The 71,743-nt window shown below is 50.4% G+C and overlaps 1 protein-coding gene across 1 annotated transcript; it reads left to right on the top strand.

Annotated features, from left to right (window-relative positions):
* Positions 1-18,817: 18,817 nt before the first annotated feature.
* Positions 18,818-55,954, top strand: LOC122536070 (homeobox protein homothorax-like). Its single transcript, XM_043668119.1, has 4 exons — positions 18,818-18,890; positions 22,576-22,683; positions 55,126-55,274; positions 55,934-55,954. The coding sequence occupies exons 1-4, from the start codon at positions 18,833-18,835 to the stop codon at positions 55,952-55,954; spliced, it is 336 nt and encodes a 111-aa protein (XP_043524054.1). The 5' UTR covers positions 18,818-18,832.
* Positions 55,955-71,743: the final 15,789 nt, after the last annotated feature.

The raw sequence follows: 71,743 nt of genomic DNA, 5'->3' as shown, positions 1-71,743 counted from the left end.
AGACACGTAACGCTCTATTAAATACGCATAAGTTGAAAACCTTGCGAGTTACCTCGCCAGTGTAGATGGAGTGACACAGTTTTGCGAGAGAAGTATCGCTAATGAAGATTCTCGAAAAAAAAAAAAAACGAAAAAAGAAAGAAGAAAGTGTGCAAGCTCTCGTAATCCCCCTTGTGGACACCCCCTTCGCGGAAAGGCAATTTTTCGCAGAGGATACACGACTATCGCGTTAACGTTGCTCCCGCGGGATGCGCTTGTCGAAGGGGCGCGCCACTATCCGCGCTTTTCACCCCTCCTGGCCGCCGTTGTACAACCGCGCGCGGGGGTTGAAAGCATCGCGCTCCACTATCTCGCGGACAAACAGATTTTAATGAGTAAAACGGTGCGGCCGAATTGCATCATGGCGTTCCCGCGAATTTTACGGGCGTCAAACCTTTCGGTTCCACCCCCGGCCACCACCGTCCTCCCCACCCTCTGCCGGCTGGACGTTACACCCCGCCATAGTCATCCATAGTTTATATCGCACGAACACGCGGCCCCCGCGTAATGGCCGTCCGTAAAATATTTATCGCGGAAATTAGTCGCACGATGATGTATGTCGCCGACTGTACGCACACACTGTTGAACGTGATCGCGCACGCTCGCGACCGACCGTCGACACGCGTGCAAGTTAGCGCAGGTAGATGGAAGCGTGTTTGCGCGAAATCGCCGCGACCGCACGCGCTGCGGGCCAGACTGGCTGCAACCACCCCGTTTCATCCCTCTGTGTTTCGCCTAGCGCACAGGCCACCGGCGAACGATCTCCGCGCCGTATCGGCGAAATATCGATTCTCCGTTTCGACGATCGATCTTTTCGTCCCCGGGCGACCGTCATTAACTTCGGCCCAACGAATTGCCGAAGTCGAAACGATGCGATTAATTATCGGACTTTTCGTTCGTTCCAACGTTATTAATCTGTGCTTTCTCTGTTTGTTTCAGGTAAGTGTCGGAGGCTCGATTCTTGGGGATCATCGTAAGTTCTCCTTATAAGATTAAGCGCGGAACGATCGTTTCACGAAAGAGTTTTCTTTGACCGATTATACGTGTTTTTCTCTATAATCGGTAGAATCGCTGCAAAGTGTAACGTGCGCGGGAAGGCGCACGCGAGACTCGCGGAATATCACCGACAAGATCGTAAAGGAGCTTCCAAGTGGCTGCGTAAATGAAATCGCGGATCACGCGACCAGAACGTTAGATCTAATCCCGTGGTTATTTCCCTAGGAACGGCAAGACACGTCGACGAGAAGTAATCGAAAGACAAGTACTCGTTGATCGTTCGATCAATTCGAGCGCGGATTCGTCGATGAACGACACGATAGCCGAGCAGAAATGACTTGGCACCCGGGGGTGGTATCGATCGACGAGTTTGGTTTTACCACGGAAGCGTGAAGCGGAATCCGGTCCCTGAAGTTTCCACGACGGTCGTGCTCCTTCGTAACAGGCAGTTAAACGTAATGACGTGTGTTTACGCTTCTGAAAAGTTTCCTTCGATCCGAGTTGTTCCACCGGGGAACGGAGCTTGTTATTAGGAGGCTCAGCGAGGATGGAGTCGTGATGCGACCGCGGTAATGTCAGGTTGGTTCGAACGTCGCAAATTACGACGGAAAACACGGTATTAATTAGCGATTGTATGTTGTTTACCAGTCACGACCACGGGGAACGGTATTGCGGGGTGCGCGCTTCTTGCGCCGGTTGACTTTTGCTGTTACATGCCATTTAGCTAACGGTTCGGACGTGCACCATTATTTTTACAACACTCGGTTAAACCGCGTGGAGAGAGACTGTAGCTCTCGTGGAGAAACTATTCTTTTCGTTCCCCACGTCGCCGAGGCGAGTACCACCTTCGTTCGTCTTCATCTTACCGATCGTATCGATCGTTGGTGTCTCGAGTCGACGATCGTCGTTAGCCTCCATTTCCACGCCACGAACTTTCGTCTTTGCAACGCGACGCTAACGAGACGATGGAAACGATCGAATTTGCCAGTCCGCCGTTTCAGGGAATACAGTCAGTCACTGACCAGTCCGCGAGTCGAATTCGAACGGAATTTGGGTTTTTTACGCGAGTCAACGCGTCGACACGGAAGGGGGGGGGGGGTCCGTTCATAACGTGGTGTTGGACCGGAATGAAATTCGCGTCGTCGAATTTCCGCTAATCCCGTGTGCTCGGCTCGTTCGGCGGGTTCGCGAAACGAAATTAAATCGTGCGTCGGCCGCGTTAATTAATACGTATTGCCGGCGTGTCGATTCGCGCGCGCGATAGGTAATACGCGCAGCTCGATTTCACAATATGTAGTAGTTTCTAATTAACGGGAGACATTGCGATCGATCCAATAAAAGTAGGCAAATAAATCGCTGATACCCTGTCAGTACGGTCGACACGATAAATCAGTACTTTCGGGCAATTATACGAGCTCGTTGCGCCGCGCCGCGCCTCCGTTCGCGCAACGCAACGAAAAACAAAATTTGAGCAACAAGCATCGATTTTGATCTCGAATTTATTTAACGCCGATTAAGCTGTATCGGGATATATTCGCCATTTATAATGCCCGACTATCGCGTTATAAATAACTGGTCTGTTTATGTGTTTGCGCGGCGTTAAACATTAATCTTCGCGTCATTAATGTCCGATTAAAAGAACGAACGAGCGACCAGAAAAGTATAAATAAAACTCGGAGAGGGGTAGAAGCGAAAAAAAAAAAAAGAAAACGAGATACATGACAAACGTTTGAGCGCGTACTTTCGCACGAGCATCGCGAAACCAGACGAAGCGGAGGGACAGGCGCGATTTGAATAAGCGGCAAAGGCGCGGTCGCGGAATCCGCTGGGGACATCAACTTTTCCCAACCTTCTGACGTTCAGCGTGCTTATGGATGCAGCATTAGCATCGAGAAGTGACAGAAGTTAAGCTCGCCGTGTCATTTCGATGTCTCTTTAGCCGGTCCCTCTCCACTTTCGCTTCCACTCCACTTTCTTCAGGGCGGATAGTTATCCGGCGAGCCTCCGGCATCGGGGACGGGGATCTTCTCTCCCGTCGAGCTCGATGCATTTTAAAATTGCATGCGAATACGTTGCGCGCGACCTACCGTCATCGCCAATAATGCATAAAGCCGGATGAATTAATCAGGACTCCGCGCCGAGAACGAGGATAGATCCTTTTGAAAGAGGCATGATCTGAATATCGAGACCTTGCGCGTACCAGAATTTCCACGACTCGCGTTCGTACGTGGATCGAACAAAATAGAACCGCCGCGACACCGATGGAATTTCTAAAAGCCCGTGTTCCTCGTCTTTCGCTTCGAATCCGTCCAACTACCTAGATCCTTTGTTCTATCGATCGTTCGTAATGCACCGTCTGCTTTAAACCACCACCGACCTAGCTGTAATTCGCATCCCTGGTGCTTCTCACCGCGTTACCCGAGCTGTTCGACGAACATCCGCACGCCGCAATTTTCCCCAACAACTCACGACCGACTCCGTTTATCTAAACAGACAACGGGACAAACGTTCGTTTGACAAAACTCCGCGGAGCGAAATCTGCAGGATGTTGGTACGCAGTAGTCGACGAAAGTGTTAGGCGAAAGCCAAGGTGGAAAAGTTTTCGCTCGCGAAGAAGGAAGAAGGGTTTCAGTCGTCTAGGTGCAATGACGTAGGGCGTCGGAGGCGTTGGTGGCGCTGAGCTCCCACCAGCGTATCGATTCCTCGATGCCAGGCAAGGAAACCAACCCCCACATTCCCTCCCTTCGGCTTCCTCTGCCTTCAACCACCCCCAGGCGGCCGTGTCGGCTAACTCAGCCTTCTCTTTCCCTCTTTCCGCCCACCCAGTCGGCCCAACCACTCACCCATCTGCCTCGCTCCTCCGCCACTCGCACCCCCTCACCCTCTGCCGCTCTACCCGCGTCTTCCGCCCACCGACAACCCCGTCGAACCAGCCCTTCCTTCCTCCGTCGTTTCTCTTCCGAGCGACGGCCAACTTTCTAGATATGAATTAACAGAGTTACGGAGCTTCTGCGGCGGCCGAGCTTCGAGTTATGCGGTTTACCAACTTGAGAACGTCTCCGCGGTGCTCGGTTTCTCCGTCGTCGTCGTCGTCGTCGTCGTCATTGTCGTCGTCGTTGTAATAGTTTGTGCGTTCACCGTTCGCATCATCCCCTTTATTTCCGAATCGATGTATCGATACGATCCGTTGATCTTCGCGTAGCACACCGTTTGATTTACGACCGTTCATCAACAACGGGCGTTCATCGTCAGACCGATGTCGGTTGTTGTTTGTTTTTTTCTTTTTTTCCTTTTTTCTTTCTCTTTCCCTCTCTCTCCTTTTTTTTGTACGCCTGACACGCGTAGGACTAATAGGGTAATTAAGTCGGACAGCGTGGGAGTGGGTTACTCGTCACGAACGCTGATTATCGCCGATGCGTAATCTGTCACGAGATCTCTGTTCGATGGAATCCCCAGTTGTCGGCCTGTACCGTTTCCCTTCGCTCCTATCTGTTTCGCTCCATTGTTTTATCGCGAAACAATCGCGTTTAAATCGCGCTTACAACGCGCGCGCGAATTCCATCGTTGCTCCTTGGTTCAACCACGCGACTGCGTCATCGACGCCGGTCGTGCCTCTTCCGCGCTGTCTCGCTGCCGATCGTTAAATTCTCTCCCCCGGCGATCGTGAATCGGGGCGCGCACCCGTGATTTCGCCGACACGGTCGTGTCGGCCACGAAATTAATGCGTCCTTCAAAAACCCTTTCTCCCCGGACCTCGTTTGACCCTTGCACGGTCATAGAAGCATCCGGCTGATAATGCCATTCCACGGCACTGGGTTAGTGCAGGCACGCGGGTGCAACGCCGGTGAAGGGGGGCGATTTGTCGAGAGAGAGAGAGAGAGAGAAAGCAGAGAGAAACGTGAGGAGACGACGCGCGGGGGATAGAGGCGGCCGGTAGTCAACGGAGGAGGGGGCGGTCGTAAGGGATGCGCGGGTAGCTGCGGAGTGAGAAGGGTTTGGGGTATTAAATCATAGAGCCGGAGCGCCTGCCGCCGGTTTACTGCCGGATAAAACGCAGTGACTGTTATGTTATGGACCACCTGTATGCCTCGACCCTGAACTCTCTATTTCTCTCTCTCTCTCTCTCTCTCTCTCTTTCCTTCTCTCTCTCCTTCCGTCGCTTTGCCGGCTGCTGCCGAGCCGACTGAAATCTATGTACGTCCGAAAACAACCCTCTCGCGACATGTTGCTCTATATTTGGCAATTCCGCGAACTTCCTACGTGTTGGTCTTGCTCTTGGCCTCGGCTGTGAACCCGAAAACGATGAAATCTTGAAATCGTTATCTGGAGTTTTTAAACTTTCTCGACTTCGATGTACATGCTCCAAGACAGATGGGAATCGCAGATCGGGGAGGAAAATCACACACGTTAACACCGAGCTTGAACCTAAAAGCTTGTCCGCTCCGGGGAAGCAGACTCCGTCGGATGGCCGACCGATAAAAATTTGTCCGAGCGCGACGCGCGAGTGAAAAATAGCGCAGAATCACGCGAGCCGCAACGCTAACAGGCGTTCGGCCGGCGGAGGCTCGCCTCGGGAGTAATTAACGCGTCGCCCTCGACAGGTCTGACGTGCGAGCCGCTTTGGAAAGGAATTCGCAACGGGAAGCAGCCGCTTCGCACCTAGCCCGGACACCGGCTGGCAAAAACGAGCCCCGAGCAACTTGAGGAAAAGAGCAGAAGAAGCCTGTTCCTTTCTCGTGGAGAAGAAAAGCCGTGACCACGGCTTCCACTGCGTTTCTTCGCTCCTATTCCGGAGTTTCCCTCTCTCTCTTTCTTACATTCTCATACTCACTCTGTTCGTTCTACCCCTCGCGCGTCCTTGGGGCCGAGTTTTTCGTTTCTCCGCGGAGATCGGTATCCGCGATTATATTATAAATATACATGTAACTGCAGCGAGGGAGCCCGTCCCCTCTTGTCAGAGGAGACCAACGCAGCACACGAGCACCGTGCTCACGTGCGCGAGATGCCTGCCGACGACGCAACCGTACACCGCGCGCATTCGGTGCACAGTCACGTGTATTGTATATGGCCGGTACCATATCTGCCTTCGTACGGACCCAGTGCGCCGCAACCTTCGTCTTATCTTTCCTTCTTCTTCGTCCTTCCCTGGCTCATTCTCTCTCTCTCTCTCTCTCTGTCTCTCTCTCTCTCTATCTCCGCACTGCGTCGTCTCTATCTCGTTTGCTCCTACCCGATGCGAGTTCCTCGGCCCACAACTCGCGGTATTAAATACAATAAAGACATTCAATGGGAATTAATCGGATATCTACGTATCTGCCGTCCACTCATGGGCCGCATTGTTGCTTCGGTCCCATGACGGCGCGCGCTCCTTCCTTTCTCTCCTCTCTTCTCTTCCGCTCGTTTTTCTCTCGTCTACCGGGTGCGGCTCCTCCCACTCTCTCTCTCTCTCTCTTTCTTTCTCTCCACGTACCCGTTCTTCGTATTTCACCTTTTTTGCCGACCGAGTCGCCGGGTCGAATGGAGATATTCCGCGGCGGAATAATATCGAGGCACGTTTTTAGAGAGCGCGCCCAACGCTCCGATGCACCCGCTCTCGTCGGCCCTTTGCACCGCCGCGCTACCGTTTCGCCCAGGTTGGCTCTGTGTGTAAACCACAGTCAGGTACGATCGACGAGCACGAGCACGGGGGCCGAACACGAGCGCACGAACCGAGCCACCCTCGTTCGCATTCTCGCGTGAGCGACGTACTCGTACTTACGTACATACGTGCGCGAGGCGGATACTTAACGAACCCGTCCCGTATGCCGCGAGCATGTTTCTCGGCTTTTCGAGCCGAGCCGCGACCGCTTCGTTTTTCTGACCGGCGGGAAGGAAAGAAGAGAAGCGACGCGTATACAGGCCCGCGTACCGGCTCGATACGCAACGTCGACAGGGAGATTTTAATCTCGATCGGAGAATTAATTTGCTGCCTTGTAGGGAATTGCGCTCGAGGAATCGTAACTGTCTTTAATTCGATTATCGGCTGCCCCCTATCTTTCCACGGTCGCATTGGGATTCCTTAATGTTTTAATTATCCCGGTAACGAAGCCGCTGCGCGCTTTTCATTCCCCGGGTTGGCTTAGGTCACAGGAAACCCTCGTTAATTCCTAAGAGACGGACTGCAACCGTGCGATTTATTACCCGCTGGCGACACTCGCTAATCGAATACCGGAGTTGCTCTGTCCACACGCGATCGATAATAATCCCTCCTCGGTTAACGTATTTTGGCGTACGCTGGTCTTGCAAATCTGTTTGGTCAGTACTCGTAGATTCTGCGGGAAGCAGCACTCCGTAAGACTCGCGCGTGATTATTATTTATTCTTTAGTGTTTAGTTCTCAAGCAGTTTGTTCCGCGAATGACGTCATAGAGCGTCTTTCTTAGAAACGTCAGGTCGTGTATCACGAGATTATCGATCTCGCAAGTTTCGCGATCGCTCGCGGAAATCTTAGTTTCGGATAACCCCGATAAACACGCGTGCAGTTGCCGCGAAAGTTTTACATGCTGCGAGGTTCTTCCACGTTGGAACTTTTCCTCCGATGGCGGCGTATCAGGACACATCGTCCGCCTGCAACTCTCCGAGAACATAGTCGCCCAAGTTCGTCAAAACTGTCAGAGTGCTCGCGCTCGCTCGGGGAGTTACACTGCGCATTAAACTTTGAGCCCTGTTCCAATTCTTGCCACCTGTTTATAGTTGGCTTTCCGCTTCCGCGCACCCTCGCCGCCCCACAATCGAGCGTATCGATTGTTCATTACTGTCGCAACTTCGCGGAGAAACTTTGCACCGGAGCAAATCGACGTTACATTACACCGGGGACGTTACGGTGTGCGTTACTGCGAAGAAAGCCAACTGCGTCTAATGACGGCTATACAGGGAAGCTTCGTAGAAAACACGATGAATGATAGATGCGGAGTCGAGTCGATCAATGAGCACCGGGTAGAACGCGGTAACCGAGAAAGATCCGCGACGTGAAGTCCACGTGAGGGGGAAAGGGAAAGAAAGAGAGAGGGAATCACGACGCGACAGACATCGTGCAAAGTCACACGAGTGTGAATCGACTCGACTCGAGCCACCGGCTATCTCGACGAAATGAACATTCATTCGCGTGTCGATACCGATACCGAAATAGTCTGGTATGTATTTTAGAAGGCGAGATCGTCTCGGACGACGACGACGCGTACGTTGTCTTATCGAGGATGAACCTCCTTTCGTCGTCTCCCGGTCGCCCCTCCCCTGCTGTTACAATTATTATTCATCTTATCTCGGTCGATTTGCATTATATTTAAATTTAAATACACAAGCCAGGCGGTTGCTGCCGCCTTCTCCGCTCCACCTGTCGCCTCGTGGTCCCTCCTCCTCGCGTTCTTGTCTCGCTCGAAGCCGACGGGGGCCAGTTTGCCACCCGCTGCCTCGTAACTCCCGTGCCGTAATTGCAGGCCACGCGAAAACAATGCCGAAGTCGATACGATCACGTGACCAACTCGAAATAATTCCCGCTTGTTTTCGACCAGTCGAATCGCGTGGAACCCCGTGAGAGTTCCGCTGGCTCGGCCTCCAGATTCGACGTTCCTCTTTGTGTTGCGAAGGGTGGAGCGAGACCGCTGGTTAATTAAACGAGGGTCTCGGGCAATCAACTCGTGTCTGCATATAATTTCAACTTCGTGATTCTTCTTTCCCTTTTTTTCTTTCCCCCCTTTCTCGTTCGTGTCGTGCGAGGGAAACTGCTCCGTAATTTCGTCAGGCCGTAAATAGAAACGGAAACACGGCTTCTCTGTACATTCTTCTCCTCTTTTTTTTTCCATCACTCGAGGAATAGTTATACTCTTTCAATTACCTCTGGATAGCACTCGGCGAAGAATTTTCTGTCGTTTCTCTTTCTCGATTCCCTAACTTTTTCCCGTCGACTCTCATCGTCGTAAACGTATCGAGCCGCGACTGTCTCAGTTCCCGACCTGGCTCAACTGAAACGTTAGCGACGAAATGCCCTCGTAAATAACGTCTTAACCGTGGCGACCCTCTGCGAGGAGCATGACCCATCTACAATAAGTTCTTGCGTCTGAAATGACAAGCGGTGAAAGAATTCGTACGTAGTTCTTGACGTGTCGCGATTGCACGCTTCGAGATTCTTCCAGTTCCTCTCTCTCTCTCTCTCTGTATATCGTTCTTTTCGTTGCTATACTCGGGCTGAATCGTAGAGAACGTTCAAGGGAGGGAAGAATCGAAGCTTTACTCCAATCTAGAGGACACAAAAAGCACGGTATCGCTTCTTTCAGCCATTTAGGAGCTACGGGAAGAAATAAGAAGGTGACGGGGAAGGGCGTCGGCGATAAAGGTGACGTAGGGCGTCGCGACGTCCGTCAAGCTGCGCCGGTTGGTCCTCCAACAGCAGCATCCTGGCTCCTTTTCTGTCTGTTTCCCTTTCTCGCCCTTGTTCTCGCGTTTGGTTTTTCTATCTTTCTCTCCAGCTCTCTGTGGCTCCACGGGTTTCGTCGGAGGAATCTTCCACTTCCTCGGTGTCCCCCTCCCACCCCCCTCCCCCTCCCGCCCCACTTCGTCCACTTTCCTTTCGTGTCTCTCGGCAGAAACGAGCGAAATGCTTCTCTCAGGATCAAGGAAGAGCGCAGACTCCAAACGGCACCGGCGACCCTCGTGAATGGCGACCCTCACAAACCAATCGTATTCCCGTTTCCATCCCTCTTCGCTGCCGGAGGAGACTCTAACGGGAGTTTCCCTCCGCGCAACCCTGTCGACGTCGTTACTGTTACCCGGCCTGCCCCTCTTCGTCTTCCCCTCGATACGTCTCCACCCTTCGGCGAACGCTAGCTAGCATCGTTCGACGATGATCCAACATTTTCCAGCTTAAGGCTTCGTGTTTTCGTGTTTTGAAGGCGGTCCGGGCGCCTTTGAGCGAAGATCCGAAGGAAACTCCGTCTTTAACTTGGATGGGAAACTCGATTCGAAGGGAACGTCGATTCGTGCATTCGTAAATTCACGTCTGTTGTTCCGATTCATGGATCGTCTACGTGAGTAGGGATCGTCGCGCTTAACGTGACCGTTTATCGTCCGTTACGTAATGGAAACGTTGCCGCGTTGGTCGGGCGTATTATTCGGATCTTGATCGACACGACGGGCCACGGTGGTCGGCTACGATTTGCAATTATTGTCGGCATTGTTATCGACGCGCACCTGTCGTGTCGCCTCGCTGATAGCCAACGCGAAACTTAACGCGCTGTGTCAGCCACGTGACGAACGCGTTCAAAGAGACACGCGGTCATTACCGTGTAATCTCCGAGAAATAATCCTTTTTCGTTTCAATCCACGCGGGACGTTCCAAATGTGGCAACGCCACTGTTAGACTGGCTCGTCTGGTCAGTAATTTCCGTCAATATCGTTCGAAATTTATTAATCCAGAAATGACCGATCACGGGAAACGGTCAGAATCGACGCGCCTCTGGTATATTTTTAACGGCATTCCTCCGTGGAAAAATCGGTCCGCGCGATTTTCCACTCCGAGAGGGAAGGAACACGCGTTTCTCCGTGTTCGAACGTAGAACGTAGACCGTGTGCGCGCGTGTATGGGTATCCGTGCCCGGAGAACGGGCGCAAGCGGTGTATCGGGGGCGATATCGGAACGGGGCTTCCGGGCAAAGAAACATAAAGAAAGCGCCGGAGTAGGGTGGTGGGCAGGGGGCGCGCCTCCGGGACAAAACAGCTGACGCCATGGCTGCCGCCAACTTCGTTCCTCCACCTCCTCCTCAACCTCTTTCCTCCCTTTTCCTCCTCCGCTTCCTTCTCCGGCTTTTCCTTCTTCTCTCTGCTCTTGTTTCTTTTTTCTCGGCCGCGCTTTCCTCCTTTTCCGCCGTCGTGCCGCCCGAGGGATTTAAAAACAATTCGGTAAATTGCATCCCGGTCCGGGAGAGAAACGGAGAAATCGGGCTGAAAGAAAACTGGTCGGATGGTGGTAGGAGGTGGTAGAACGTGGAAACGGAGCGGGCGGGAGGGTGAGCGGGAGCGAGTTGCAGTCAGTATCGTCGTTGCGCCGGTGTGATATCGCCCCGGATCCTTTCTGCCACGAAAGTAATTAATGCCGGCAAAGATACGCGGGGGTTTGAGCTGAATTCTTTTCCATTCCCCTCCGCCCCGGCGAAGCGTTTGCGAAAGAACGGCCATCGTTAAAAATCCCGCGGCGCTTTTTAGATCGGGGGGAAAACGGACGTGGAGGGATCCTCGTGAGTTCCGGCGCGCCACGATCAGGACCGAAGATACCGGCGCGGAACATTGATAAAGTGTCCATACTATTTGTACCGGCGGCCTGTCGGAAATAAATAGCCTTCGAGGTTTTCTTCCTCCGCGCTTCGTCCGACGAAAAACCAGCTTCTGCGTGCCGGTAGTTAAAAATCGTCGAATTCCAACTGGCCAAAATAATCCGGCAACCATTACGGAGCACGATTTATTTTTCCGTGTCGCTGACAACCCGAGATGCAATATGGCTGCGCATAGGAGAGCTTTGGTTTTAAATTTTTGGAAAATCGTTCGTACAGTAATTTATTTCTGAAGTTTCATTGTTGCAAAATGAACTCCTGAAAAATGTCACGCGCGAGTCGTATCGTACTGCCACGATCTATTAATATTAACATCTATTTTCGCTGTGACACGACAAAGAAGTAGCTCGAGCTGACGTAATTTTATTTCGTGGAGGCTTAAGCGTTATTACGCGCGAATAAATGCACGAAAGCAAGAGGCGAGGCGAATTGATTGGCGGGTGGGCCTAAGCCGACCCGTAAGAATGCAGCGTCGGCGAGGCCTTTGTGTCTCGCGTTTTAACAAGCCACGGTGCATAAATTAATCCAGAAGCCCGATATCGTTTGATTCGCCGCTGTGCCGCCATGTTCGTCCAAGTGCACCCACTTCTGCCTCTGTTTCTCTCTCTCTCTCTCTCTCTCTCTCTCTCTTTCCATCTGCATGACACCGTATTTACCCTCCCCACTGATTATACTGCTTACCTGCCAATACACGGCGCACTTTATGTATATCTCGCGTACAGTGCATGCACCTTATGCAGCCGCCTCGATATGCACTCTTTATGGCCGACGTCCAATGTTTCGCTCCAAAAAAAATGATCCACTTTTTTCTTATAATATCTCGTCTATAATTTCAAGCTCGTTTTTGGTGTTTTGTAAATTGCGTGTTATGAAATTGAAGCGATGGTGGAAGAAATTGCTATATGGAATTCGAACTCAGAAATGAAAATTGTGTAAAATCCTTTGGACAACGCAAGATTAACTTAATAAGATCAAAATTCTCGTTCAATATTTATCAGTACGCTTATTTCCATTGAAAGATCGTCCAACATTTTAAGAAAACTTGTCCAACGGCTTTTCTATTTTTTTCTGTTTCGTTCACAGTCAATTTTTATATTTTTTCCTTGCGTACCATAAAGCAAACTGTTTTATTATCAACATCGAATCAATATAGAAATAATAAAAGATATGCGTAATATGTTACTCGATATTTTAAGGCTTGCCATCTCATAGCATAGTTCAAGTAATTCGAAAAGAAAGAGCCAATCTGCTCCCGGTTATTCAGTTCGAGAAATTCGTTATTCGTTTTCGGCACTCGTTTTCAAATTTAAATGAACTTGGCGGGTTGAATGCGTATGCCTGGTACGCGTGAACGCAATGAACGAATAAGGTGAGCGAGGAGTAGCGAAGCGCGTTAGTTCAGCCACTGACCGACGCGCGGCGCTCCGACTGGATCAGTGGATAGTTGTCCCGCGCTTCGTTAGTTGGCAGCACAGGCAAGGCGAGTTTGAGTCGCGTTACGTACTGAAACGAGAAAAATTTCTTAATTATTTGAACGATCAAGCGCGCGGTATCCTTGATCGTGGTACGTTAATTAACTGGCAATCACATTGTGTTCGCGGACAGTTACAACGACAATCCGTGTGACTACTTACAAGTCTCTCGTTGGTAGCTGTTATCGTTCGTGTATCTCGATGTAAGTATTCAAATGCATCACTCTTGGAACTTGGCGGTTAGAACTTGTCGATAGAGCATTCACTTGTCGATCTGGGTAAACATCGGAATACTCGTAAAAATAGCGACTAATGCGGCATAATCGGTTTTATTTATTTTTATGGGCAATTCGTAATCGAATCCCTTGGGCGGTCTCGCCCCTACTATTCCTGCATCCATAACCTCTCCCCCCACCCTCCGCACCGTCCCGCTTCCTCGCGGCTCTTCGTCATCGTTGCGCCACCGCGCGGACGATCGTTCGTCCCTTTGAAATATAAACACACAGTGCATTTGCATGTTTTCCGGATTTAATTAGCTCCGATGCGATTATTAATTGCCCGCGGCCGCGGGAATGGTCGCGCGTCGATACGCCTCACCCCATACCCCCTCCCACTTCTCCCCCCCCTTCTCGCTTTGTATTTACAATTTTCGTTCGTAAATAACATACCGTGGCGACGCCGCGGGTCGGATTTTAACGAGGGAATTAATAATCTGGCAGAAAGAGGGCGACGGCCTGAGGGTGGGAAGCGAACCGCACTCGTTGGGCGGGAGAGGGAGGGCAGGGAGGGACAGAGGGTGGCCCAGCCCGGGCGAATTCAAGCGAGCATACACACATAGAGAGAAAAGTAACGACCGTAATCGCGTGGACGGGAGAGGGGTTTACGGCGACGGATTGACCGCTTGACCAAGGCGGCCGGTGATAAGTCGAGCCAGTTGCAAATGGAGCTTTTCTGTGCGTTGCTCCGGACGATCGTTAGCGGCGATCGAAGATACCGCCGGCTCGCATAAGGAACGTAATGCCTCCTCGACAAAGGAAATTCGTTTAACGTGTAATGCACTCGATACGTAGGTGTACGTGCGTGGTTTATTTGCAATTTAACTTTGCCCTACTGCCGTCCTCCCTCATGTATAAATGTCGATCTATTTTTATTAGACGAGGTATTCTTGATTCCTTTTTTTTTTTTTTTTTTTTTTTTTTGTAGTTTTATGGGTAGGAACTTTTATTTTTTTGTCTGAATATACAGTAGCTCCAAAAAGTATCTGTACCATGTTGCGCCTAGTATAGCGTATATGCACCTAGTACAGTGTTTATGCACTAATTAATTTCGTATGAGAATAAAATGTCGAATTTGATGTAAAAAAAAACGTGTTACTAGAAATTTTGGATTTTCAAAGAGAGATCGTATTTGCGATCATCTGTATATGAAGATTTTCTCATTGTTCGCTCGGTATCGTGTTAATTTGCGATAGGTAAGCGACTGGAAAATCCAGCGATCCAGGGTTTTGCATCTTGGTGAGAATGGAGCTGATGTGTTTTACTTGTCCGCCGCGTACGTCGGGCGACGACTGGTTTTGTTTTTTGGCCGTAATTCAAGCCGGCGTGCAGGGTCAGTCTACCGGGACCAGCGTGATAGTTTATCATCATTTAGTCCTCCGACCTGCCGCAACATTTTAAATCTCTCCTATCTCGACCGTGTGTCGCACTGGCCGAGGACATATGCTTCGCTACACGCGCGAATACGTCAGCTTTCTAGCCTCTTCGCGCGCTCAAGGAAAGAGCTCCTTTCTATCTCTCGCTTATCGCGAATTAGTTTTTGCACTCGAAACCTCTTCTTCTCGTTGTTCGAACGTGCAATTACGTGACGATAAGGAATTTTCAACGTCGGTCTAAAAGAGATTCAGAAAGAAAAGAAACGAATAAAATATTCGATTTCTCAACTCTCTAAAAACTTCTCACTCCTCTCTTATTTTTTTTTTTTTTTCACAAAAACATCGCAGATCGAACGGTCGAACAATCGATCAATCGTAAGCTTCGGAGAACGAGGATCATTCCTAGAAACAAGCAGCGTTCGTTCCATTCTAAAAGTATCGAGGCTAACTCTCGCGTCCGTCGCAAATTCTCCGGCTCCGTTTCCACGTAACATTAATTCCGGAGCAAGAGCAAGAGGAAAGCGTCTCGACGATCGGTATATAAACGCGAGATATAGACGCGATCCGGCGCACCGAGAATGGAAGGAGCGCGGTCCGTAGGGGGAGGAAATTGAGGGGTCTGGAAAAGGGGACGTCAAGCGCCGTCGATTCGCCCTGAATTTACGCTAAGTGCACCGCTGTTGCAGCGACGGGACCGGTAATTCGGAGAACGTGGTCCCGGGGTCCCGGGGGCGGGTCGTAGGTCGGCAGGCAGAGTGCCAGAAAGAGAAGAGAGAATCGTGGTCGGGAACAGGGCACACGGGTGGTGCGGTTTGCTCGGGCTTTGCGTCCTCCACCGTCCGATTCCCGACCTCCTCCTCCTCCTCCTCTATCACCTCTCTCTCTCTCTCTCTCTCTTCCCTCTCGGCTTGCTCTTTCTCTCGCTACGTTTCCACCTTCTGGTTGCACATGCACATGCACACGGATTCGGCATTGTAGCGCTAATTAAACCAGCGCGTGTCACGAGTCACGGGCTGACATCACTCCGTGATTCCTGACCACCTCCGACCGCCCAACCACCTACTGCTACCTCGCCTCTACCTTCCACGTTCTACCTTCGGCCTCGCGTTCTCCATTTCCCTCTCGTCCTTTCGGATTTCTCTTCCTATCTCATTCTCCATCTCTCTCATGCTCTCTCTCTCTCTCTCTCTCTCTCGCTACTCCGTATTCATCCCTCTCTTCCTCCGCTTCTCCGCCGCGCCGCGCCACGCCGCGACTGGCTTTTGGCTGCCATCGATCAAACGGCCTCCGCTGCGGGCTGCGTTTATAACTCGCCGAACAATCGGACGTGAATACGGATAGGGAAGGCCGACGGGAATCCGTCGAGAATTTCCCTCGGCCTGTTTTCTTCCGTCGACGCGACGATAATTCACCCTTTCGTTTGTTGTTTCAATGGAGGCCAGGCCTAGCGATTTCCACCGATCTTCTCCTCGTCTCAGCGAAATCCGGAATAGACACGGTCGAGATAGGTCCTCTCCAACCTACCGGGGTGAATCGGTAAAAATAATCGCCGGAATCTCGAGGTCCGAAGGACTGGCAGTTTTAGATACATATATTTCGAAACGCAAGGGACACCTTCGCCAAGCGTGACGAAGCATCCACGGTGGAAACCTTTCCAACAGATTCCAGGCTTCTTCTATTCGCGTATTCTCAGCAGCGAATCCTAAAAATGGATCTACGCTTTCGTCAGGGATAGCCTATTATTACTCTCCTTATTACGTTTCCTATTTTAAGACACGGCGTTTCTTCTTCAAATTCCATCGGGTTTCGGTTTATTATGTTTGCCGACGTATTTCTCTCAACGGAGCGTTTTGCCCGTCTTCGTTTCCATACACCCGATTTGCAAACTTTTCCTCGTGCGACATAATATGTAACACCATTTCAACGATTCCGAATTTGGCGAGCCGATCGAACCGCTGTCCAAACGAAAACCATTCGTCTTTCGCATCTGTGCTTTTGTTTCCGCTCGAGATCGTTGCCGCGATCTGTTTGAGAATTGTCCGCGACGGCTGTTCGAATTGGAAAGGTGACGGGAAACGCGACATAGGCCGTGCTAAGTGGCAACGTAAATTCGAGCGTCGTATAAGGAAAGAGTGTTAATTGTAGATTTGCGTTTTATGGAGGAAGTCGCGCGGAAGCGAAGTGTTCGCTAGTGGCTGCGCTCAACACCGGAGCCCCGGTGCTCTCACCTGTCCCTGTTGAATTACGTTAACACCTTTGTCCGATGTTATCGCCGGTGACCAGGTTCCTTCGGACCCGTTTCCATTACGCGTTTAATGGTAATCGCGCGTCCGCGCGATACAACCGTGGCCCGTAGCCGCGTTTGTCAGCCGCGCCTACGTGCGAGGCTCTGATCTTCACGCGCCTACGTGTTCCCCCAACGTGCTGTGAAACGCGCGTTTCGTATATCCCCTTTCCTCCTCATGCCGGTCTTATCTTTATTTCTCTTAATAACGTCCGTTCGATTCGACGCGCGTGTCACGTTATCGAGCTCGTATCGAACTCGCTGCGACTACGTCTCATTGGCACCACCCCTTTACGACGACTGCTCTCTCGATGTTCCTCGAGGAATGTCCAAATGTCTCCGATCATTTCGAAGAAGTTTATGAGTATGTTTCGAAGAAACGAGGAAATTGAAAGTCTCAATAGCTAATTAGCGAAATGGTGCGAACTCGAACTCGAAGAAAGAGCAAACTTGCCCTATAGAATTTTCTCGAGATATCGAACGTCCGCGTTATCTAACACGCTGGTGGAACGTTGAAATCGCGGGTAATTGAATTATCAGGTGGCTGGGAATCGCCGGCGATGGAAAGAAGGAAGCGCGAAGGGTAATCGCTCGTCCGGTGGCGAGGGCGAGGGTGTGTTTGTCACGGTCAGGTGGAGCACGCCGGAGACGAAGAGCGGTAGCGGTCGAGATAGCGAAAATCGCGCAGCGTGCTGCTTAAAATTAATTACTATGCCGGTCGGTCAGTGAAGTCGTCCGGCTCATCCGACAGCCGGCCGGTCCCGTAGCAGCGCAACCCACCGGCCATTACAAACTGCGTCCTGTTTATCAATTTGAATTCGAAAGACGAGCCGGGAGACGACGAGTCCGCGGCCCCGCAACAAATTACGTTTATCGGGCGTCATTAATCACCCGGCGTCTCGAACATCTGCGAACGTCCCTCTCGTCCCTCTCTGTCTGTCTCTCTTTCACTCTCTGTTCCTCCACCTCCTCCGCCTCCAGCTTTGCCACCTCTTCTCCTCTCCTTCTGCCACCTCCTCCCCTCCCAGCCGAGAAAGAAAGACACCGACGACTGCGCGAAACGGAAAATACAACGCCGTGGTTCGCGTCAGACGTGGAAAATTCTGATCGCTTTATCGCGGTGATCTCCTATTCTGTTTCGAACAACGATTCGATAACGATGGAAGTTTGTTGGATTAGGAGTTACCGTGTATGTTCTTTACCGCCTTCTTCTCCCTCGTCGACTCTGATTTATTCGAAGATGCTTAATGGTTAGAGAAGAGATATATACTGAGTGAGTCTACTCGGCGTGAGTAGGTAACACTGTTGCGTACGTGACAACTAAGAAAAATCCATTGGCTACGAAGAAAAGATATTCTTTACAGTCGAGAAGCTTTCTGAAAGAGGATCTGTAGAATATTGCAATGAATATATGGTCAAACAAACAGTTGGATTACAAGGACATTTTTAATTACTTAAAAACGAAGCAATCGGCAATTCAGACTGATGACTGATGTTGAACATCGACAGATACACGGTGAACTATCAGAAAATAATTTTCATCTCGGTGTATTAACCGATCTATTCTGCGGTTTATCTTCGAACGACGAAATACGGGACGAAAAAGACGGAGGATATCTATCTGGAATAAATTTCGTGTTGGTAACACGTCGCGCTGGTAGGTGGTGCGGGTTGACATTAAGGTTAGACCGAAGTTACTGGGAGAAGGAGAAAAATATAGAGGAGCACGGCACGGGAGGAGAAAGGCCGAAGCGAAAGAGAAGAATAGAGAGAAACGGGCGAGGAGAGATACAGGCGATGGCAAGAGGAGAGCAGGTGCAAACTCGGCCTGTCAGGAAGTCGCTTACAGCTCGAGGACAAAAGCTTCCCGAGGGACTCGTGTACGCCTGGAAGCAAGACTAGGGACGAAGCTCGGTCTCGGGATAGAGAAGACGCCAGCGTGGAAGAAGGTTGAAGGTGGCGCGAGCAAGGGTAGGGCCAGCCTAACTGTGAAATAACAGGGTGGGCTCCTCAACCCTCGTTTCGAGAGGATGCGAGTCTCATACGTCACTTCCTTACGGCGAAAGAGGGCGGCGTCTCGGGGTGGAAGTAGGTTATATTGATTTATTTATATCGAGAACGCAACCCCAATCCGATAGGGTTATTGGCAATGTATCTATATCCGGCTCCGTAACCTGTCCCGCGTTTTCCGTGGCTGATGAATCTTGTCGTCAAATCTGAACCGATTCCTAGGACGCTCGAGCCACCGATTTAATTCGTACACGCGAGCCACAGTGTATTGCTTTATTTTCGGCGGCGAAGCTGGCCGAAGATTAACGAACGTGTCAAGTAACCCTCAGCCAAGCGAGATTCCAAACGAATTACAAAACCGATGACAGACTGGAGTAACACGATCGCATCACGGGCGATCATGACTCATAAAAAGAGTGCAGAATTGTAATTGAGAATATCCGTGCGATTGGCCAGCGAAAAAGTTCAACGAACCGTCCGCTGAAACTGGAAGCACGACACTCGTTAACACAGATGAATCAGTGGCGGACAGTGGTGGACCCGATACCGATGAGAGATCCACGGACGCGCTGCTCGAATTACATTCCAATTTACAATCGTCGAGCGTGTGATAGTCTGTAAAAATAAACCGAGACAGGGGCGACGAGGGACGCGTTCGCGCGGAACGTATCGAGGCTCCGGGTTCTGACTTTTCATCTCCGGTTGGAAGACGACGACGACGACGACGACGACGACGACGAAGATGAACGAAACGGTCGTCGAATCGTCCACCCCTCTCCCCAATTGGGTCCTCCTCGATTCTTCTCTCTCTCTCTCTCTCTCTCTCTCTCTTTCTTTCTCTCCCTCTCCCCTCTGCCCCCTGGATCTTTCTGTCTCATTCGCTCTGGGTTTCATCTGCTACACACGATTCGACCGCGTGGCATGACTGTCGCTAACACGCGAACCCCGAAGTTAACCCGCAATTTAGCCGCAGAGCGATCATTCAAAAGAGACGTCTCACTTGACGCCACTTAACGAATCCCCCGTTTCGGCCCCGACTCGTGCTCCGTTTCCAGATGCGACGATTGCTCTCCTCAGAACACGGAATCGGCCGTGATTAAAGTTTCAGGGGCGGAATAATTCATGATACGATTCGAGCGCTTCAATGAATTCGAATCGTCGCTTTCGTGTGTCTGCCGTGGACTTTCTTCCCTCCCCGCGCCTTCCTATCTTTCCCCTCCCCTCCTACCGGGATTCAATTACCAGCTCGCAACTATCACGTCCGGAAACGTTCGATTAATAGAAGCGGATTACAACCGTGCCGATAAAGTGTCAAAAAAAATGGGTCGCGATTAATGGCGATAAATAGAAAGAGAGAGAGAGAGAAACGAACGTACAGAATGAAATTCGAATGGTATAACGTTCGTGGAACGTGACGTACATTCCTGGACGTCTTTCGAAATTCCCACGATAAATCACGGTTACAGAGTTGACGGGGTGACGCGTATGATTACACCCTGTCTGTTAGTAGCTATAAATTTCTTCCACGGCCGCTCCACCTCCGCTCCTAGGATCCTACAGGTATTCTCCGAGTCCCCGAGTTTCATCGACGACTTCGGGGATAACTGTGACGCACGGTCTGCCAGTGTTTAATGGGTCGGCAACGCTGGGCGACCGACTCCGAATAATCCTGATGTATCGTTTATTCTCTCGTTCCACCATCGAGCGCAGAAAGACGGGATTCCATCGGCGTGAAGTCGGATCCTCGCTTTCTCCGAAGGATCTCCAGTTCGTCTCCACTTTGTTCCGCCTCCACCCTGCTACTTTTACCTGCCAGCAGGATCTTTTCCTCGCACAATGCGTCGTCCTCGTCGTCTCTGTTGCTCCAAACCTTCCCCTACTCTTGCGCGTCGCGTTCGAATCTCGTCTCGAATCCATCCGATGCACCAAACGGATCAACCCGAGTGAGTCAGGCGACGTCGAATCTCTAATCTCCTCGTCATTAACGCGAATCCAACTCCACAGTCCCTCGAGCCAGGGATAATCGTTACCTTCGAATCACTGGTTCGGCCCTCTGTCATTTGGCTAGGCCACAAATTAACACGACTAACCATAACCGTAACGTCGGGTTAAACGCCGCATCTCCTCGGGCCCTGGAATTAAAAGTCCCAGTCCATTTTTTTAATCCGCCGAGAAGAGAGGAAGAAAGGCTTTCTCGTCGTCTCGTCTTGAATCGCGACTCGAGCTCGATCGTGTAATACTGTGGCGTGTCGATTCAATTGATTAAAAAGTCCACGAGACGAAACTCCATTCGTCGACACTGGGCAAAGGAGGACGACCTAATATCGGCGCGCAGCCTGGCCCGCAGCTTTCGAAGCAATTTTCTGCTTTTCAAGAATATAATTTTCGCCGGAGGATGGTCGCTATATTTCCGTAGATAAGACTGTAGCTCCGGTGGATCCGGCGGCCGCCCGGGCGAGACCCTACTCTCTCGTGTGAAATTACTTCGCTCCGCGGCTTACTCTTATCCCCCGGTGCCACCCTTTCTTACCGTGTATCCTCATTCAGCCGGGATCTCCCTGGAAATAAAGTAGATACCTTTCCTATTTTCGCATCCGGAAAATTGCAATACCTTGGCTACGAGACTCGTTTCTTGTCCGCCTTATAAATCAGTCTCGCGGCACACCCGTTTGCCACGTTAATCGCCTCGTGGCTCCATCATTTCTCCTTTCGCAGTTCCTAATTATTTTCGGCGTGTTTACGTCGTTGCTGGCTCCCCTGATTTATCACTGGTACTCTCGGTGTCACGAGATGCGGGGAATGAAAAAANAAAAAAAAAAAAAAAAAGAAAGAAAAGAAAGAAAGCCAAAAAAAGAAAAAGAAATGAAAAAACAAAAAAAGGAGAATTTTTTTCCAACACGCGAACGCGTCAACGCCCGGTATTAATCGACGACAATTTAATTGTGAAATACGGGTTATGTGGCGTTTCGGTATCGCGGCCGAATCTGTCGTATCCGGCGCGACGTTCGGTGGACTTGCTCGATACATTCCGGTAGGCGGTGAACCCGTTTGAGCGAGTACCGGCTCTTAACGCAACAAGCTCTCCTCGCGCGTTTATCTAATTATTATAATTGCGCGATTATTCTTGGCCGAACGAGCCGCGGCAGGGGTGAGATCGCATGCCGGCCGGCCGAGGCCGGGAAAAAGAAAGGAAAGAAGTAACGGGATATATATGGAGCAGCACGCGATAGAATCTCCCTGGTCGAAGTCGTGATGCGAACGATCACGAATTCTTCGCCCCCTTTGTGCATCGGAGCTTCGATGCATTCTTTCGGAGCGCGCGTACATACGCTCTTGCTACGTGTCTTTTTACGTCCCCGTGTGTGTCGGATCTTTACCACCGCAATTATTTTTGCACCAGCGAGGAGAACTGTTCCCCTCATTGTCAGTCTGGTCGATGCAACGGAGTTTCCATTTATGTTCCTATGTAATCTACGTTGCACTGGGATTTACGTGTCTCAGAGTAAAACTCTCGAGCGGCGACTCACTCGGTGATTCGACTCGTTTCTGATATCGTTCACACACGATGCAAATTCGACTCGTACTCCGATCTGTGTTCACTCACGGTCACCGGATCACGCGGCGACCGTGCGGTTCTGATCCCCACAGTTTTCGGAAAAGAACCGGTCGAGGTTATTTTTTTTTTTTTTTTTCTTTGACAGCAGGCGACAATATGAGAAGTCAATGATTAACGGTGTAATGAATGTTTTTTTCTTTGCTTCAGGTAAATGGTGTCCGCGTAGGGAATGGAGTTCGCCGCCGGACGCGCAGAGAGCGGCGAGCGACGCGCGTCGAGGCGTCCTTTACTCTTCCGTCTTCCTCGGTAGCCCCGGTAAGTCTTACGAACTTTCTGTCTCTTTCTCTCTCTCTCTTCTCACTTCTCTTCTAAAAACTTTTCACCCTTCTCTAAATTGAATATCTCGGGCGAAATATGGGCCGTCCGATTCTCTCTCTCTCTCTCTCTCTCTCTCTCTCTCTCTCTCTCTCTCTCTCTCTCTCTCTCTGGTTGACGTTCGAGCCGAATTCCCGTGAAATTTCCAGCTGCTCGTACGTTATCCTTAATTAAACGGTGCTCTGCTTGTTTAACGCTCGCGTCTGCTCGCTCTAGCGTTAATCGCCACGATTAGGCTCGTGATCTCGCGCGTGCTACATTTATCAGGTACTCGTCGCGTGTTTCCACCCTCTCGTACGAATCTACCCTCCTCTGAACGATGCGCACGAAGAGACCCGAAGAATCCTCGTCTTCGATCCTCGGGATGAATTTTCCGCGGACGGATTGAAAGAAACAAAACGGGAGCGAGAGCACTGTCTCTGAAATACGCGTGCGATCGTGCAAAGAGAGAGAGAGAAAGAGAAAGAGAGAGAGAACGCGCGCGATATATATATATAGGCTGCATATACATATATATATACAGCGGCCTCCTCGTGGGAGGAGCGCAATCGTTCGCGGCATAAACAAGTTTTAATCGTGCCTCGGGCATTCGCCGCGTTGAATAAATATTGATACCGGGTGACGCGACGGCCAATCAGAATCGGGGCTTATAAAGCAAGCCGCTTACACCTCCGCCTGTCTATCGCGTCGCGGCGCGTATGTACACGCGCGCACCGCCAGTTCTCATCTCGGCGTGCGTTACAACGTCGCTGTCTATCGGCGATATTCTCAGGCACGAGAAAATACGTAGTAAATATTCGGTTAAGCTGAAAATGAAAAGAAAACGCACGTGTATGTACTTCGTGGGAGAAAATATTCCTCGGCGTGTGTCTCGTTAGTTTCATTTTGCCACCGGTTGGGCCGCGATCGCCGCGGCGCCGATGATGTCGAGCATCGATATCTATCGATGCCCGTCCAATTCTCGCGGAAACGATCGCCGAGCTGTCCATCTTCGATTTCTCCTTTAATTAAATTACGCGGCCGCCAAGGAGGGCCGCCGATAAGGGGACGTAAATCACTTTCAGTCGATAACTAATCGAACGATTCGAAACGAGAGACGTCCAGGCTCGTCGTGGAAGACAGCGGTATCGCGCATGCGCGAACACCGCCAACACCGTCGCTTCCCTCGTTTCTCTCTCCCGTATCGTACGTTCGTTCCTCTTTATCTCTCGGGCCCTCTCGTCCTCTTCGTTCTCTTCGAAGGTACGGAGGGAATATGAGCGAATGCCAGAGGTAGAGAGAAGCTTGGCGAGTTGGCGCGACGGGGAGAACACCCGGAGAGAGGGAACGACTGTGAGAGGGTATAGGAGACGTTCGCCGGGTGTGCGAGAACGAGAAGGTATCCCGGCACCGGGTTCGAGGGAAAAGGGACGGTGGACTCTGGGTAGGGCGAAGGAGACAGGCAGAGGGCAGCCGAAGGTGAAAGAGAGAGGTTCACGCGGCGTCTCCATGGCAACGAGGCGAGGCGGGAATGCGACGGTAACCATGGCAGCCGCGGGTTCCTCTCTCGGACCGACCTGTCTGTCCCTCTTTCTGGTCCCTCGTCCTCTTCGTTCGCCTCTCTCGTATGGACCTCTCTTCCTTCCGCCCACGGACCGAGCCACGAGCGACCGAGCGACGGATCCGCAAAGAGAGAGAAGGTGGAGCAGTGGCCGCGGGATCTGCGCTCTCGAGAAAGCTTCTGGCTTCTTCCTTTTGCTCTTTTTCGCGATCTTTTCTTTCCCACCGAACGACAATCGCGGCGGCAATAGCGCGCCGTTTTATAGCGCGCTGGATAAACCGTCGTGATATCGACGCGACGATGGATAAATACGCGATGCAAGCGAACCTCGATCGAGGGTTTGATTGTAATTACCGTGCGAAGCGCGCGACTTTGAACGCAGACGGGCGACTTTGACGGACGGCTGGCAGGGAACGTCGAGCAAAAGGAGGGATAAATAATAGTACGGCTCATCGGTGATTGAGACAAAATAGCAAAAAAGGGGAACGATACACGCATCTAGATTTAATTTAGCTCAATTGCATTCTGCTTCACCTTCTTTCTCCATCGATCAAAGTATATTATATACAAAGAGTCGGAATCGTCATTACGCGTTTCCTCTTTGTCCATCTCTCGGGTCTCGTACGGTGTCCATTCGTTTAAAATGTCAGCCTGTTCCAGCGGTGGAGCGTTAATATTGTCGTTTAAAAAGCGCTACCGGGAGCTGCATTAATTAATCGAAATACGGAAACGGGGGATAAATTTTATCTCGGCCGCGCAGCTCGACTGTTAATAATGAATCGTTAATGCTAATTTTTGATTTATGCGTACATAATCTTTCCCCAACCAACCCCCCCCCCCCCCCCCCCGTTTTCATCCCCGCCGGACGTGTCTCTCTGCGGCTAGATCGCGCTGGCCCGCGCACGTTTTTGAATGCAACCGATATCGGTGACTGAATTAAACGGCTGGCCGGAAGCGCGGGATAAATTTTGTTGCAGGATGCGCCGGTTATTAATAATGACTATTTCCTAGCAGCTCGTTAATAGAACCGCAGCAACGATTGCAATTTACGCGTCCTGCCCCTCCGACCGCGTTGCGCGAAATTTTCGGATCGCCGTTTCCACCCCTCGTAATTTCCAAACGCGTTTCTCAGGATCACGAGTAGAAAACACGGTTGAAAGCCGATAGTTTCTCGGCACGAAATGGAACAGTTCTCGGTAAATTTTCTCGACGAACGCTTTGAATATCCGCTGTTGAGAGAGCTTGGAAAAGCGCGATGGCGGCGCGTACGCGCGTTGTTTAAAAGGTATCGACGGTTCTTCAACGCGGAAACGTGGCTAGCCGCTCGTTCAATCAGCCGCGAGAGAGATCCCAGACGTAGCGAGCGCAACTTGAACAGCGGCTGATTACGCACGACTGTCAAGAAGTCCCGGGATTCCCAGGCGTCGCGTCGCTAAACTTTCGATACGTCGACCGTTCCGCGGACGAGAACCGAGTTTCTACGTCGACGACAGCATTAGCCCGCGTCTACGTTATATCCCCCGACTATATATTTTCGTCGGCTCATCCATTACGAGCCGCTACTCCGTTCGTTCTGCTCGGTTCTCTTGCCTAATGCGTCCGATGGTCGCTGTTATTTTCAGTTTCGTAAAATTACACACACACGCCGTCGAAACGTTGCCACTGGTTCGATCCAGCCGACGAAGACGTTCGCGACGACGTTGTTAATTTTCATTGATGCCGTCAACGTTGGCGTTGTTTTGCAACCTCGTTCTAATTTATTCTCTCCTTCGTCGCCGCCTCACTCTCGTGAATTTTTCGTTCGGGTCTCTGACGTCAATGTTTATTCTGACGAGCGTAGAGACTGTTTGACGGATTGAACGGCGATCTCGAATCGTCGAATCGGAGAAAATAGATCGGTCTACGTCTTGAACGAAGAACGCGAGATTTTCGCTGAATTCTCCCCCATCGTCCGCTATCGTCTCATCGTTTATTTTTTTGTTTTTTTTTTTTTTGTTTCTTCACTCGTTCGTCCGTCAAACGGGAATAGTTTATCGCGCCGCGCGTTGGTTATTCGAAGTGGGTCGCGCCACGCTTAAATTTCCCTTCGTTCCGAAATAAATACGACCGAGAGAAAGAAACGGCCCACAAGTTCCGCCCCGCGCTCGTGGCGGAATTTCAACGTCGACGAGCAAACCGGAGCACGAGGCGGATAAATTACGACGCGGTCGCGTCCGACAAATTCGTCGAGATTCCGTCGAAAAGCTACTTGACCGCTCACTCGCGGGAGATCTCGTTACTGTTCTAGCCGGCACGTGTGGAAGGGGGAGGATCAGGGTAGGAGAGGCGGTTGGTCGAGTGGTATAAGAGACTCGAGGGAGGGACGTCCAGGAAAGAAGGGTGAGCCGGGACGGAATTCTCTCTGTTTGGTTTTTCGTGGATCGCATATCAACCCCCCCTCGACACCCCGTTCTCCCTGTTCAACCGGACCGGTGCTCTAGGCTCTAACCCTCTCTCTCCTCCTTCGCCACCCTCGGCCCACGCTGCAGCAATGGCACACGGCATGGCTCCCTTTTCCCGGCGAGTGTAACGTAATGTAAGGGTTGCGCCCGCGTCGACGATGTTTTGGGGTGAGAGAGTTTAAAACCCCTCGGGGCTTGAGGTCCAGGGCCGGTTAGATTTATCGGATGTTTTGGTTGGCGGCCATTGTTAGCCGCCCTCTCTCCACTCTCTTTTCCTCTTTCAATGTTCTCTACCAGGCCAGTGGCGTACTCGATCCCGATATCAAGGCGTCTTTTTCTTTCCATTCTTTTCCCAAGGCATTCTTTTCGAAAGGCGCCCGTCGAAAGCGGTCGTACATCGAAGTTCCTCGAGCTAATAACGTGCCAAGAACGTGCCTCTGTTTCGCGTTTTCCCCGCGGACGTGATACACTCTCTCCTTCTTCTTTCTTTTTCACGCCGTTCGACGTACATTTCGCAACATCTGGAATTTATCTTAAAATGTAAATTCTTTTTGGTCCGAGTATCAATTGTGAAATTGTGCTCGTCGATGGATATCGAAGCTACGCTACTGCACCGTGTTTCACGCGCAAAACACTCGTTCCACTTTCCAGCAGGATCTCTCTCGGTAACGCGGATCTCTCCGGCAACCCCTATTCCGCAGTCTGGTGGTTTGAACGATGTTCGAGCTCACGGTCCGCGACCCTTCGGTCCAACCCCTCGTAACCGCACTCCTCTTTACCCATTCTAACCGGTACATCGCGATTCGCCCCGAGAAAATCGTGGAACGCTGTCTCGCTCGGTGATCGATGCGGTCTTATAATTAGCTCGCCTTAAAAGCCGAGCTCCCACCGTTCTAATTGCAGACACTGGCTGCCTTTGTATCACCGTTGCCGCACTTGAAAACTGTTTGCCAGTTGAAAGCCTCTCTCTCGAATTTCTCCGATTCTCCGTGTTGCATCAATACTCCATCGAAACATCGTTTCGTCGTCGCGAATTCATCATCCTGACAAAAGTTCTCGCGGAAGGAGAGTTAGCGAGCAGTGAATTCTTACAACAGCCAGGCTCAGTTCGTGGAAAGAGTGGATAGAGGACAGAGGAGGGTGAGAGAAGGCAGGGTTTCTCCGGTGCGGCCGCACAGGGCCACCTCGTGTTCTTCGATTAGCAGGAGACCGACCCGACCATGACCTCTCTCCTCTCCTCTCCTCTCCTCTCCTCTCATCTCCTCTCCGCGACCGCTGCGTACCATGCCATAGGTGGAGAAGATTCTCCGGCTCTTTCATTCTCTCTCTGTTCCCTTTCCGTTTCTCTCGTGCTCCATCTCGCCGCACTGATTGGACGATCCATCACCGGTTCTCCTCTCTCTCGCGCCTTCGTCCTCGCGTCCCTCCTCTTCTCGTTTTCCCCCTTGTCTCTCTCTTTCTCTCTCTCTCGTCCTGCTGCTCTCCAGTTTCCTCTGGAACCATTCTTACGGAGGAACCGGACACACGTTCACGTGCGTATGTACGCTCGTACATATGTTCCTACATAGGTGAATACATAAGTTCGCGAGAGGTATTCACGGAGCACGGTGCCTCGGTAGGTATATGGGAATCGCTCGGTCCAACTCGGTGTTTCAGTTGTATTTCAGTTGTATTTTTTTCGCATTTTCTTTTTTTCGTTTTCTTTTTTTTTCTTTTTTTTTTTGGTTGTTACGAAACTTCTCATAAAAAATTGGATTTTTTTCCCCACGAATCTTCGAGGGTTTCTGGTTTCCCATAATTTATTCGCCGTTGTTTCGCGCGAAAGTTAAACTACCGGCTGTTGTCCAGTCATTTCGAAAAGCGGTGCGTCGCTAAGCGTGCACTCACGCGCGCACATAACCGCGCGTACAACGCAGTCACTCGGCAACAGTGAAGCGCAGGCGACTCGCATACCGTCGACCATCGCCTAGAGGGGCGGCCATTCTTGCGAGAGAGGGTGGGAGGGTAATTGGTTCCCATGGAGGCAGCAAAACACCTCGCTCGAAAACGTCCCGAGTCGAAACTGCACGGCGAAACACGGGCGGCCGTGACACGGACCTCGAGGAAGGTGAAACGCACACGAAGCGGGAATGGGGGCTTATCACACGAACGGATGAAAATTTACGTATACCGCGCCGGTATGGAATCATTCCGTGTTACGAATTGTATTCCAACGAAACGAGCGGAGTCGTTTCTATCTTCCCGATTGAAATATCGTCGTTCCGTTGCGATACACCCTGGCGTATATACGCCGGAGGAGTTACGGTGGCCGAGGAGTATCAGAAAGAAAAGGCGAAACGGTAGAAGGATTAAAGACACGAGGTGAACGGAGATAGACGATAGACGGTGGTGTGTAGCCGGTGGAAATAGCGGATCGGTGGACGTTGGAACAATCGAGGCGTCACGTGACGATACGGCGAGTTAAAAGGGGAAAAGAACAGGAAGGGAAAGGAAGTAAGGAGACGAAGAAGGAAGGCGACAGCCCGATAAACGTGATACACGTCGCGGGATATACACAGGCGTGCCGCTATCCACGGTCCGTATTCATTAGTTCCTTACTCAAAGGCACGGAAATAGTTCCGGAGTTGCGGGAGGCACAAAGCACAAAGCTCTGTCGCAGAACAATGAGAGATAGCGGGGAGTGAGAGAGGAGCGAAAGGTGGAGTCATACATAACAGTGATAGTCGCGAGAGCAAGAGAAAAGGAGTAAGAGAGGGGGAGAGAGAGAGAGAGAGAGAGAGAACTGCAGATTTCATGAAGTCGAAGATAGGCACAATGGTTTAGCTGGTGAGAGTGCACCATTTCTCTCTCTCTCTCTCTCGTTTTGTCCATCTCCTTTTCTGTCTTTCCTTTTGGTATCTACCTTGTTTCTTCCGCTCCTCTCTCTGCAATATTCATATGTGTTGAATATATTAATGCGCCGAGAGATACGTAAAGCGTGTGTGACTGGGAATCGCGCGACTCCGCTCTCGCTTCGGTGGCTGGGCCGGAGTGCAATATTAGTGAAATGTGTCTCGAAGCGTGCCCATGTGCGACTCCGATATTAAACAGCAGCCGTCGTTGCATCTGCGTTTCCCGTCTACTCCATACGTGTTTCCACCTATCTTGCAGCAGAAACCTCCCGTGTGTAGCCTCTCCGAATTTCGCTCACTTCCACCTCCGCCTCGTGCCGTTATCGACTGACTCACGGCGTCCTTATTCTCGAGCCAGTGTCGAGCTACGCTACGCTATTGCCTCGCGCGATATTTTCTGAAATATGAAAATCCAAGCGACCATAGTTCCTCGCCGAAACGTATTTTTTTGTTTGCACCGGCTGGGAATAACGATTATGTAGGTTCGTTCGCCACTTGACAAGTCTCTGTTTCTCCTGTAGCAGATCGTGTTTCTCGTCGGAAAGTTACTCGCGTATTCTTCACAATGTAATCCCAGTCGCGTGTACTTCGTCAATTGTCGTCGGCGGTCGTGCGTTTCAGAAATTCTCCTGTGAAGAAGTGCTTTCGTCCCGTCCACCTCGAGAGATACGCTCGAGTATCGTACACGCGTCAAAGGACAAAGGAAACACGGTGGAATAATTAAAACACGGAATTTACGAAGGGGCTGCCGAGTCTGCCGGCTGCATCATCGGGGGACGCAGAAGCGAGAGGACAGAAAGCAGAACGGGGGAGAGAAGGAAACGCGGCAGGAAAATATACACGGAGAAGCGAAGAGACAAATAAAAGAAAAAAAAGAAGAGAGAGAGAGAGAGAGAGAGAGAGAGAGAGAGAGAGAAGGAAAAAAAAATTGTGGAAGAGACGAATATAGCTTGAAAGTGTGCTAGCGGAGGGTGAGTCGAAGCTATATGGAATAGAGAAAAGTGGAGAGGGGAAGGGTGGTTGGTTTCTCGATGTAGCACGGTACAGCACGGTACAATCGGTGGTACCGGCACATGGGCACACGCCAACTTGCCCTCCCTCTCTGTTCATCCTTCTCTCTACCATCCTCCCTCTATTACCCCTTCGTCTTCTCTCCGCTTTGCTCTCTTTCTCTTTCTCTGCGCCTCCACCTCCACATCCACATCCACCTCGAACGTGCCCCTGCACGGAGTTCTCCCAACCTACGGCCCAGCCCCGGCAGCAGCAGCGGCAGCAGCAGCAGCAGCAGCAGCAGCAGCAGCAGCAGCACCCAACCCAGACCCTGGGGCTGTCAAACGCAGGCCGAATCTTCTTCTGGTCGTGACAGCCTGGAAATGAAGAGAGTGCCCCCGCGTGGCGTATCCTACCCGCTTTCCTATGTACGTTAACGTGCGTCCTAGGAATGTACGTTCTGTTCTCACACGCGTGTCCACGTTATCCCTTTAACGTATACGTGGACCTATGGGGGGGCCTGTGTGACGAGCACACGAGTTCAACGGAGGTCGCCGCTCCTGTCTCCGTCTCTTTTTCATTTTGTCCGTTCTTTCATTACCCCCACCCGTGTCCCCCTTTTAATTTTGTCTGCGTCTGGATAGATTCATTTTTCTCTTTTCCTTTTTCCTTTTTTTTTTCTCGCTAATTCGTCCGTAATTGTTCTCTCTGTCGATTGGAGTTGGCAAAACTGCTCGACAAAGGTGGATCGGCTTTTTCTCCATTTTTTTCCCTCGTACTTGTTTTCTTTTTCTCTTTTTTTCTTTTCTCTCCTTCCTGTCTTGTTCGAAGGGCCAAAAGGGAGGGAATTATAATCTCTCTGGGCCGGCGTACTCGAACCCGGTTTTATGCCTCTGTCCGTCCGGTGACACGACCGAGACGTTCGCACGATCCATACGCGCCGCAACACGGGCTCGTTTATTACAGATTGCAACTTGCACTTTTTAAGAGATTCGAGCCCGGCCCGGGGGAACCTGGGACGCTTTCGTAGGATACGTTAAAGGATGACTAAAGAGGCTGAAGAGAGCGGTTCCTACCCACCGATTACGAAGCGCTTTTCGACCGCGATCATTAGCGCAATTATTATTGTGTCGGAGCACAATACACGCACCGGCGTCGTCGACTACAATAGACGCCGAAGGCGAAGAGGCGAAGAGGATGGAGAGGCCGCGTTGAAACGAGCTGGAAACAACCAACTCGGTCAATTCTTGAGACTCGAGGCGCGAAAATCTTTCGAGAGAGGAGCACTCGCGGCGCTGTCAGTCGATAGCCGGATAATTAACGGGTTGGCCTACTTTAAAAAAAAAAAACACAAACCTATATATAAAAGTCACTGATAAAATTTATCCTATGCTATAACATATCCCACGAACGCGAACAATAGTATGGTTACGTTAACGTCCGCAGTAACGCGTTTACGATACACCACGCTGTGTAGATTCTTAGCGTATCCTTCAAACGTTAGGCAACAGACAGGAACAACGTTTTCAAGAAGTAAGTGCCTGCAAGGTACCTTCTTACGTGTGTACAACTCGACCCTTGGGTACCGACCGCATCGAACAGTCATTCGAGTCCTTCTTCGACGTTAGGCTAAAATATGTTCCGTTGCTCGTTGCTGAAGGGAATGGTGGAAAAGGAGGTATATCTATTAGAACGTAGCCGAGCGGCACTCGATGCGTTTACATCGGCGTACAAGAGGCCTGGCATATACCTCAGCCGATATTACCAGTACGTTCACCGTATTATTACCGCGTTCACATTCCATCGTACACAGAATCCGTCGCGTTCGATCCACGAGTACAATGATCCTCGTTGTTCTCGCTTTTTTCTCCTTTCTTTTTCGCATCGAGCCCTCGCGTCAAGGCTCGGCCATACTTTCCTTTCTTCGTCGCGCAACACGTCGTAGAAACTCACGGGGGGGACACACCACGGTCCGTATTCCCTTTTTCTTTCGAGTGCGCGGCGACACTCCTTGAAAAAATATTATCGATGGTCATCGTTCCTTTCGCGAAATAACGGCGCACGCCGGCCTGTTCACTCTCCATCTGTTTCGTTATTGTTTTACCTCTCGATCCGATGTATTCGTCGCGGAAGAGCGTGTACAGAGAAGCCACAGTGCCTCGCCCACGTCGATAAATCGAATTTCTTATTAGAAGCAACGCGCGCTCAATGGTGGGGGATGGTCGATCGTAATTTGCAATTCGATACAGGTGAGCCGAGCCTTTCGTTTTCCAAGCGAAAGATTTCGTTTTCTTTCTCCTCCGTTTCTTCTTTTTCTTTCCTTCCTTTCTTTTATCGTTACACACGCGATCCCTTGTGTTCCCATTTTCTTTTTCCCCCTTTACGGCAAATTTCTTTTTTTTTTTTTCTTTTTCCCCCTCTGTAATTGAGACAACCAACTCTCCATCTTCCCTCTTCATCCCTTGGCGAGTTGAACGAGAAACACGCCGGACGGAGAAAGAGGCGAGAAGCACAAATTATTATGCCACGCCGCAGATGGGTCTCTTCCTTCTCTCCGTATCTGCTCGTCGACGTGTTTCTCACCCCGCCCTATTAGTTGCCCGTGTCCCGAGAATCCATACGGACGGCCGTTGCCCGTTTTTTCTTCCGATCCCTGTGGCTCGTTTCGCCTTGGCTTGCGACACGCTGGTCGCGCGACGACCGAAGGTTCAACCGGGGTCTAACACCGGGTGAAATACTGCGACTCGATTTCAACACCTCGCCGTCGTTAATTAGCCGAGCCACTCGACTTTTATTCCGGCAGCATCCTCGCCGTTTAATTACAACCGGCGTCCTCTCTGCGAACGCTGGACCAAGCAGGGATAGGAAAGAAGGTGGCCTGGGAGGGGGGCAAGGGGTGGAAAGAAGGTTGGAGCGCGTGTGCTACACGCTCTGCCGCTACCTGCCGGACGTGACACACCGAGTTGTCCCGCGACCAACACGAGCTCCCGCCACGTATCGGCTAGTATCGCCCGCTATCAGTTGCCACGTATACGCGGCAACTCGCTCTCTCTGCCAGACCAGTTTTGTTCCACGTCGGGCTCGCTCGATCTGCCCCGAGATTCGGTAATGAGCTTGTGTGCCTCGAGCGAGTCCGACTTTCTTCAGAGCTCTCTCCTTTGCCGTTTCGTGTCGTCCATTGGAATTTCGCCGCGTAAACATTCTTCTTCCTAATTTGAGACTTAATACGAGAGCCGGCTCGATAAATTCAGACAACCGCGCGAGGCGTGAGACGGTACACGGTCGTGTTGTTCCGAACGTGTGGCAAACGATCGCTCGTAGGCTCCAACGGCGACCAGTCCCTGTGAAGGCTATATATACAGAGAGAGAATGTGTGTGTGCGCGTGTGTATGCGTAATCGTTCCTCTGTTTGTTTGTTGTTCTGGTTTAATTCTTTCGTAAAGGCGCACGGCGATATAGGGGTCCGCGGTATAGGTCAATGGGAAACTAATTGTCGACGTTTGAAGGGTGCGCGTACACTACCGGGAGGGGGCTTTCTACCGCTGCTCGGGGAGTCGATTCGAGGGTTGGTTGAGAAGTCCAAGCACTCGACGAGAGCACGGACGTGGAGAAGCTGGCGCTGGACGATGAGACCAGACGGAATAGAAGGGAGAATGAGAACGCTCGAGTGGAGTGCTCCGACAAACGGATTGCCACGACGAGAGAAACAATGCGATTCCGCTTTCTCCTCCTCCTCCTCCTCTTCCTCTCTTCTATAGCACCCCCTGACAGAGAGAGAGTGAAAGAGAGCGCTGCGTAACCCGTCTCTCAATTCTCTCAGTTCGCGTAACACGTTTCTACGTGGCACTTTGGCACATCCGTGTATCGGAGTAAAATCCCACCGATTTTATATCGGCCGTGGCTAGACGCTGGCCCCCGCCGATAAAGATGCCAATATCGATGAAATAGTAGAGCGTTCTATGCATTAAGGGAATCCAGAAAATCGGGGGCGTGGTATAATGGAAGACAGCTACCATCTGGGGCACCGCGCGCCGCATATTTATACCCGCGAACGTTGTTGCGTCGTAGGCGGCGTAAAAAAGAATCCTCCAAATTGCACTCGGCCCTCGCTCGAGGCCACCACTTACCGTCGTTCCTTAAGTCTCTGCCCGCGCAACATGTAAAGTACCGATATTATGTATTTATTATAATGCGATCCCAAGCTCTTCGGCCCGGCCGATCGAGAGAACGGCCGCTTCGTTCCGTTCCATCGTGGCCCTCGGCTGTGGTCGCCTGGGCGACGGGGCGAGAGGCACGACCGGCCAGGGATAATCAATTTATCACTGCAGGTGCCTCCGCGCATTTACATACACGAGGACGACGGAGGAGTCGTCGTTACCTTGCTTGCCGTCGCTCTTTTCGCATTCTCCGGCACGCGGTTATCCGCGCCGGTACAAATTGCCGCGCTGAAACTCGATGCAAATTCACCTTCGATCGCTTTACACGGTCGATCATCTCGCGACACTTGCTCGTCGCGATACTTGGGAAAAGTACCGAGTACACGCGGTTCGACTCCGCCTGAATATTCATCCTCGCCGCGTGTTCTTGAAACTTCAGACGCGTCAGTTTAACTCGCAACGATTTTCATCGGACGTCTGTCCGATCGTTCCTTTAAAGAAACGCGACCTCGAGCGACGCCGCGAAAATAGCAAGGTAGTGACCTTGCCCGCTCGGAATCCCAACGTTTATAAATTCGTCGCTTTCATTAATCACCGGAGAGACAGGGGTCGTGGCACCGAAATAGCCTTTATGTAACGCTTCTCGGGGCCACGAAACATGTCAAAGATCAACGCCCTGGATGGAAGATCCGATCGAACAGTATGCCCCCGATATCTCGATGTAATTAACAGGACGACGAGGTTCGTCGATGTCTTGTAACTCGCGAGCTAAGCGTGCGAGTCGCGTCTATCGAAGGTTGTCTGGATCTACTTAATCTCTACCGTGCCGGCGTACGAACGGCGCTAATGGAAACGCGATCCAAATATCCCCTCGTTTATTCGCGAAGTTGTACGATTGTCCGTACGTTTGCTCTACACCACAATCGTCCATTCTCTTCTCGGCCAATTTTACCGGTCCTTTGGCTTCCATAGAAACAAGATTTGAATAATTCAAAGGATTCGTTGTAAAAGATCGAGCGACGGTGAATTTATAGACAGATACACGCACGCGGAGGTTTCGCGCGAGGTCGGCCAATTTCCTTATCCTAGCGAGAACCTCGGCGAGAAACAGCGTTTTACAGTTAGCGTTAGATCGTTGGGATAAAATCGACGGGGATCGCGGAACATCGATTATCCCGCTGGGACATCCAATCCGTCGTAAACGATCATCTCTCCTCCGTGTTCTTTCTCCCCTTCACTCGCGGCGTTTTTCTGCCGCGATTTCAGCGACATCGAGCCGGCGAAACCTGGCGGTAAAATAATCGTAAAGTAACGGAAGGTCTCGCCCACGCAACGGGTCTCTTTCTCCGAGCGACGTTACACACACCGTACACCTACTTCTTCTATCTGCATATCGGCCAGCGCGAGCTCTCTTCTCTCCTTCTTTCGCGCCGGGTCCCGCTCGTTTCGGGCCTCTCGCGAGATAGCGACGTGCCGTGCGAGCCACGTACTCGCCGTCGCCATAAGGGATTAGGTTTACGAGCCAAGCCGCGTGTCGATATCGCGGTTGCGACGTCGTCGTAAGCCAGCACGCCTGCCTGACCTCGACGACTTTTACATCCGCAGACGCGTGTAGGTACCTGGTTCCGCATCTTCGACCAGCGTATTCACTCGTTGCTCTACGATGGCGCGAGATCTGTTCTCGTTTCACGGTCAATTGCTCGGCGTGTTAGCAATCCGCCGTGTTGGTATTTTTTTTACGGGCCTAGTTTGGTATGTGAACGATATATATCGTTCCGAATGTTCGAATATTTTGAACTGACGAGAAACAAGCTCTCGCTTCGCTTTGGTCGGTGACGTTTATTAAACGGATTGTGGCTGCCCGAACGATTACGACGCGTTTGGAGAATTATTCGTCAGCGATGAACGCGCGTTTCAGCGTGGTGTAACGGGGACCTGGAGAGGCGAGGAGACTTTACACTCTCCCGGAGAGCCACTTTGAAGGTCCATGATGGATTCGAACGGAGCGTTAGTAGAAACTATAGTAGAAAAGAAAGGGACACGAAATTTGGTAGGGACTCGGTGTCGTCGTGGCCGTTTACATCGTGCTCTGTTTTTGTCGCAGCTGTCGCTGTTTTGTCTGCGATGAGCAGAGGCCTCCACTCCGTGAGGCTCTACTCCGCGGCAACGAAGCCGAACGGCGCGTTTTTGCCGCTATTTTCGTGCCGTTAAAAATGCATCCATCGGGACACGTCAACGCGCCCATTCGCCACCGCGTCGTCGACCTTTCTCGCATCGCGCGAAGACTGATGCTCTTGTTGTCGACGCCGAGTATCAGTCGTCGGCGTTTTCGAGAAGCGCCAAGTCCAAGCAGAAGAAACACACGTTGTTCTCGCGACTCTCTCTCTCTCTCTCTCTCTCTCTCTCTCTCTCTCTCTCTCTCTCTCTTGACGACGTTGTTCGTTAAAATTTCGACAGGCTCGCATGCCGAATATCGCCACCCGTTTCTCAAGCCGCGCGGGAATAATAGAAATTAATCGTCGACCGAGTCCGACCGACTGGAAACGAACACGTTGTTGCACTTATCCTTGCGTTCTCTCCGGGATCGGCGTGGTCCCTTGATCCTGCGCGGGTTCTACACGGCGTTCGTAAAAAACGAGGCGGCCGCGGACCTCGGAGCAGCGAGGTTCGATCAGAATTGAGAGAGGAGCGAAAGGAGGACGGCAGGGTCGTGAAAGTGCGCGCGAAGGAGACGAAACGAAGATACGTTGCCTGGGGGTTAGACGTACATAAGATGGAGTCTGGTTTGATGGAATGCTGCCTCCATCCCAAGCACACCGGGGCCCTCCCCTAACTTCTGTCCTCTCCCCTTCCGCCGTCTCGGATGTTCAGCACCTCTCTCCCACCTTCGCCGTGCCGGAACATGTGTGCGAGCCTGTGTTCAGGTTCAGGCGACTCACGCGCGTTTACGAAGCCGGCGCGGCGCGTACCGGCCGGCCGCGTACATGGAAAGTCGAAGAAAGAGAGACAGACACGGACTCTCGAATAGCCGGCGAACGAACGATCTGTATCCACCTAAGGCAGCCAATGAGACGGACCGCCATATTAGGCGCTTGTGTATATCGACCTCCTCTATGCGCCGCGGTACGTTCCGCGTATGCTTAAAATGGAGATAATAATCGCGCCGCGCTGATTAGACGGCTGTCGCGGATTCCAGGTAGCTCTCGAATGTTCAGCGCCATTCACTACCTCCCCTTATGCGTCGCTCTATGTTCTCTCGCGTGGTCTGCCGCCGACCGCGGCTACGCTACAGTTTTGTGTGTGTGTGTGTGTGTGTGTGTGTGTGTGTGTGTGTGTGTGTGTGTGTGTCGGTGCTTGCCCGCGCACGCCGCTCGTATTAGGGCACGAGGTACGGCGGCGGAGGCCCCCGAGATCGTCGAGAGCCGCGTACACGCCGCCGCTGATGGACGTCGTTCCCTGAAACTCCTTGAAAACCACAGCGCTCGGCCGCTCGTTGTTTCTTATTAACCTTTTGGTACTTTGCGCGGCACGGCGCGCCGCTGTGGTGCACTGTTATTTGCCGAATGGGCTCTCGCTGCTTCGCTTATGGTATTCGATTTTATAATACGTCGCGCAGACGGATGGGGGGAGGGATATATTTGGAACGTGAGAAAGCGCGTGGGAAGTTTTAACCCCGCGATTCCAACCAAGAACTTATATATCGTACCGAGATTATACGCTGGTGTACGCTCTGTTGGTCCTTTGCACGCGAACCCCGTGGAATTACAGTGACTGGAGAGTGTTTGGATTACGTTCACCAATGGAAATTATTGAAGTAAGAACGATCACGTTTCGCGGGCGGAGGACGTAAAATTCTGCATTATCGTGTGTTATCTTCAATTCAACGTTTGGCTGTATTCAATATTCAACTTTGTACATCGCAAAAATGATGTTGCGCAACCGTTTACAATCTTGTACGTCATCTCACGACGCGAGTGAGTTTTTATTTCTCGAGAGTTCTCGAACGTGAGTTGATTTTCGGTTTGACTTTTGAGAACGTTCAATTATCTTCTCGTCCCCGGCAAAAGGCTCTGAGATACAGAGTGGACGTTTCTCGATCCTTCGTCGAAAAATTCCTCTTCTGTGTTGCTTGCGAACTTTAAGGATCGCGTGTGCCTCGTGCAAAAATTTTAATGGCCTAAAACGCGTCGCGGTGCGCAGCAGCCTGGCTACGATCTCTTGCGGGCAAGGTACATCCCGTGCGAGGCATTGTTCGATAGGGACGCCAGAGGTCCAACGAGATAGCAGAGATCCGGGAGAGATAAGCGCTCTCCGGATGATGTATCGCCGGCGATGCTTCGCTGCGCCAGTTGATCGTAAGTGCCGGCCTGAACTCGGTGGTACCGTGCTGTTTTCCGACCAAGGACCCTCGAGATTCGAGCAGGCATTCGATACCGGTACGAACTGTTCCATAAAGCATCCCTTTCGCCATCGCGTTTTTATGATTCGCGAGGTCATTTATATTTTCAGCGTGTATCGAAAGATTCTCGCCCCTTTATCCCCGTTTTCTCTCATCATCCAACATTTTTCTGATATGTATTTTTTTTTGTCTTTCTAATAATATTCTTCGAAAAGACAAGTTCCATTTAAAACATACAGCAAATTTCAGCTACGATACACACAACAGGTAAATTTAGTTCAAAAGTTTCTCGCCCCCTTATTCCCGTTTTCTCTCATCATCCAACATTTTTCTGATATATATATATATATATATATATATTTCTTTCTAATAATATTCCTCGAAAAGGCAAGTTCCATTTAAAACATACAGCAAATTTCAGCTACGATACACACAACAGGTAAATTTATTTCGAAAGTTTCTTCGGTCGTGCACACTCGAAGAAATTTATTCGTTATTTCGCCCGACGGAACCGAGCCGCCCTTTCCCGCTTTCGACGAACTTTCCATTATACGTACGATCCCTGACGGGACGGTACACGGTCACGCCCCCTTAGCGCGCCCTTGCCCCAGAGGGATGTAAGTCACCGGAGCACTTAAGCGAGTTGAGTTGAGACGAGGCTCGCCACACTAAATAACGCGACGCGTCCAAAAGGCGAGCGGCCAACAAACTAGCTTTTTGTACACCGTCCATCGACTTCCCTTCGCGTCATCCTTCCTGATCCTCCAAACTTCCCTCTCTTTCTCTCTTTCTCTTTCTCTCTGTCCTTGTACTTGAGAAATTCCAGTGGCCGCGCAGTTTACCGAATCGATACAATGGAAGACTTTCTCCGCGGCCGGGAAATCGAAGGTTCGCCTGTCGGTCTGTCGAGAAACGGGAGCAGAAGGGAAAAAGCCCGTTCGCGGAAAAGCCCGACGTTTCCCCCGGTTAGCGTGGAATTCGCGGAAATGGAAACGGCGCGCGTAAATCACATTTACAGGCGTTGGCAAAGTTATCGACGGCTTTATGGGAAATTAAAGCCCTGCCGGGGCGGACCGCAAAGTCGCGTCATCTCATCGCGGAGCGCGGAGCGCGGCGGGGGAGAGGATTCTCTCTCTCTGTTTCTCTCTCGTGAACTGCCAGGCTGGTTTCGATCGTGATTGCCGAGCAGCGAATTTGTCGCCGCGTGTTTTATTGTACGATGGAAATTGGACGGAGAGCCACCGGCCGCGGGATCGCGCGAGAGCGAGGAACACGCGAAACCGTACCGGCACCGTAATAAAACGGACGCGCGTGCTAAACGTGTCACTCAACGTGTCACAGATAGATGCGGAGCCGCGGCAATGATCCCAACTTCGAGCCGCTACCCGTAATATCCAGCCCACGGCTGGAAGTTTTGTTTCTGGCGATAGAGGAAATTGCATCGCGGATGGTTACATCGCCGTCGGACGTTCTGCGAATCGATCAGAAATCTATATATTTTCACCGATAATCGAATTATTTTCTTCGACTTTCGACTCGCGATCAACTGGAGACGAGAAACGATTCCGCAACGCTCTGAAATACGCTGTGAAATAAATATGTTGTGGATATTGTTAGCGCAAGAATGTTAAACACGAATGAATTCTTTTCAATCATTAACGAAAGTATGTTTACTAGATCAACAAAATCCGAAACATCCTCGTACGGTCGCGAGCCTGTTTTTCAATATTATCAAAAACATCTTCAACGTTTTGGAATAGTATAAGTATATTACAGTAATTACTAAAAAATGGTAGCTATCAAAATACATCATGTACGAATGCGATACAACTCATGGCAATTGCACTCGTATTATATTTCAAATAATCATGATCAAATGTTAATCCATCACCAAGAGAATCAAACGATGCGATTTATCGATTGAACTCGGGACTGCAAAATAAAATTTAGTTGCTTTGTACTTGACTGTGTTCAACGTCTTTGAATTTCTTGAACATTTATTGATGCTTCTGCTTCTCAAACTCTCTTCAGCAATGTACGCGTTTGAACAGACAAGTTCACTTTCAACATTTTTAATATTTTTTAATATTTCAACATTTACAACACTTTTTAAATATTAAATAATGTTTAAATAATTAGAATACACTTTTAATACTTTTCAAGTTCTCAAATATGTTTAAACAATTAGACTGTTTAGAAATATTCATGCAGAACAGGCTCGCTAGCGGCCAAGCGTGTTACAATCTCTCAGAATCTCAGTTTGCAATTAATCATCAAGGTAGAATTTCAAAAGAGATTCGTTTTCAAATAAGCCGCGAAATAAAATCTCTGTCGTTGAGTAAAGTCTTCTCGTCAATAAAGTGAAATGTATCGTATCGCGATTAGACAAGACTAATATACAGCTTATTGGTATTAAGCTGAATTATCAACTCTGAGCACCTAACAAATCAAACTCGACCGTATAAATGGTACAGCCACCAGACAGATATTTTTGCCTGAAACTTCGTTTCCCTGTCTAAATATTACAAGGTAATATTCGCTTCGAACCTGATGTCTTCTCCCACTGACAGGGAAAACTGTCACTTTAACGGTCACGTTAACGTTAACGACACATGGCGAATTCGTCATCACCGTTCTCAAACAACGATCTTCTACAGGCCTTCTTTTTCCGTGTCCCCTCTCCGCTCGGATAATTTACGATCCCGCGTGGCCGTTGATACGAAAAGTCTCACAGGCAGTGGGTCCTTTATCGACCAAACGGTGCCGACGGATCCGCCGCCCCCTTCGAGACACGGCCTCCGAAACGAGTCCCGGTACCTCGGCTTGAATTCCACGTGATCCAGCTAAGCGGCCTCCTAATATCGTCCAGTCCCGATTCGACCGGTTGAATTCTCCCGATGCTCGTTGTCGGGAACCTCTAATGGCGATGCGTCGCCAAACGCGCGCCGGCTTTGACCAAAGCGAGTGAGCGAGCGAGAGAAAGAGAGAGAAAGAGAGAGGGCAAACACGGTGGACCGGTCGAGCGACGCTGACGGGTCAGCATGAATAATGTCGACTCATTATTCTTTTAGAGGGGAGGGGGCAGGGATTTATCAGGTCGAAGTACCGATAACGCGCTCTTTTCGTTCGGTCGTTCCGCCGGGGAAGATGCGGCCGGAGATAGCTATGCATTTATGCGCGTTGGCGGAGGCAGAGGCTCACCGGGAGAGTAAGAGGCTATATCCCAGGCTCTCCTTCCTCCTTCGCTTTCCTCCACTTTCGATCTTGTTTCTCGCTTCTAACCGTCTCTCTCTCTCTCTCTCTCTCTCTCTCTCTCTCACTCTCTCTCTCTCACTCTCTCTGTATACCCACCCTTGTCACTCTTGCTCCCATCTTCTTCCCTTCTTCTGCGTCTCGTCCTCCTCTCGCTGCGTCTATTCCTCTCTCGTTTTTCTCTTCTTGTTGCTGCTGTCGTCGTGAATCGTCCCTCGAGTCGTCCCTCGAACGGGGCTGCTGCGTATATCGGTGGAACAGACGGTATCATAGTTAGGAGAGGTCCTCAGTTCGGTTTCTGCGGGGCGCTAACAAGACGGGCCTGCGGGCCAGTCGCCAGTGAGTTATGGGCCCGCGCGTGCATCGGCACACCAGCGTGGACGCACCCCGTGCCTGTATATGCTCTATACAGAGCGGGAGAAACGAGACGCGAACGTGTGCAAGAGTTAGATGCGAGAGAACGTCGCACAATATCGCGCCTCGTCTCGTTGGGATAGGATATAGAGGGCATAGCGTAGCTGTCGCCAGTTTTCTGGCTCATTACTGGCCACCGGCGCCCATTTCTCTTGAGCCTCTCTCTCTCTCTCTCTCTCTCTCTCTCTCTCTCCGCGTTTCTCTCTGCGTTAGTTTCTCCCTCGTCGTCGCACTGTCTCGCATCTCTCGGAGCAAGAACCGCGCGCGCTATTGCACCGCGCTGGTACCGTTTCGTATTTGCATGCTGATGTCGTGCACGCGCTCGGCCGAGTAAATACGTCGCGACTAAATTTCCAGTCCGCTTGATAGATCGAGTCGATATTAAGACCCGAGGGCTTTCTCTCAGTCATCGGGTGTTTCATTCGTCGAGTTAATTAACCGGTTAATGGGACACCCCGGCCACGAGCAACTAGCGCTAATTGCTAGGAATTCGGGCGAAAGCACGCGTCGTGCTTTCGAACCTCGACGAATCCCGAAATTTTCTACCGCGACGTGCATACGCGCAACGTAAATATAGCCGCGGTGGGGAGGGGAGTTTCGACGCGTTCGCACCCGATTAGGTTATAAATATGTGGCGGAGGGTCCCAACTGGAAATAAACGGGAGTTAACGCGTCGTGATGCATGACGAAAAGTTTAAACGCGTCGCGACGCCGCACACGGTGACAAAAAGTAAAGCTGCCTCGCTGCTTCCCTTCCGTCGCCGCGAAGATTCTCACTCCCTCCTTCACCTTCTCCTCGTCTCCTTCTCTCTTTCTATTTCTCTCGCTGCCCGGCTTACTAATCCCCAGGGCGAAAGCCGATATGTACCAGTTCGAGACACGTGCTCGTCACATGTACCAAAGCCATCCCGCGTACGTCAACCAACGGAGAAGTTGAAGTAGACGAAGAAGAAAACGACGAAGGGAACAGCGTCCCAACGTATCTACCGATGGCGCATCGCCATTAACGCTTTTATTTCTACCACGCGTTAAGATTCCGGCGGTACGACCGATTTTACTGGCTCTTCCGCTCGAGAGATGTCAGTAAACCGAACCGGAGCGTATTTTAGAACACCTTTATTTGCGATCGCCGAGATAATTTGGTTTCCGGAGCGCAGATAGATCTCATTGATTCTTTTTCCATTTTCCCTTCTTGTGCGCGTAATATAATTCGCACGATGCGTTATTTATTATTTATTATTTTATTTTCTTCAATCCGTGCTCGTCCCGCATCCGAGCATCATCGAGCGAGCACGAATCCCGATCAAACGTCCTTTAGCATAGAAATTGCGTTCCCTTAATGAGCGGCGGAGCAAGCTCGTCAACTCGCGTGACGTTCCCATCGACGATAACTAATCGAAAGCGAGCAATCGAGAGAGGCTGGACCGAGGTGTCGCGAAAGGGGTCATCGTCGGTGTCGCGTTATTAATTCGCTCCGGTAGTCCCAATTAAGACGGAACCTCACGTTCTGCCGGTAATTATCATAGTAACAGCGTCGTTCCTAGCGGCAGCACATCAGCGAGCCCGCAGCGTCCGCCTCTCGGTCCCGTGGCATTAATTAGTACAATCTCCGTACGTGCCTGGCTGCCGGCATCGGCCACGCTGATATCTCCCTTTCGCGTTTCTACCGTTTCTCGTTCTGTCTCACGTTCCGTTCCAAACGTTCAACGCCGCTGCGCCGAGCTACCCGGTAGCTGATGGCTTTTGACGCCGTACCAAGATGACGCTTGAACCATGTACGTATCTGTCAGAAAATCAGCCGCGAGCCAACGTCCGAGTCGCTTCGCCCTCTCCGAATCAGCATTCGTTATATGAAGTACAGTGAAACAGGCACGGAGACTCCGAAGAGTCTCGCTTTCGAATCGTTCTCTCTCTAGGTTTTTTTCGCACGCGCGCAGCCACGCTGATTGCCGACGCTGCGCGTGATCGCCGTAGCTAATGCTCGCTGGTTGCGCAATCAGTTCATCCCGCTGGTCGTTCGCAGCCCGGCGACGATCGTTATTTACACCGCCGCGATAAATCCCGTGTCGCGACTTTTATGTTAATGCGACTGTCCCTGACAAGGATTCGTTTTTTCTCCCCGTCGAATATCCGCGTGCACGCGAACGATGCGTTAGAAGATCGATCCCGCGTCTCTGTCGCGTCGTTCGACTTTCTCTCCGGCCGAGAGACCGATCTGATATCGCTTTTTCACACGCCACGTCTCTCGTGTCTCTCGTAATCCTCTCCTGCGATCGCACCGACAACGTAATCGTAATCACCGGAGAGCGCGGAGATCGGCCGGATCGCAAGGCGATTTACGCCGCGTCATTTCGTATCGGTGGACAAACACGAAGCGTCGATACAAATCGGCGATTTATCACCGGTAGATTGTTACCGGATAAGTATCCGCGCGGATCCTCGCGGAACTGGTATCCGGACGCCTGATGAATCGTAATGCGATGTCCCCTGCCGCGCGCGGTGTCCGTCTAACGCGACGAGCGCAGCTCGCTGCATCGGCGACCGCGTAGCTTCTTCGTAGCATGTACGTGCCGCTCGGCGCGGCGCGGCTCAGCTCGGTTCGCGTACGCGCGCGTAATTGATATATCCATATACGCGGAGGCACCTATGATCTCCTCGGGCCGAGTGGAGCCGCCACGGCCACCGCTGTCCCGCGTCCGATCGATCTGTATTCATAGGTCGTACAGCATAAAATATACTCGGCATGTCCATGAATCAGATAACTGTCACAGCTGCTCCGTCGATGTCTCAATCAACCGTTCGGCTCGACTCGCTCGCTCGGTTGCTCCTCGTTCGTTCCTCGCCTTCGCGCGCTGCGATCCAACGCGTGTCCCCGACCGCCTTCTTTCGCAACGCGGTCTCCTTTTTTTCTTCCTTCTCGTCCTTTATTTTTTTTCTTTTTTTTTTTTTTTTGAGACGATGGGAATCGAAGGAAGGCGAGGCAGCTGCGGAGGGTTTCTGCTCGCCCGAGAGAGCCTCGATTCCACGAATAAAACGGCATCGCTCGCGTTTAGAAATAGTTTGGATGGAAAGTTGAAAAACGTTGCGCAAAGTTGGCGTCACGGGATGCGGGATTCGGTTACGCGAACCAATTCGGCGACACGTTTCGGAAGAGTCACGGTTGAACGCCGCGTTCGAGCGCCGAGAACTCGCGAGAGCTGCCAAATAATTTTCGAAGAACGAAGACGCGAGGTGTTCCCTCTTTTGCGTGGATCTATTAATACCTTCTATTTTGACTGAGTAAATAAGTGGCGGGCATACGACGTTCGTCGTTGACGAGCAGCGTCAGGTGTCGAAAAATACGTGTTTCTCTTTCCACACCATTTTAACGCGCTCCTCCAAAGTTTCTGTAAACAATTATCGAAATCGCTCGTTCGGTTCGGCTCGCTTGTCCTTCGTGTTTGCATGCTCGCGCGTTTGGAAATCCAAAACATACGGAAAAACTGCCGCGTAGTCTTCGTTCGACACAAGACGCTTCTAGGAATCGAGTTGTTCGACCGATTAATCCAAACAAATTCGCTGTCCTCGCTCGTACTTTTCGTTCCTTCGACCAGTCTTCCTCGCGCCGTGGCAACGATACGTCGGTACATGTACATATTTTCGTCTCTTGTGCGTTCGATGTTCAACGACGTGTCTTGCATCATCGAGGCAACAGAGAATCTCACAAAAGCAGACCTTCTTCTTCTCTTTGATGAATCGACTCGATGATTTTCTGTTTTACGCAATTTCATGTATTGCCAGTCATCAATGGTACGTAATAATAGACGTAGACGAAATTTTCACTCAGCAAGCAACAATGTATGCTGATACATTTCAAAATATTTAAAGAATTTAATGTTCGTGGGACATTCTCTTTCGTTTCTCCGTTCGATTTAAAATATTTATTTGGTCGTTGATTTGCTCGGATTGTACGCTATATTTTTACTCGAGACACGTAATGCAGATTAAACTTTGAGTGTTTAGGTTTTAATGGACGTTGAGAAATGAAAAAGGATAGAACGTTTTAACTAAGTAAATAAATATAGTGGTATATAGATATGGAATTAGAAATCATGAGATTCTAGAAAGAAAGTAATAAAAGTTATCGAGAAATGCATTCATTGGTGAATGTTTCCTCGCTGAATATTCCAGCTTCAAACGTCTTTAATATTCTTAATCCTTTGCACTCTATATTCCCTCTGAAGAGACATCGTACTTAAATCTATTCAACAACTCGACTTCCCCTTTTTATAATTTGTTGATAATTATAACGAACGTATACATTTGATGTTGTACGATGTGATGTATAATGTCCGAAGAGACGCCTAGACTGAAAGAAGAGCAAGAAATTTTTGAAGACAGTCAATTCAAATAATAAACTAGATTTCTTGCAAAAGTTGAAAACACGATGTAGAATATTATTTTTCCAAAGATTGAGGCTACGTGTCGTTAACTCTTGTACATAATATTTATTCTAGTCGTGCCACGTGTTAGAAAGATAATTAACGAAATTTCATGTTAAGTACCATTTGAATGATTATTTCCAACGCCATGTCATTTTATTTGAAGTGATGCTTCGTAAATACAAATTGCTGATAGATGATACAAAAAAAGCTTGTCGAAGGCAAAGGATTAAACAACTCTCTCTCTCTCTCTGTCTCTTTCTGTCTGTCTGTATTATAACTAGAGATTGGACCAGAATCCTTGAAAACGGACCAACGTTTCTCGGCGTATCCCCCGCCTTCATTCTCGAACCGTGAGATTTGCCCAGGCGATTGCCGCCGCCGAATAAGGCATAGACAGGGCAAAATAAGCAAAGCATAACGAGCGCGTACAAGTGTCGCGCGCGCAGCGAAAGGTTAACGCGCGCGGCCGTCGCGTACTAAATTATCCCCGTCGCTCGGCTCATTTGTAAGACAAACTCCTACAAAGTGAGCACTCCTCGCGACGCGATGCCGACGCCGACGCTGAGGCCGATTTCGTTGCCGCGGGACGCCGACGTCAACCGTCGGGCAGAGAGGACAGGCACCACATCGCGCCTCATCTCGCCTCATCTCTCCCACAATCGCCAATTAATCTTTCGGTTAAGCAGATTCTCCGGATTAAGCGGCCTGTCCGCGTCAGCGCGTGATACAAGCGCGCCACGGGAAATCGAGCGAGGCGATCTTAGCAGGCGAGCGACACATCGTCGCGGACCTCCATCGCCGGAAGAGAGGGCTGGTTCGACGGAATAAAAAAACCGGGGGTAGGAGTCAACCACCGGCGTGTGGTGGAGAGACGGGTGTGCAGAGAGAGAAAGAAAGAGAGAGAGAAAGAGAGAGAGAGAGAGAGAGAGAGAGCGGGCGAGCCGCGTTTCATCGCCGAAAATAGTTTTGGAATCGACGAGCAGAGAGCCGCGCGACGTTGCTGCTCTCTTCCTCTCGTGCTGGCCGCGCCGGTATAACTGGTCGAGGCCGTTCTCAACGAGAACGAGAATAAGCGTGTTTTGGTGCGTTGACCCTTTCCGTGATTTCCAATCGCGCGAAAAATCCTTTCCCTCCCCCTCCCCCGCTCCCGAGATGGCGGTATCCAACTATTTATCGTTGCACTCGATCTTTTCTCTCTCTCTCTCTTTTTTCCATTTTTTTTTTTTTTTGGTTTTTTTTTTTATTCCTTTGTTAAACGGATATATGGAGGAAATATGGACGCGATTGTTGGAACTTTCGTGACGTTTATGGCACCTCTAATGGATAGTGGCCGCGTTGGTTTGGATAATCGAATTAGAAGCGAAATGGTTATTGATAAAGGGAAAAGTGTTTGTTGGGCGAGATCGAATAATAATAAAAAAAAAAGGGAGGGAAAAAAGGTGAAAAAAGGGAAATGGGAAAATAAGGGCGGACATTTTAGCAAAGCACATTTTTTATAGCGTTCGAATCTAGAATATATATACCCCACTCACGCCGGCGTGACTTTATTTCACAGGTTCGATGCGTGCGCGGAAAACCGCGTGTGCAAAAACTACAACGAACGTTTACTGCGAATATTACATCATACAGAAACATGGGATATTAAATTTTCCACTTAACGGCATTCGCTCTTTATCGTTTGTTTTTTGCGTGACGTTCACGATGTGTTTTGAAAAATGAAATGTATATATACGTACATATATTTGTTGTACGCACATATATATAAGTATATATATATATATATATATATGTATGTATATGTATATGTATCACCGGGCTTGATTTAACTCCTTTCATATTTCACATCCTCTAATATCGATAAATAAATCGCAGCTTTATTACGGGCCAATATTTTGTCAAACTTTCGCAACAAAATCGCAATTTAAAGCCTCAAATAATACAGAAACAAAGTTACGTTTCCTGTCGAATCATTCTTCTTTTATTTTTCTTCCTTTTTTTCTGTCCTTTTCCATCAAATTGATCGAAATGATCAAGTCCTAGTTCGAAATTCGATAATTCAGACATCTTAGCCGCGTAGGAGTCCTCTGAAACCATTACCTATGAAACACGATACTCAAAGAATCGCGTAGGACGGTTCTCGGTTTTTCCTTTCTCCTTAGTGGACAAATCTCTCAGACTCTGGCGATTCGACGCGTGGCGTGCCAGCGTGTCAGCAAACAAATGTCTCGGTATCCGATCCATTCTCTACCTACGCTCGCGAATACAGAAGGTCGTGGCGCTTTTCACGCTCCGCGCTGGCAAAGAGTCGAGTTCCAGGCATAATCCGCTCGGTTCGAACGAACAACAGTTCGCGAGAGATGGAAGACGCAGGGAAAGGGAAGAGGCAGCCAAAGTGAACAGGGTCGGTTCGACGGTATGGGAATAAGGAGTTTATTTTCGGTGGCCATATGCGTGGTTTATTTCGACAGCGCGCGCGGCCACCCTAAGTAGAGGTAGGGCTCTCCGTTCCGACGTTCTCGATGCACTCGAGAGCTTCTCTATCTCGCCTCGTGTCGCCCTTTGGAACCGTGTTTTTTGGGCTACGGAGATTTCGATCGCGTGGACAAAAATGACGATGCGTGACGTTAATTGGTACCTGTTCCTATATCGGAATTATCGTGTTATCGTAGCTATCGTTGGCTATCCACGCTCTCGTGCACGCAGACTTGCTAATGATCACGTACATCCGCTTCATTGGTTTTCGATCACGATTATTACCATCGTTGCCGTTTATTATTTCCAAAGGCAAATCAGCGTGCTGCACGATGCTGCGGCCTTTGAACACCACTCGCGATCTTCCCGATCGTATCCTCCGTTCAGTCCGAGGGTACAACGTATTTATCATCGCGAAACGAATCGCCATGTGTAATTAACCATTCTTCGATCGTTCTTCGGCTTTAATAAAGGATGACACGACTTTCCTCTCGGTACCTGTTAATTCTTTTTTTACACGGCTAAAAGTGTGATGTAAGAATGTAGCTGGGTATCGATCGCTAATCAAGTTATGACTAATTTGAGTTCAAGCAACTTGAGAGAGAGAGAGAGAGAGAGAGAGAGAGAGAGAGAGCTTCACTTCTATTTTTTTTTTTTTTTATTTCTTCAAGGTTCCATCTTGATTTCAAATGACCAATCTGGAAGAGACTTTGATTAAAAAATAGATCGTCTCGTCTGACATTCTGCAATATTTCGCACAGTTCAAAGTACCTTTAAAAGACGAGAAAACACTAACACAGGATACTTTAACTGCAGAGGGCAACGTGAAAAAGCACGTGCACCGTCGATATCCATCACGGGTTATATCTATCGCGATAAAATGTTAGAGCAGAGGAGGCTGTTACCCCGATGGCATCCACTTCGACGTAGGGAGGGCCGCGTGTTTCGACCGTGTCCGCCGATCCTCTCGAAATAGCGTATAGTCAGGCCGACGTGAGACTTCGCTTATTCTTGATCCATCGGCTAAGTATAGACCGCGACAGCTTTCGAAGGAAAGAAGCCACCAGGCGCGAACGTGGGAGAGAGAGAGGGAGAAAGTGAGACGCGTTCTTTTCTCTCTGTCCAAGCGTTGCTTCCACGACGGAGGACGCGAGGATCCTCTCGGATCCGTCTGATGTTCCCCGGCAGCCACCGGCGTAAACGTATAATTGGCTGCACTTAAATCTCTATAACGCGGCAGTAAAAATGCGCGGTGCGTCGCGTAAATCAACACGAGGACGATATAGCTTCCAGCTAGCGGTGTTGCAGCCGTGGAAGCTCCGTGTCGCTCGTAAACGCGTCGTAGATGGGAACGCGCGTGGCGTGTATGCACCAGCCGTGTGTATGTGCATGCCGTTCGCAATTTTCGCGACTTTCCGCCTCCACCGGAATTTATCGCCGCGTTAAATTTCATCTGGCCGCGTTTAATTCCCCGCGGCTGTTGCCCGGTTACATCGAGGAGAGACACTTGTCTCTCCCCTCGCCGGATATTTCCAAGTCGATCAAAAATCGCGATGCCGGTTGCCCGTCGCGACTCTCGAGGATCGAGAGCCCGAGAAATATGGTTTCGTTGAGTGACAGTGAACACGTGGGCCGTGTGGTGGTTACGCGTGAATAGCGACGTAGCTGGATTGGACGGGCGTGCAAGAACTCGTTTATTAAGCGACAGTCCGCTGCGATTGCAGCGAGGTTGTGGGTTCAAGTGTTAAGCTGCAGTTCTGACGTAACGATGCAGTTTCAGTTTTCGACGTGTCACAGATTCGAGAATGCCTCCGAGAACGGCAAACTCTGCGCGAACTGAAGCTCCACCAAAACGAAACTGCGGCTGTAAGAGCGCGAGAGTATATGCGAACCGGATTCTCTTTGTCAGGATTCTTAATTACATGGGTCTTAATTGCAGTCCGCAGCATGGTGGGAAATTAGATGCGTATCCATTAGCCTAACGCTGTTAATTAGCCTAACGCTTCAGATTAAAAAAAACGATACAAACGTGTACAAATCAGCATGCAAATCGCTATCCCTAGCTATCGACGATTATACATTATACATGCGCTGCTTCTTCTCCACTCTTTCGGTTCTCTTTTTCTGAAAACAACCGGAAAGCATATCTCTTTAAGCGTCGTTTGTTATCCGACGCTTTAATTAATCAATAACACTCGGTATGCACGATACTGCGATTCTACGTTTCTTGAAAACAATCGTCGCATTCCACGTCTCCACGGACGGAGCGTATCTCTTTAGTGCGTTGTCTAGTCCGCGACGTTCGTCTTGCGTTTCTTGCAACCGCGCAGGATGAGAAGGTTCGTTTTTCGGTGGAGATTAGTTTCTCTCTCTCTCTCTCTCTCTCTCTCTCTCTCTCTCTCTCTCTCTCTCTCGCGCGCGCGCACGCGGAAATGAGAAATTCCTGACGAGCAGGAGCCGGAGAGCAGCGCGGCTTCTTCGACCGATACGTCAGGGCACGGTAACGGCGGCGTACGATCGGCACGCTACATTAACTCGATTCAGCGAGTAAATTAACTGCAATCAGGGGGACGGTCCGCTGGCCATTCCGTTATTCCGCTAGCCGGTCTGGCTGGCCGTTCCGCGCGCCTCTAGATCGCTCTATTCGCCTGTCCCGGGCTCGCCATTACGGCTCGTGGAACAACGGTAGTCGACAACGAGTCGAGCGTGGACCTAACGTTGTTTTTTGCCTTGCCCTAGCGCAAGGACCACCACAAACTGCTCTCCCTTCCTCTCTCTCTCTCTCTCTCTCTCTTTTATCCTTTGGACGAAAACAACCTTCTTCGAGAGGGAAACGGATCGACGCCAAGACTCCTGGCTCCTTGTGAATCCAACCATAATCGCTCGCCGCGATGACGTGATTTCTTGGCCGTTATTGCGCGATTGCATGAGCCTAGACTTCCTGCACCACTGTTTATACTCGGTTGCTATCTGCACGTTCTATCGCACCGATTTCTACATTCATTTAGGAGCAATTTGCGATTCCAGGATAAATTCGTGGCTAATCGGAGATGTAGATTCGTTCGGGGTTTCTATCATGAGAATGTTTAGAGATATAAAGAAGGCAGATATTGGAACTCGTCGCGTAATAGAGGTTTACTAATTTTTTCTTTATGCATATATCTTCGTTTCATTCGTACATAGTTTTCGGATATAGAAATCATAATCAGATTGAACTCGAGCGACAAAGTTCTAACGTGCAATTTTCGTGCGAGTCAGAGAGTTTCGTCTTGTTGACAGAAAAACTGCGTGAAATTTAATTTCTTTACCCATACGTATATATTCATAGAGAAATGGCACCTACGTGCCTTTTGTTTAGAGAAAAGTGTCAAACAATGAACGAAACACTCGCTCGCGATCAATCTAACCACCGGAGATCGCGGTTGGAAAGTTGCGGACGTTCAAAAAGAAAAAAAAAAAAAAAAAAGAAAAAAGAAAAAACAGAAATCCCTCGTCATCCTTAATTGAACATTCCTACGTCCCCCTCGTCTATTATTCCAGGCTGCAGGACTCCCCGTCAGATCAGGAATCTCTCCCGGCGAAATCGAATGGCAGGTGGTCGACGGAGGCTGATCGAAGTCGATCGCTTTTCCCTTCGGTTCTCTCCGCCCCTGGCTCCTCGATCGCTGCCGATGGGCGAGGATACCGAGGCCGAAACGCGAGGATACGTCGTGCACGACTCCGATTTCCATCGATCTCCTGTCGTTTCGCTCCGTCCGCTCCTACGACGGACAAATTTTTCGTCCTGCTGCCGGCCACCCTTTTCGCCGGACGAATTCAAAGTTAATCTCGGCCACGAGACCGAGTTCCTCGGCTCTCTAGGGGTGGCCTGGGGTGAAGAAGGGGTGGGTGGGTCGGCGCCCCCGGGCGACCTGTCATCGTGAAACCCCTGGGAGCACCGGCAGCTCACCCTGATCTCTCTGTTACGATAGAACCTTGGGAAACCGGAGCCTTGGGCAGCACGATAAGGCTCGGTCATTTATAATCCGTCGGCGTAAGTAGCCGGCCCGTTCTCCTTCCGCGGCGATCCGCGAGAGAGAAAGGAATAAAGGGAACCTCGGACTTCCGGCCGTTCCGAACGTTCCGAGATCGATCGACCAGCACGCCAGGTGAATTTCGATGACCGCATTTACCATCGCTGCCTCCCATCCCCATCGATTTTCCCGTCTGTTATTTATAAGCAGGACGCGTGTCGAGCGTTACTCAACTATTGTTTAGCTTATCGAGGCTCGAGTTTTGCTCGGAGAAGCTTTTCTAGCTACAGAATCTTCTGTTTACGAAGCGGATCTGATCCAAGGAAGTACTCGTTCTATACCTGCTACTACACTCGGAGACGAACGCTTTCCTTTTGGCTTAGGTACTGCGAGTCGAGAAATTGTTTGGATTATCGAAGTGATGATAAATTCGAATACACGTAGGTCTGCGCGTCTGACCGGCAAGTTCCTATTCCACTTGCCGCTTGCTCGGTGGATGTACTTCCTCGCGTAATACTCACTGAAATCCTGAGCGAATTTCGAGCGATTCGAGTTTATATAACGCGTTGACTTCGGCATTGGCTCAGGCCATTTCTCGAAAGTATCAATTTCAACCAGACGAGGTACTGCCGAACGAGTTCATCAGCTTTCTCTCTCTCTCTCTCTCTCTCTCTCTCTCTCTCGGCTCTTAATTAATGCGAGGAATGGATCTGACGGGAAAATAAGGGTAGAAATGGATTGAAGGAGAGGCGGGGGGGAGTACCTGGGAATAGCTCCGGTCCGATAATTTATAAAAATGATATTTGCCTTGGCAAAGCGTGACCGTAAGCCGTCTTAATATCTCTCATTACCGTCTCGCTGCTCGAGTCCCCGGTGACCGTGCAATTAAAAAGCTAAGATTGATAAATGACGGGGAATTAATGCGGCCAGGGAGATGAAAGCACAGCGTGGGGGGCGAAGGGACGGCCTTGGAATCGGGGCTGGAACGTTTAGGGGGTTGGGGGGAGCCATCCAGCGAAAAAGGGACAGGGTGATTGCGGGTGGCTTAATGGTGTTTGTATGCATGGGAACCGGTCGTAGGGGTGAGGTGGTTATCGCTCTCGGTTTACTTTGCGTTGAAAATCGGGATGTGGTTCAAAGTGCTTCGAAATCTCACCCTTAACGATACATACACGCTTCGGGAGATGACGTGTTTTATATGTTGTTAAGTGTTATCGTTGTCTCTTATATTTTCTACCATCTGCCAACGTTTCCATAAATAATGTAAACTCGTGATTTCATACTATAAATTCGTATAATTTCTAAAGTTAGTAACGTAGATTGTTATTCTGTATTCTTTAAAGGTTTTCCAATAAAAGACTAATGAATTGAAATTTCCATTGACCGCAGGTGACGCGAGTAACGCGAGTATCGGCAGCGGCGAGGGCACCGGCGAGGAAGACGACGACTCGTCGGGTAAAAAGAACCAGAAGAAGAGGGGCATCTTCCCCAAAGTGGCGACCAATATCCTCAGGGCGTGGCTGTTTCAACACCTCACGGTAAGTGGCTTTTGTATTACGTGTCTGTTCGCAAGTCGTCCTCGTCGACGACCGCTTTGTCTCTCACTCTTGTCGCAAGCTATAAAAACGTAACGTAAAAATCGTCCGATCGAATATTTCCTCACGGGCGAACAGTCTGCTTCCTCTCCGCGATTATTCACTTATCAAGCGGGCGCTTAAAACCGAGAAGCGAAGATAAACGACGCAACGAAACGTCGCAGCAAAAAGAAACATTTCCTAAATTGCTTTTACCCGGCGTCGCAGTTAAGCTGCAGAAAGCGAAGAAAAAAAGAAAGCGAAGGCGAAGAGAAGACGGAAAAACGCGTTCTGGAACGGAGGGACGTACTAATCTCCTAATGCCAAGATAAGGAGCGGTGGCCGCGGTGCCTCCTCTCCTCGTAACCCATAGGGGGCAGGCCCTCGACCATCTAATGATTCACGGGTAATCTGAGCCGCAAAAAGCGCAACGCGATTAAAGGGACTGGGAAGAGAGAGAGAGAGAGAGAGAGAGAGAGAGAGTGAGTGAGTGAGTGAGTGTATGTGTGTGTGGTGCGTTGGTTGCCGGTGGCCGCGGTTGCGTAACGTTGCGCGCGGCAATTCGGAGCACGGTACATTGTCCCTCATACTACGGACACCCCATAGATTTCGGGTGTGATCAGGTTACCTTGCGAGAGCGGTAATCATATTGCAGCTCGGTTAATGCCATTACCGCACCAGGGGGATGGTTGGCAGCCACCCTCGAAACCACCCCGCAACCAGCAGGGCCGCCCGCGTCCTCCGACACCCCGGTCCCACCACGCTTCTCCAGCGCCGGCTTCACCAACCCCCTAACAACGTGTATTGGATATGACGTCGGGGATAGTGGGTTCATGGTTTAATGCATATACGCTGTTTGCGCGATGACGATATCGCGCGTCGTGAAAAGACGAGCTTCGCTCCCCAATACCGCGAGCACGGTCTTCCTCTTGTTCCGTTAATCGCGTTCTCCAAGAGCTTGCGGGCAGGTTAACGGCCCGCGACGCTTGAAAGGATTTTAATGTTACTTCAGAATGTGCTGTCTCCGCGTTCGCGCTCTGCGAGTATACTCGCGGTCGTGTTTTATCCTTGCTTCGGCCAGTAGATCTCGAAATCTTGTTTACGTCTGCTTTGTCGCAAATTGATCGCGAATCAGAGTCGTTTGCAGCGCACGAAGGAACGAAACATTAAATTTCCGACATGTTCAGTCAGAAATCATTGTTCAGTCTTGATCCGTGTATTCGTGTGTATGTCTGCCCTGGTCGCGAGTTTCAGTGTAAATACTAGATGCTACGGTATTTCACCGATTCCGACGTAGTGATGAATCCTTGTAAATTAATATAAATACGTCTAGCAAATGAAATTAATTCTCGCGAGAGGGTGCACTTTCATGATTTGTTCGGAATTACGGCTGTGTTATTAAGCGATATCCACTGCCAGGAATTACAGCGGTTTTTCGTCGACGAAAACGCGTCTCGGCGAGTTGGGCATTCGTCTCGGGCGTTATTACGAGCGATTAAGCGACTGTACCGTGAACCAGAATTCATTCGGCGCGCTGGATACGTATTACGGCTTGAAAGAGTAACTGACTCGGGCCAAGTGTGTATTCACTCGAGTGCCAGCCTCTTAAAGAGCTCCTTCCGACGTTCCCTTTTTCTAGCAAACGAATTACCGCCTCAACAGCCTTGATTTAGCGTCCTAATCTTTCTGCCGCGATGACTTACGGCCGCAACAAGGGCTAACGTTCTCCTTGTTCACCCCGCGAGAGACCGTTTCGCCGGTAATTATTGCGGAACAGATGTCTGAAACGAGTGTGGCTCAATCACGTTGCAACTGTTGGCTCGTTTCGCACGGATTTTCGCCATTCTCACTCTTCGATGTACTTCAACGCAATACTGTATCTTCATTTCATATTTACTTTTACTAGAACCGAACATATACGCGTGTGTGTCTGTGTGTGTGATTTTTGGTCCGAACAATGAGCTACTTTGAGGCGCAAACAAATCAAGCGGCGGCCGAACTTGAATAGCAAGTTGCCCGCGTCGGTAAATTTATCACCGTGAAAGCGAACGCGACGTGGTCGTTCGTTCTACCTTTCTGTCTTTGTCGTCGTCGTCGTCGTTGTCGTCGTCGTCGTCGTGCTCGTTGCCGGACGTCGCGTCGTTTTCATCGGGAATTCCAGATCGTGGCCGGCCATCGGCCACGTCGTTTCACCCTGTCGGGCGAAACATTTCGAAATCGCGGCGAACCGCGCCAAGGAATTCGTCGGAGCTCGCCAATAACCTGTCCTCGCTCGAGAAAGCCAACGCCAATCTCGCGTTCCGCATTGACGCAGAGAGAAAGGAAGGGAGAAGACGAGGAAGGCGATACTGGATCGTAGTGGAACGCGCGTAGTTTCCATACATCCATAGATAGACGACGAGAGGCGGTCGAATAAGCAGCGTGGTGGCGGTTAGCTCGGATGGAAGCACGTGTCGTGGCCGTAGACGAGCAAAAAGGGACAAACTAGCCGGTGTTTTGGCTGGCGTGGGTGATCAAAGGAGACGAATATCGTGCACTGTTTGGCCGACTCTACGACCGTGTATAATAAATTAAATTAATTTGATGGAAGCAGAGTACCAAACACGATCTCGAGTTAAATTCTACGATCGAACTTCCTTCTCTTTGTCTTTGCTAAATACCGCAACAGCGATCTGGGAATATTGTCGACTCGGATATCGTTCAGGGGTGATTCGCAATGTCGTGTAGAACTTTTCGTGGAAAACTCCCCGGAGGGAAAATCACGGTCGATCGGGTGAAAGTCGCGATCGTGCGGTAGAAAGATCCGTTTAACCCGGAGGAACTGTTAAGTAGCGCACGAAACAGGACGCGAGATCGGTGATTTATCTGTCGTCGTTCGAGGCCGCTTAGAACATGAATAATTTAGACGTGCCGGCGAATAGAAAGGGTGGACGTTAATTCGATACAAGGATGTTGAAATAGCGAGGACGACGTAACACCACGTCAGAGTACAAAATCGTTTCGGTTGTCCCGGCGAGAAGGTTGGGCGAGGCGATGTCTTTCTCCGGTTGGGTCTCTTGTTCGCCAGTTCTCACCGGGTTTCAGCCGCTTTCGCTCGTTCTCTCTTGCCCCTTGGCTGTCATTTTGAAAGCCATCCCGACGGCGCCCCTCACCGGCCGTCCGTATGTACGTCTGTCCGACCAGCCAGCGTACCAACCAACCGACCAACCAACCAACTCTGCGACCCTCCCCAAGTTTAATTAGACGGAAGAGGAGCATACATCATGGTCGACTCCGTGTCCCGACCTTCCATGCCAGCCAACTTGGGCTTTCCAGAATTGTGGCTACCGACCTACTACCACTATCCTTTCCCTCTCTCTCTCTCTCTCTCTCTTCGTTCGTTCGTTCGTTCCTTCGCACACGTTACTTCGGCAACGTTGTTTCAAACGACCAGAGAGAGAGTCTTCTCCAGTATTGTCCTCCTTTCAGGACTACGTGTCGTCGTACGTATGTATGTATGTCTCCGCTGAGAAGTCTCGGAACAGGCATTATATCTGTTTCACGGTTGAAAAACAATGAAACTTTAGTGAAATTTTTGTGACATATTGAAAATCGTACTATCAATCTTTTATTCGTGGATAAGACTTTTAAAAGGGAATTCTTTCTAGCAAAACTTACGACCTAATTCCCCGTGATCCACCGTTCTTAGATACCGAAGCTAGATATCGTGCTTGAATTTTCCAGCGAGTCCAAGACAACTAGAAAGAAAAACTAGAAATTCATTAGGGAAGTTTCTCCTTTCGAGCCGGTAACAATTGCGCGTGGCGCTCGAGCGATAATGCGGAAGTACGCGGGGGCCAGGAAAAGAAGAAAGATTGAAGTCGGAGTCGACATATATAATCCATTTTAATTTACTCGGGAGATATATCCGTCTAGCTTGCAGTTTCCTGCGACTTTGCCATGCTGTGCCCTCTCTCTCTCTCTCTCTTACTCTTTCTTTTTCTCTTCATTCTCCAACCGTTCCTCCGGTTCTTCCATTTTCTACCTCCGCCTTTTGCCCGCCGGTTCCGCGATCCTTCTTCTTGCTTCGGCGTCGCCCTTATCCCTAGACACCGTACCCGGAGTCTTCTTATATCAATGGAAGCATTTCGCGAAATTACATTTGCCAGTTCCGCGCTCCGCGCCGTTTCACGTATCGAGTGGCGCCCAAGGAATCTCCTCTTTTACCTTCGGTCAAATAAATTTCACCGGCAGCCCAGCTAGTTTCGTATCAGATCGTCCTTCCTCTCCGAGGTCTATGAATGTTTAACTCGAATTTGAGCGAACCATCTTCGTTTAATTCTCCGATCGTTAACGTTCGATCTGAACTAGAGTGGAGCAGTGAAAATGTTCCTACATTTTCGGAAAAATATTGAAGCAAAGCCTCATGTTTTTTGTATTCAATTTTTTCAATTTCTTTGATTTTCGCTTTTCCACATCTCTCGTCTCGTTGAAATTAAGGGGAAAGTAAATTTACCGGCCGATATATGTCCTCGTCTTTCCGTTCGATCGAAATTAAGGAAAGGGTAAATTTCGCCGAAAGAACGTTTAAGGTGTAAAGGGATCGAGTAACCGCGAGGCATGCGATTCTTATTCCGTGTTTCGTGTTGTAACACGAGAACAGAGCATAGTCGTGGCAATCAATAAGCCATCTAAGGCAGGTAATGCTGCTATGGTACAAACCGCAAACCGGCAATGCCATTATCTGCACATGCACACGCATACGTACACGCCTAGGGACACACACGTACACGCGTGCACACAACGGCGGCAGCAAGTTGAGAGATGCAAGCGCAGTTTCATCAAGATCGATAATGAACCGCGTTTCATTTAGCGTATTGCGCGCTGCCATTCCAATATATCTTGCCGCGATCTTTAATTCATCCGTATCGCGCGCGCCGATCGGATCGCGACGCAGCGTGAAGCTGCGAACAAAAACGGGCAGATCGATCTGACGCGTGGCTGCATTCTTCCACGTTCGACATTACTCTCTCTTTCCCTCTCTCTCTCTCTTTCTCTCTCTGTGCAAAATGCCATAATCTGACCCTTTTTCTCCGATCAATAGAATTGCAAATTTATTATTTCTGGTCGAGATCTTGTTTCCCTGTCAAGCTTTTTAAACGTCTCTCACTCTTTAAAAGAAATATCTCGCTAAAAAGAAATTATCTTCACTCTTGAGATCATTTGACAAGATCGAGTGATTTCATCTGTCGTCCGACGTCTCGAACTTTGCACTATGTGGATAATCAAACTTGCCGTACGTCGCGAAACAGCGACAAACTATCGTGTTGCGCTAGGTTCGACGAAAGTGAATACGAAAAACGAGAATTTTGTGGCAGAATTATTTCAGTGAGAGAGAAAGTACTACACGTGAACGAATGAAACAAAGAGATAAAATAATAAACGGTAGTTACGACTGAGAATGTTAACATTATAATTTAGCAAACTGATAAGCAAAAGTTATAACTCTCAACAGAGTTCACAGTTTATTTCACTCTTATTTTCACTCTTCGAGTACAGAGTCGTTCAAAGTTCATTCACAGTCACATTCGTCGAATCGCAGTGTAAATCACTTATCCATATCTGGCGAAATATTCTACGAGCTTGCTATCGTTCGCAGGAATCCTCTCGTTGGTTCCGAAAACACATCCCCGTCGGCAGTTGTCGACGAGTCTCGCGCGGCGGGTTTTCACGAAACGACGCCCTCCCGAAAGACGGGAACGGCGGAACGGGTCTTAGCCCGGATATTTTAAACAATTTGCATAGACAATCATAGCGGCCGTTTTTTCGGCCATAAAGGGGCTCTCGACGGCAGTCGAGTCGACTGCCACGACCCACCAGCTGGCTGACTGGTTGCCGTCTGCCCCTTGCCTCCCCGCTTTCGCCGCCGCAACTACTACTACCGGAGCGTTTTATGCCGCCATAACCGTAGCACGGTATGGCCCACTTAGATCTACTATCTCGGTCCCGGCTCGGTGTCCGCGCGTACACCGGCTGATATCTATTGTCCCCTTGCCACCCCTGGACCAGACGTTCAACCGACGTTCGCTTCCGTTACCGGGTCGCTCGTCCTTGCCAATTGCTGGGTCAAGGTCTACGAGTCGGGTCTCTTCGCGCTTTCCTCTCTGACTGAGAGAGAGAGAGAGATAGACGGCGTCCGACGACCGTTTGACGAGTTCGTTTAACCACGATTCTCCGGCGTCCACGACGACGTTGTTCGGTGGTTGGACAATTGTTTCGCCGCGGCGGAGCTTCTCCGACGCGCCCGTTGTCACCCTATCGGCTCGAAAGGACGTGGAGAGGAGAGACGTTTGCATACATCGACCGGCAGTTTTCCGCTCGAACAAATCCTCGCGACGCGTTTCGCCTTCCTTTCCCCGGTCGGGAAGTCGATGCTTCGCTCTCTCCTCTTCCTGTCCCGATACCGACGCTCGTTTACCCCTCGCGAGCGCGCCGCCGCGACTTTCTTTATTCGAGCGTGTTTCTCCGTTTTACGATCTGCCTACGTCGGGGATTTCCTACGGTCGGGGAAAAGTGATACACGATTTCGCGTCGTTTCAAATTATTTCTTTGCCTCGCGTTTAATCTCAATTTAATTTAGTCTTCTTCTTACCAATACCAGTGTGTTTTCTTTTTTTTTTTTTTTGCAATTCGTTTCGTTTCCATTTCTACCAAAACGATATTTGCATACGTCATAAAATCGACGTGCTAATTAATCAGATCAAGATCTATCAAGTTTGGCATCATTCAATGGTATTTGCCGTGATCATTGGGAATGCTAAAAATGTTTGTTAGAAAAATATGCAACTCGACAAGAGTGCTCCTTTGCAAGTACGATACAAGATTCAATCGAACGTCTGAGAAAAATCTACCAAGTTACAAACAGTTTCGCGGTATGCGTTTAGTTGCTAGATCCTCCTCCTCAAAGTGCGAAAATACATCGGCCGAGCATTAGAGGGGTCAAGCACGACGATGTAATTTCCTCTGTCCGTAGGGGTAGTAGTCTGCTCGAAGGGACGTTTCCGTGTCCTTTCGGTTGTCCTTCTAGCGTCTGGGCGAAAGGTATCCCCCGTGCACGCCCCGTTCCTACGGTCAACCGACAACCTTCAACCTCCTTCGGTCGGCCCCGGGGTACGGCAACCCCTTCTGCCTTTTGGTTCGTGCTCGCTGGCGCCGCCTTGGCTCGCATTTGAATATAATACTTGGCCCTCGTCGAGCGACCGTCCCGACGAACCGAAGCGAACTGTAATTATGTTGATGCGCGGCCATTGTTGCGTCCATCGTGGACGCCCGGCTGAATGCCGAATCTCCTTCTTTCCCTCTTTGGAAAGGCCTCCGCTCTCGCCCACGCCGCCGCTATGGCGAGAGAAACCGAGACGATTATTCTCTCGTGTGCTTGATGCGTTTCACCGGACAACGTGAAGTAGAAAGTTCGGTCTGCTGCCTAGAGCCAATCCTTGCCTCTCTGCATCTCCGTTCTACGTTTTTTCATATTCGTTTTACATTCGATTGGAAAGCAAGCGGACAGAAAGCGGGAATAAAGAAGAAGGAAAGGAGGAGAAGGAGGGGGGGATTGGTAACGATCGATCGTCCGATTTCAAAGTAAAACTACCCGATCCCCGTGCGAAATTAATTGGCGCGGACCAGTTTCCCGGAAGATTAACTCTCGCGTAAGGACGAGACGTACGGCGGAGCGTGCCACCGCGCTATAGGCGTGATTAAAAAAAGGAAGAGAATTCTTAAGAGCCGGTCGGATAATTGCAAAAACTGTAGGCGGTTAGCGCGGCAGCGAGGCTATCGGGGGTCTAGTCTAGTGTAGAGAGAAAGAGAGAGAGAGAGAGAGAGAGAGAGAGAGAGAGAGAGAGAGAGAGAGAGAGGGAGGCAGGGAAGGAGAGCGAGAGAGAGGAACGTTGCATCAGGAACGCGCAACGGATTCAGCGTCGAGAGCCACCATCCCCCGTCTAGGTGAAGGGGGTGGTGCGCGCGGACCCAGGATTAGACTGTCGCCCCACGACAGGGTAAGCCCCTATTTTTGCGAAATTTATCGCCGTTAATCCCTCACCCTCCTCACCCTCGCCGTTCTCTCCATCGTCGTGCCCCCGTTGTTCTCGTTGTCCTCTCCGGTTTTGTCGTTCTCTCTTTCTCCCGCTTCTCTCGCCGGTTCGTCTCGCCGTCTCTTGTCCTCGCGCGCTACTCCAGCGACCATCGCCTCCGCCTCCACCTCCTCCTCCTCTTCCTCCTCCTCTTCTTGGTGCCTGCCACCGGTGCTGCTGCAGATCTCTCCCGCCCCCGTTGTCGATATGAAAAATAATAAAATGCCGCGTCTTTATAGTCGCGACTCGTCCTTCGCCCCGCGGATGCGGGGCGCCTGGCCTCTTTCAGCTGCGCGCCGGACTACTCGTCGACTGGTAATCCGGCCGGGATTTAAAACATTCGTATCTTGAATATGCATTCATAGGTTTAAACCTGCGGGGCTGGCTCGCCGTATATCCCGTCGCCGGCGTGCGGGCAAAGGGGAGAAGAGAAAGTCGTAAGCGCAAACGTGTGCACGCGCGCTCTTATGAAATCTGTGTGCACGTAGTATATGTGCGAGCGTGTGTGTGTATTGACGTTTGTACGTGTAGAAGCGAGGCGGTGCGCGTTTCTCGTCCTTACGCGCGCTAAGCGGCGAGCAGAGCCCGGGTATTAGCTTGGCCACTCATTAGCCTTTCTGGTCCTACTTGTCGCTTGACGTAATCTCACGTCTGTCCAGACCGGCCGTTCAGGCTTAACTTTGACGCTGCGCCACGTTGCTACTTCCGGGGGCTATCACCTTCGTCGTCGGCTAGATTCGCAGCTCGTGACGCTCGTTAGGCCTAGCCTCTATCTCCTCTGTTGCAGTTTTCAGGACACACACACACCCCCACACACACATATACGCGCGCGCACGAACATACACAAGGGATACCCGGCCACGTTCATCGAGCATCTCCACGGTGAAACACAACGACAACAGTGGAAATGAGTTATTCGGTTAGCCGAGCCGTGTAACCGAGAATTCGAGCAATCAGTCACTCGTCGCGTCTACTTTCTCGCCTGTCCGATCGCGCGCGTATGTCACCTGCATTCGGTAACCGCTGATTTTTCGCCGGATCCCGCAAGAGTGACCGCTCCGCCACCGGACGGACACCTCCAGGTGAGAATCCGCGTCGAGGATTCGTCAGGGGCAGTGCTTTCGTTACAGTTTAAATTAATCCAATTATGCATGCCGGGCAAAGCGAAGAACCTACTACCTCGGCTTTCACCCCCCTTCCCTCTCTCTCTCTCTCCCTCCAGGTCGGTCGTTCTCCTCTCTGGCTCGGACTTTAAAGGTTTAAGCCGAATAATGGACGTAAGGTCCGCGCGCCGTCATCCATATGCAAAGCGTCCTTGCGGCGGCAAGGATTAGTCACGGTGATTTCGAAAGGATCCGGGACGGCGAAATTTACGTGGCGACTCTCTCCTCTCAAGTCGGAACACCTTGCACGCTGATTTGTCGTCCATCGTCCCTCGTTACCGTTCGATTCAATCTCCGACCAATTTACTTTCACGTCAAAAAGAAAAAGAAGCGACGCACCGCGCACGATTTTATTATTCCCTCTTTGACTTGCTACGTTGTCGCTCTTCTTCTCCGAAACGTTGGTGGGGCTCCAAAGCGTGTACACGCGCCAAGCATCGCGGACGCGGCCACGTATACGCGTACGCTCTCGTCGAAGCTCGATTACGGTTAAGAGGACTCGCTTAATAACCGCTTAACGTCCCGCACTTATCGCCACTCCGAGAGCGTGTAGTCGCGGCGCGGTCCCACGGGAGTCGCCGGTGGATTTATGGGCCGGAGCCACGCTGCCCGTGAACCACGCCGAGCCGAGTTCCGCGGATAAAACGTGGCTCCTTCTCGAACGCCTCGAATTTTCTCTTTGCCGCACGTCGTCGTTAATGATCCTTCTGCGAGCGCCAATCCCATTAGAGGCGTCTTATCCGCGCGATCCCCCGTGGACCTCTAAATTCCTTCTAGCCGTCTAGCTCGCCCTGCATCGACCAACATTGGCAACCAGACCGCGAGAATGCTTCTATCGAGACTACGGACTCGATTCCAGTTCGTCCCTGTCTTGTTTTAGAATCTACTGGAGTCTAGGATTTATACCTGGCGGATCAGGATATCAGGCAGCGTCCATTAAGGAGAGTGCGACCTGTGTATCCAATTCGCGTTTGGATTGGACGACCTCTGTTTTTACGACGTTGAAAAGAGATTCGTGAGCGCGTAGATATTTTCGTATCGATACACCCGTGTGCGCACGAATCATCGGCCAAGTGACATCTACGTTTACGATCCTCTCGATCTATTCGTTTCATTCCCGATCTCGTTCTCTCCGACACAGAATCAGAAACTGTCGAAATTGCAACCGTGCAGCTTGATGTACAAACACAGGTTGTGTATAATCAGAGCGCCGAGCTGTCTCATCGATTATAATACATTTACAACACAATTTATTCGCAACGGACGATCGATCACTATCGACTCCTGTTTTTTCTTCCTCTTTTTGTTCCCTCCTTCAACGATCGCGACTCTTCGTAACACCCAGTTGCAGCATTTTGACACAATGGCACGACGTTTATGCGCGGAACATTAATTACCCGGCCGTTAGCAAAATATCATCGAGTTGTTTTCAATCGATAATAAAGGCGTGGCACAAAACACCGGAACTCCGGTATAAATTATTTACGGGCGAATAGCGGCGAGTCAGCCAGCGAATTATGCCGGAAGAGCGAACAAACGCGCGCGCTCGGGCACGTGAATTTCTATCGCGCGTAATTAACGAAATGTTAATTAATAATTGCCACGTTCGTTGACCTGCGCTCGTGTGTGCCAATGGTTGGCACGAGTTCGCGGCGGCACCTCCGCACCACCACCGTTTCGAAAAGTACGATTCGACGAAACACATCCCTTCGTGCTTGTGGGGGGGAGATCGTTTCTCATTGCTTGCTCGCGAGGTCGTTCTCTCCAGAAGCCGAGAGAGGCTTTCTTTCTCCGACCGCACGTACACGCGTGCCAACTCGCAACGAGGTGACGCTCGAACGAAGCGAACCTCGCGATTTTTGCGGCACCTTTTACAGCCGGCACACACACACGTATACACACACAGACAGACTGTCGTCATCGCGATTGGACGGTTAACGAACCAGCCAGGCGATTCTCCACGCGTTTCTCGCGCGCGAGTATCCTCCTTTTATCGGATTGGGCGTCCAGAGGTGAAGCTGAACAGAGAGACGCCACGTTCGAGAAAAGAGAGAGAGAGAGAGAGACTCGCTTTACCGGCTGAACGGAGCTTACAGTGGATCCGGATTTCACGGTCTTCAGGCGGTATCGTTCGTCGCCTGTTCTTCCTTTTTCATCTCTCCGCACGTTTCATTCGCGTTCTTACGCGCGGCGACTTCTCAGAGCCGAGGGCCGTTTCGCGCTCCGCTTCATGCCTTCCGCCGGCATATTTTACGCGTACGTTCGGATATGTTTGTAGCCGCTGGAAATGATCGGAGAACTCGAGAGAAAGAGAGTAACCTCGCCGGGTTTTTGCCGTTCGCAGCTCCGCGATCCGCTAGCTGGTAGCGGTAACTCGTTGACGAGCCTCGTAGACTAGAATACGTTTCGGATGAACTTTGTCGAATCGTCGCGCGTTTAATTCCTTGACTTCTTCAATTTTCGAATTGATCTTATTTCACTGCGAAATCGTACCGCGCGTTTGTCTCGAACGGGACTTTTTCAACGACGAAAGTAGCGCTTGGTGGCAACGCGAAGGATGTATCATTTTCACAGTTTTATCCACGAAAAGTACTATCATCGAACTCGAAATCATCATGCGGGAAATCCACTTTGAGAGTGGAGGGGAAGTAAAGTTCTCTCTCTGTTGTCGTCGAGTTTCGCACGGACTGCATGCACACCACCATGCGCGGTTCCATTAACGTATTACACCGGGAAGCAGCTAGAATTCGCTCTCGAATTCGCTGACGATACAAGCCTCGAGGGGTGGCCGAACGCGGACGTGGAAACACCGGTATCCTCTCTACGGTAGCTCGAAATGGGAGTTAGCCCGGTTCGCAAGACGCTTCAATTGCTAGAATCCAAGAGGGGAGGGAGAGGAGAGGAGAGGAGAGGCGAACGAGGCAGAAGCCGGGGCTCTCTCACACGCGTCCCGCCCGACCATCCTTTAATTCAGGTTGACAGGTGAATTCCTCTGCCTCCCCGCCGCGGCGCCGCTATCCCTCGGGGTAAGATAGATCCGTTCCCGGGATTTCCTACGGGATCCGCTGGATCTTATATCACCGACGGCCATCTCTATATAAGCAATCCCGCCCTTCGTCCTGGCTCATCCGAATTGCCGGTAGCGCTGGCATTCGATCTGCTGGGAATCCAGAAACATTTCCTCTCCGGCTAATGCGCCGGAATTACGCAATTCTGGCTGCGCCTTGCCTCCTCTTTTATCGGCGCCGCGGCAAATCCCCGCGCGATGGAAATTGGAACGTATCGATCACCCCGTTCTCTCTTCCTCCCACTATTTTTATATTTTCTCCTCGAGCTGTTTGTCTTTCCTTTTTTCGGAAGCTTTTTTCCCCGAGTCTCAACGTATGGTAATTTTCATACACGGCAGACTGGTGTGCAGACCGTCTGGCGTGTGCTAAATCGATCAGAGTGTGGAATTTTAGATTGCACGCATTTTCGGATCTTGACGCATTGTCAAGCGTAACTTTCTTTTTTCTCTCTCCAACGGTTATCGGCCAGCGTCACTGTTTTCAAGTCGACTCGAATTCGACGTTCGTATTCCGATACGTACTTGTGGAAACCGTCTGCGTGATACGTGTGGTACACGCTCGATTTACGACAATGGGATTGCTACTTTTTGGAAAGAATTCCTCGCATCCGAAATTAACTGAGAATCATGTAGAATATGGCTGTAAATTCTCTAAATTGTCCAATGGAAGGGATGTTGAAAGATGTAGAAATGTAAAAATCTCTAATTTGACAAGTTTCTCATAAATAAGCACGGTGTAATTATTAATTATGCTACAAACGATTGTATAAATATCATCGCCGCGACACGCGATAAGTTTCGCGTAAATGTAGAAAATTCGGCAACCAATTTATCAATAGAACCGTTGAGAGTTTTAAAAATTTCTGAATTTGTAGGAGAGTGTTAGAATTGTCCAAAAGTGATGTACCTCGCTTTGAGATACCATTTTTCTCCAGTAGAAGTAATCTCTTCCCTCGGCAAGGGGTTACAGCCGACCGTGATCAGACGGTCGTTTTTCTTTCGCAACAACGCGGAGAATAATTCTGCTGCGCTCTGCGAACGAAGCGTAATGATCGGTTCCGCGTGTGTCGGTCTGTGAACGGGGCATCTCTCTCTCTCTCTCTCTCTCTCTCTCTCTCTCTCTCTCTCTCGCAGATCCGCAGGCCGATCGAATCTCCTCCGGATGGATAACCTCTCGAGATCGGTTTGGAATACCGACGCGTCAGATCGCGTTGCTCGTAATATCGCGAGACGACGGGCCAGAGAGTTGGCGTTGGGCTGAAGATTACATCGGACGAGAGATTTCGCAACGCGGCGCATGCTAATTGGAGAAAAATCGTAGCAGAGTCTCGGCCCGCGGACTTTCTCTATTCCTTCAGCGGTTGCCGCTGAACGATCGCCGGTTCGGATCGTCGGATCGCGTAGAGAGAACACCGAGAGATACGGATCGGCTTTCGCTCCTCGTGAGCGTCACTGTAGGTAAGGTACGCGTGTACAAGCCGTGGCTAACCGCCGTGGAAACGAGGAGTAACGATTTTACAAAGTACCTATCCGGACGCGCGCCCTGCGCCGTCGTTTTCTTCTGCCTCTCCTCTCTCTCTCTCCCTCCTTCCCCTTTCCCCCCGCGGCTCCTGTCTCATTCGCTTTTTCCCTCAGCACGCACGATTATGCCGGCGCATTACCCGCGTACGTGCGTCGCGAGTACGTGTGGCCGCGCCACTAGCCGTGCATACTTCCTCGCCGAGAATGCGCGGTGCTTCGACCTCTCTCGCGTAGACTCGCCCGACTCGCTCGTCCCTCTTCTCTCCCTTTTTCTCTCGCCTCTCTCGTGGAGAGAGGTCCGGAGGTCCGACCGCCGCGCAGCGCCGCTGTTACACTCCGCTGCTGGCCGCCGGAGAAAGAGAGAGAAAAAATGAAGGAGTGGAAGAGAGCGAGCGGCCGGCAAAGAACCATTAGTCATGATTAGGCCGTTGACATTGACGCCGCGGCTCGGACGCGAGCTTGTAGCTCGCCGGGCAGATGGAGTCCTTTGATACACGACAGCCGGACCGCGCTCCTCTACCATCATCTTACCTTTCTCTTATCTTTTAGCTATCTGCCAGCATCGGTCGAAACCCTCCCCCTCCCTCCCTCTTGCAGTATGATTTAGCGGTATTATTCGGCATTCGCGGAACTGAATCCGCGGCTCGGGCATATCTCGTGTCCAGCTGGATGCCATCCGGCCAACGACAACATTTCGAGCCGCGATATCGCGGATCGCTGATGCGATCTGTCCAGTGAATCACGAAAACCGCGCGGAATATTCTCGATCGTGATTCCAACGCCGCGTTCCTGATGCTTTTCGTTCTCTTCTTTTCTTCGTTCGTTACGTAACATTATTCGATTTTTTTTACCAATGATCGTCGGCCACGCGCGAAATATACCACGGAATGGTAGCCGAGGGGTTCGGGAAAAAAGGTGCGAGCTTCATGCGGTAACTTTATACAGCTGAATCGAGATAGCTCTCTGGCCCTCGCGCAGCCTCCTTTACGTTATATTGCACGAACCGTGTCGGATTACGGTTGGAAGTGACTCTGGACGTGTCGTCCGTCGTCCGCGTTGGTGATCCAGCGGTGCCAGCATCGATCGCGGTCAAACGCGTCGGTGATGCTCTCCGCGTCACGCGTCACCTCCTTCGAGCCAAGCAACGTTTCGTCATCAGAGTGTAACCATGCATCCTCTTGTTGTATCACAATTGCATCAAGGAAAAAAAAAAAATCAATTCTCAAACTCTCAGAAATCATCGCGTGTCTTTAACTACTTGCGCTGGCGACTGATTGCGGACCATAACGAGTGACCAAACCATATAGAATAATTTGTCGCTTTCAATTTCAACTCGTCGGTATGATATCACTGGATAGAAATTATCGAGAAGTAACAAATTTATTACTTGTGTTTGCCTATTTTGTTTTACTTATACATTAGATATACTTAAAACTGAGGAAATATTGCAATTTTGGGGCAAAAAATTCTCGACGTGCGTGACACGTCGTTCCAGCGCAAGAGGTTAAGAAAGAGAAACGCGTCGATTTGCATGTTGAGCGTCGCTCGAGTGTCCACAAAACTTTCATCCACGGAGCGGAGTGGTCTTCGAGGCGCGAGGTCGAAGCGTAGAAACGTCTCGGCGAGGGCCGAGGCTTGTTTTTTGCGGTGGCGTACAGCGATAGTCTGACGTCGGGGCGAGGACTCGGCGAGGAATCGCATTCCAGTGTCTTTCACGGGCGAGAATGAGCAGCAGAGGGCCACGAGGGCTGGTCGTGAAGTCGGCGAGAGAGATTGTAGAAAACATCCGTGGCCCGCGCCGGCTCATCAACGCCTCTGGCTACGCGGCGAAACCCATTGGCGCCCCAGGACAATGCCATCTGCATTCCGATCCCGAGGGCGAGAAAGCCAGGGCCCAGCGCGATCGTCGTTTCTTACTCTTCTCCGCCCCTCCTGCCCGTGGACCGACGCGATTTCAGCCCGCCACCAGCTTGATGAATTCCGGTTTAATGTTCTTCGTCCGCGTTCTTTCGCCCCGCGTGGAATTTATCGGGGAAACGAGAAACTCGGTCTCCGGGGGTGATCCGGCTGATGTACGTTATACGACGCTATACAGATAGCGACGGTTTTGTGATTTTTTCTTTTTTTTTTAGTTCAGTTAGCGTTGTTCGTGTCAACGAAGTTTAAGTTTACCTTCCTTCTTAATTTTGACGACTCGAGTTTTACGTTGGAAGTGTCTAATGGAGAGACACAGGTTCGAAGAAGGGAAACTGTAGAAATTGGTTTGGAATTGTTTCAGAAATATTTTCAAATTGTCGCCAGTACAAGCTCTAACGGTATGATAATTCTAAAACTAAGCATCGCGGAGAATTAATCTCGGCAATTTTATTGACGCTTTAGATCGCGCGTCTCCTCGAGTTCGTTGAACTCGAAACACGGATGTTCGGGAAGATGACGAGCACGAAACGGAGAAGGGAGGGGAAAAAAAAAAAAAAAAAGAAACAAGGAGAACGCGGCACCGTAGCTCGCGTCGTGAGCGTTTAAACGGAGGCACGTGATTTATCAGCGTGACGTTGGCGCGGCAGCCTCGGC

This window comes from Frieseomelitta varia, unplaced genomic scaffold, assembly GCF_011392965.1.
Source record: "Frieseomelitta varia isolate USP_RPSP 00005682 unplaced genomic scaffold, Fvar_1.2 scaffold_795, whole genome shotgun sequence".
Taxonomy (NCBI): domain Eukaryota; kingdom Metazoa; phylum Arthropoda; class Insecta; order Hymenoptera; family Apidae; genus Frieseomelitta; species Frieseomelitta varia.
The sequence above is the reverse complement of the archived record's forward strand: the minus strand, read 5'-3'. Positions and strand labels throughout refer to the sequence as shown.

Bases quoted from the DNA above. Each gene is read 5' to 3' on its own strand.
- LOC122536070 (XM_043668119.1), top strand. From the start codon at position 18,833: ATGCGAGTCTCATACGTCACTTCCTTACGGCGAAAGAGGGCGGCGTCT. The intron at 18,891-22,575 runs GTAGGTTATATT...TCTTTGCTTCAG, and splicing joins GGCGGCGTCTCGGGGTGGAA to GTAAATGGTGTCCGCGTAGG. The intron at 55,275-55,933 runs GTAAGTGGCTTT...GGGTGTGATCAG, and splicing joins GGCTGTTTCAACACCTCACG to GTTACCTTGCGAGAGCGGTA.